The sequence below is a fragment of the Somniosus microcephalus genome, unplaced genomic scaffold, assembly GCF_052327205.1.
Source record: "Somniosus microcephalus isolate GS21.2 unplaced genomic scaffold, FLI_Smic_1.0 unresolved_chr9, whole genome shotgun sequence".
In the NCBI taxonomy this organism is placed as follows: Eukaryota; Metazoa; Chordata; class Chondrichthyes; order Squaliformes; family Somniosidae; genus Somniosus; species Somniosus microcephalus.
In genome coordinates this window covers 37675074-37735003 of record NW_028225187.1, presented here as the reverse complement: position 1 = coordinate 37735003, position 59930 = coordinate 37675074, and the positions used below count along the sequence as shown (strand labels likewise).

The 59930-nt window shown below is 44.3% G+C and overlaps 1 protein-coding gene across 1 annotated transcript; it reads right to left on the bottom strand.

Annotated features, from left to right (window-relative positions):
- Positions 1 to 15240: 15240 nt before the first annotated feature.
- LOC147085080 (T-cell-interacting, activating receptor on myeloid cells protein 1-like) lies at positions 15241 to 46940 on the bottom strand. The gene is made up of 8 exons (XM_085979425.1): positions 46910 to 46940; positions 44478 to 44768; positions 38230 to 38535; positions 28238 to 28339; positions 24151 to 24178; positions 23930 to 23982; positions 16628 to 16665; positions 15241 to 15381 (listed from the first exon to the last, which is right to left on the bottom strand). Exons 1-8 carry the CDS (start codon positions 46938 to 46940, stop codon positions 15241 to 15243), a joined length of 990 nt encoding a protein of 329 aa, XP_085835551.1.
- Positions 46941 to 59930: the final 12990 nt, after the last annotated feature.

Genomic DNA, 59930 nt, shown 5'->3' with positions numbered 1-59930 from the left:
GAAGAAACTGCACACAGGAATGCAGGAATGGCTTTAAAGTCCTTTGAACGGATGGTGTATGAGGTAGGAACAGCGCAGTCAGCGCAGACACCACAGTGTCAGGTGTGGCTCAGTTGGTAGTACACTCGCCTCTGGGTCAGAAGGTTTTGGTTCAAGTCTCACTTCGAAGAAGAGCTGGGCAGTTTTTGCCGGTGTCCTGGCCAATGATTATCCTTCAATTAACATGACAAAAAAACATTATCTGGTCAGTATCACATTACTGTTTGTGGGACCTTGCTGGGTGCAAATTGGCTGCCGCGTTTCAAACATTACAATAGTGACTACACTCCAATAGTTCTCCATTTGCTGTCAAGTGCATTGAGACGTTAGGTCGTGAAAGGCGCTATATAAATGCAAGTCTTTCTTTCAGACTGATTACTGATTGTTGTGGATGAGGAATACAAATGAACTAGGGCACATTCTTCAGCCTCAAGCTAAAAGTGAAGCCTAGGAAGATTGGAGTGTACTTGAACTATCAGGGCGGACTGGTGCTTACGATATGCCTCATCTCTGCCAATTCATTGATGCGTTTTCTGAGAAACTCTACCGTAACTACACTCTTGTAGTGAACAACAATCTCAGAAGCGCTGAAAATCTGCAGGATTAAGGTTCAATTGGCTGCTTTCATTTCTTGCATCTGCCTTTCAGATCCTCATTCCTGTCTCATCCCAGGAACAATTCATGTTGTTATGCACTTGGTAATTAGAGTTTAACTAATATGTCTTCAAGTGGTTGTACTCAATAGTTTGCATGATTATATTGATACTGGCCTGAGCTTATTATTCTGTTTTGCGATAACCTCAGTATTGCTCTGAAGTGTCAGCCTGGGCTCATTGGCAGAACTCTGGCTCACACTTGTGCACATAATGTAGCCTGGCACTTGAGGGATGCACTTCGTGAGATGCTGTCTTCCTGATGAGAGGTGAACCAAAGTCCTGTTCACTCTCTCACAAGGAGGTGACAGGTCTCACTGCACTAGTTAAAGAAGAGCAGGGCATTTCTCCCCGGCTATTCTGGTGATATTGATCTGTTAACAAACAGCCCTCAAACTGATAATCGAATCATTTATCTCATTGCTGTTTATGGGACCTTACTGTGAGGAAATTGGCAGCCACGTTTCCCCACGGTACTACTGTGACCACATTTCAAAATCATTTTAATTGGCAGCAATCAGTCGTTCCCTGGGCCCGTGACAGTTGCTAAATAAATTGAATTTATTGTGAATTGTTTCTATGGATGGAAATTTGAATGTGAATTCATATATATAATCTCAGCTGTGTGCCATGTCTCATAATTTCACAAATAAATTGCCTTTGATTTCGAGTGAATTCTGTATCAGGTTTATTGTTTCTAAGTTAAGCTGTGCATAACTTATAGATTGGGAAAGAGAGGGAGGCTTTTGGCAGATACAAAGGACTAAAAACAGTGGAAGCCCTAGAGGAGTATAGAAAGTGCAGGGGGGTATTTAAAAAGAAATTAGGAGAGCAAAGAGGGGGAATGAAAAAACACTGGCGGGCAAAATAATGGAAAATCCCAAGGTGTTTTATAAGTATATTAAGGGCAAGAGCATAATAAGGGAAAGAGTAGGGCCTATTAGGGATCAAAGTGGCAAACTGTGTGTAGAGTCAGAAGATGTAGGTGAGGTTTTAAATGAATACTTTGCATCTGTGTTCATTATGGAGGTGGACGATTTAGGCATAGAAATCAGGCAGGGGGATTGTGATAGACTTGAACAAATTTTTATTGAGATGGAGGAGGTGGTAGCAGTTTTAGCGGTCTTAAAAGTGGATAAATTCCCAGCCCGGACGAGATGTATCCCAGGCTGCTGTGTGAGGCAAGGCAGGAGATTGCAGGGGCTCTGACACAAATTTTCAGAAACTCTCTGGCCACAGGGGAGGAGCCAGATGACTGGAGAACAGCTAACATAGTACCATTATTCAAGAAGGGTAGTAGGGATAATCCAGGGAATTACAGGCCAGTGAACCTAAAATCAGTGGTAGGGAAACTATTGGAAACAATTTTGAGGGACTGAATTAGTCTCCACTTGGAGAGGCAAGGATTAATCAGGAATAGTCAGCATGGCTTTGTCAGGGGGAGATCATGTCTAACCAATCTGATGGAATTTTTTGAGAGGTTGACTAGGTGTGTGGATGAGGGTAGTGCAGTTGATGTAGTCTACAGGGACTTCAATAAGGCTTTTGACAAACTCCCACATGGGAGCCTGTTCAGGAAGGTAAGAGCCCATTGGATCCAGGGCAATTTGGCACATTGGATCCAAAATTGGCTTAGTGGCAGGAGGCAGAGGGTGATTGCCGAAGGTTGTTTTTGTGACTGGAAGTCTGTGTCCAGTGTGCCGCAGGGATCGGTGCTTTTTCCTTTGTTGTTTGTAGTGTACCTTAATGAATATATATGAATGGAGGAGGCATGATCAGTAAGTTCACAGATGACACATAAATTGGTGGAGTGGTAAATAGCAAGGACGGAAGCCTCAGCATACAGCACGATATAGACTGGATGGTTAGATAGGCAGAACAGTGGCAATGGAATGTAACCCTGAAAAGTGTGAGGTGATGCATTTTGTGAGGACTAACAAGGCAAGGGAATACACGATGAATGGTAGGACCCTAGGAAGGAGAGAGGATCAGAAGGACCTTGGTGTGCAAGTACTGTACATAGATCCCGAAAGGCAGCAGGACAGGTAGATACGGTGGTTAAGAAGGCATATGGTATACCTGCCTTCATTAGCCGAGGTATAGAATATAAGAGCAGGGAAGTTATGATGGAGCTGTACGGAACGCTGGTTAGGCCGCAGCTGGAATACTGTGTGCAGTTCTGATCGCCATACTATTGGGTGGATGTGACTGCATTGGAGAGGGTGCAGAGGAGATTCACCAGGATGTTACCTGGCCTGGAGCGCTTCAGCTATGAAGAGAGACTGGACAGGCTGGGGTTGTTTTCCTTAGAGCAGAAAAGCCTGAGGGGGGGACCTGATTGAGGTGTACAAAATTATGAGTGTCATAGACAGGGTAGATAGAAAGGAACTTTTCCCCTTAGTAGAGGGGTCAATAACCAAGGGGCATAGTTTCAAGGTAAGGGGCAGGAAGTTTAGAGGGGATTTGAGGAAAAACTTTTTCCCCCAGAGGGTGGTTGGACTCTGAAACTTGTTGAGTCTGTGTTTCCCAGATGTACTTATTTTAAATAAGTGGACACAGACAACAGGAAATCTTCAACAGGTCTTTACTAACTGAAGGTCAGGGCTGAACTGGATTACAAACTGCTCCACAGAGTTTATATACCGGTGTGGTCACCACCGGTACTACAATATAAAGGAGCCATCAGAAAGTAGTTCATCACCTTAAGGTAGTCTCTTAAGGTGGTACAGGTTACATACACCACAAAACTCACTGCCTGAAAGCGTGGTAGAGGCAAGAACCCTCACAAAGTTCAAGAAGCATTTAGATGAGCACTTGAAACGCCATAGCATACAAGGCTACGGACCAAGTGCTGGAAAATGGGATTAGAATAGACTGGGCTTGATGGCCGGTGCGGACACGATTGGCTGAAGGGCCTCTTTCAGTGCTGTATAACTCTATGACTCTGCGACTCTGTGACTCTCTGACTCTAAAACAGAAACAGCTTCCAGTTCTAAACGTTCATCACAAAGAATGAATTTTAATGTTAATATTTATGGGGTTGTTGCTCACTGAATAACAGGAAGAAGCAATAAACTCTGTTACCTCTAGACGTGATTATTCCAACGCACTGCTGGCCAACCTGCCACGTTCTACCCTCTGTAAACTTGAGGTCATTCGGCCTGTCTCCTGACTCACACCAAGTCACGTTCACCTCTGTGCTCGCTGACTTACATTGGTTCCCGCTTAAGCAAGACATCGATTTAAAAATTCTCATCCTATTTTTGGAATCCCTCAATTGCCTCGCCTATATCAATCTTTGTAATCTGCTTCAGCCCCACAACCCCCGGACATATATGTGCTCCACTAATTCTGGCCTCTTGAGCAGCCCTGCTTTTAATCGCTCCACCATTGGTGGCCGTGCCTTCAGCTGCCTGGGCTCTAAGCTCTGGAATTCCCTACCTAAACCTCTCTGCCTCTCTACCACCCTTGAAGACGCTCTTTATAACCTATCTATTTGAGCAAGATTTTTGATCATCTGTCCTAATATCACCTCATGTGGCTCGGTGTCAATTTTTGTTTGATAACGCTCCTGTGAAGCACCTTAGGACGGTTTACGAAGTGCAAGCGTCTATATAATGCCTTGCTGTTTTTCTTTTAGAACTAAATGATGAAGTCATGGTTGCTGAAGTTGAACACATGTCCTTTGACGTCAGAAAACTACTAGACAGTTGGTCTGAGTATTAAACAAGGCTTTAATCAATTGTTTTTCAACATGGAGATTTGGTTGGGTCCTTCACTAGTCCCTGTTAAAGAATGTCCTGAGCAAGCTGGGCCCATGCCCGAGTATGTATACACTCCCTGGACAGCGCCACCAGCAGGCCGCCCAGTATTATTACATCAGTCATTTTCACATGAATGATAAGATTCATGTCGTCCTTTATGAGAAAGAACGAATGAGCTCATGAACAGAGTCTAGCTCGCAGTGCCAACAGTTACCGTGCTGGACAAACACAAGATGTCTCTTGTTGCGTGTTCGTTCTTGAACCCCGTTGTTTTTTGAGATCACTTGGATATTTTCCTGCAGACTTTCAACTTACTGCCACATAGAGTAGTTGAAACGAATAGCATAGTTGCATTTAAGGGGAGGCTGGAGAAGTACATGAGAGAGGAAGGATTTGAAGGATATGCTGATAGAGTTAGATGAAGTCGGGTGGGAGGAGCTTCGTGCGGATCATAAGCACTTCCAGAGACCATTTGGAGCGAATGGTCTATTTCTGTGCTATTAAATCTATGTAAGTTTAGTTAATATTTCGCTGAGGTTAGTTCTTAGATTTTAATTCCTTTCAAAGTATGTTCCCTAATTCAGACACATGTTTGCTAAAGTCCGCAAGACTGCCCAATGTTCATTAAGGAGGGAAGCTAGCTGTCCATTCCCGGTATGGCCTACATGTAACTCCATCGATGTAGTTGTTTCTGACCTTCAATCTGAAGCCGCACAGCAAACAACGCCATTGTACCAATCCACTGGAAAGGAAAACAAATAACTGTACATGATGCATCCCTCCTCTGCGACACGCATCACAGCAAGACACTACCATGGGCATACCCAGCCCAGTCTGACCCTGCAAAGGCCTCCTCACTACCTGATGCCAAAGGTGTGAGAGCTGTCTCTAAACATAGTCAGTTATCAGTCTGATTTTGTGATACTTACAGAATCGCACCTTCAGCCAACGTCCCAGATTCCTTCCTCAACATCCTTGGTTATGTCCTTTCCCCCGACAGGACAGACGCACCAGAGAAGGGGGCACTGTAAAATACAGTTGTGTGGAGATCCCCTCGGAGTCATCAACATTGACTCCAACCCCATGAAGTCTCATGATTTCAGGTCAAACATAGGAAAGGAAATAACCTGTTCATTACCACCTACTGCCTTCCATCAGCTGATGGATCAATATTCCTCCAAGTTGGACGCCAGCTCTGAGTTGAGCAAGGACAAAGAATGTCCTCTGGTGGGGTGACTTGATTGTCCATTAGCATGTGTGGCTCATACATCCGTCACCAACCAAGCTGACAGAGTCCTGAAGTACATTGATGTCAGTGAGATAAGCAACACGAGGAAATGGGTGACTTGACCTCGTCCTCTACAATATCCCTGAAACAGATGCACCAGTCCATGATCGTTTTGTCAAAGGTAACAACCTCACATTTCTCGTGAAGTTTAATTCACGTTTTTGCACTGAGGTCAGCCAGCAGCGTGTCGTGAGGCACTATCACCTTTTTGAATGGGACAGGTTCTGAACAGAGCCAGCAGCTCAGAATGGGGAAACCATGAGGTGTTCCAGCACAATCTGTTGCCTCATGTCCCACCATAGCCGTCACTCCTCCAATGCCCTCCAGCCAGAGCAACAAACCTGGTTTAATAACGAGTGTCGAAGATGGTGTGAGGGGCAGCGTCACGCGTGCCTGAACATGAGGTGACAATCAATTGACGCTGCAACACAGGATAATATTGACCTTAAACAGTGGATGCAGCATGCTTCACATGGAGCCCAGCGAGCCCACATCCAACGGATCAGGATAACACTTTGCAGTCCTCCAGCGCCCAGTCGTGAATGGTGAGTTGTTTTTGTACTCTTTGCCTCTATGAAGCCCCGCGGACACCCGCTCACATATGATAGCTGAATTAGCGATGTGATTTGGGTGTTTTGCTGGTTAATTGGGCTGTGATTAATTGCATTCCTATAATCGGATTATTGCCTCATTACTGATAGGCTCTTGTGATCTATCGATGGGGATTCCGTGTTTATTTTTTGGGACTAGACTTGATTGGGGTGGGTGGGAAGAATTCCTTCCCCCAACGACAGTAGTTAACCAGTTGGATTTTTTCAACAATCCAGCAGCTTTGATGATTACTTTTGCAGTTGCTGACGAAACAATAGCAGTGGCGAGTGTTGTGTATGTACCTTTAAGAGAATAACTGGTCTCAGACTGCAGTACCGGCAGTGACCACCCCTGTATAAAAGGCGCTAGAGAGCCTCTGTTTGTTTAGTTTCACTATCGACTTCCACCAGTAAAGACTTATTTTGTTCACTCCTGCTGATCCGTGTCTCAATCATTCACGGACTTAACACTGGCGACGAGTAAGAAACGAACTTGCCTGCAACTCGGCAGCACCTCCGACGATGTTGTTGAAGGTCGGAGCCAAAAAGAAAAAAAATAGAGTCCATGGAAACTCGAGAAACGGGCGTCGACCGTCAATCATCGGTTTAAAAATTTGCAGGAGAGACTGACCAGAGCCAGGCTGGGTTCCTCGGTCCGTGGTTTCCCAGCTAATCGGGCTGGTGGCAGGTAGTGCTCTGATCCTTCCTGGGCTGCGGCGGGCTGAAGCTCAATCGGGTGGCTTTTCAACGGGGCCGGGCAGCGAGTCGGGAAGCAAAGAGAGAGAGGGTGGAGCATACAGGGCGCAGCTGGTGTTTCGAAGCCGGGCAGCGTTTGGACCTAAGAGGGAGGGAAGTGTCCCAGAGGGTCCGCTCCACGACGGGAAAATAATAAACAAAAAAGAATACGCGCAAGAAACCGTGGAAAGCAGCGCTAACAACAGCGGGGAAGAAGGCAAAGTGCGGGAGGCGCCATTTTGTTAAATCGGGGAAGAAGGCAAAGCGCGGGAGGCGCCATTTTGTTAAATCGGGGAAGAAGGCAAAGCGCAAGAGGCACCATTTTAGATTTGCAAGATGCCGAAGACTGGCTGTATCATTGCTTTTGATAATACATTAGAGGACTGGACCACGTATGTGGAAAGAGTCGAGGTATATTTCGAGGCAAACGATATAGCCGAGGGGAAAAAGGCATTGATATTGCTAACCTTAATGGGCGCTAGAATGTACGGCCTATTGTGGGACCTGATTACTCCAGCCAAACCGAAGGCGAAGAGTCATAGACTCATAGAGTCATAGAGTTTTACAGCACAGAAAGAGGCCCTTTGGCCCATCGTGTCTGCACCGCCCATCCATCCCTGTCCAGTCTAATCCCATTTTCCAGCATTTGGTCCATAGCCTTGTATGCAATGGCATTTCAAGTGCTCATCCAAATGCTTCTTGAATGTTGTGAGGGTTCCTGCCTCTACCACCCTTTTAGGCATTGAGTTCCACATTCCAACCACCCTCTGGGTGAAAAAGTTCCTCCTCAAATCCCCTCTAAATCTCCTGCCCCTTACCCTGAATCTATGCCCCCTTGTTATTGACCCCCCTACTAAGGGGAAAAGTTCCTCTTTGTCTGCCCTATCTATGCCCCTCATCATTTTGTACACCTCAATCAGGTCCCCCCTCAGCCTTCTTTGCTCCAAGGAAAACAACCCCAGCCTGTTTAGTCTTTCTTCATAGCTGAGGCGCTCCATCCCAGGCAGCATCCTGGTGAATCTTCTCTGCACCTTCTCCAAGGCAATCACATCCTTCCTATAGTGAGGCGACCAGAACTGCACACAGTACCCCAGCTGTGGCCTCACCAGCGTTTTGTACAGCTCCATCATAACCTCCCTGCTCTTATATTCTATGCCTCGGCTAATGAAGACAAGTATCCCATATGCCTTTTTAACCACCTTATCTACCTGTTCCGCTGCCTTCAGGGATCTATGTACATGTACACCAAGGTTCCTCTGACCCTCTGTACTTCCTAGGGTCCTACCACTCATTGTGTATTGCCTTGCCTTATTTGTCCGTCCAAAATGCATCACCTCGCACTTTTCAGGGTTAAATTCCATTTGCCACTTTTCCGCCCATCTGACCAACCCGTTTAATTCATCCTGTAGCCTGAGGCTTTCCTCCTCGCAATTTACCACCCCACCAATTTTCGTGTCATCTGCGAACTTACTGATCATACCTTTCACATTCTCATCCAAATCATTCATGTAGATCACAAACAACAAGGGACCCAGCACCGTTCCCTGAGGTACCCCATAGGACACAGGCTTCCAGTCACAAAAGCAACCTTCGACCATCACCCTCTGCCTCCTGCCACTCAGCCAGTTTAGGATCCAACGAGCCAAGGCACCCTGGATCCCATGGGCTCTTACCTTCTTGACAAGTCTCCTATGCGGGACTTTGTCAAAAGCTTTACTGAAGTCCATGTAAACCACATCCACAGCATTTCCCTCATCCACCCCCCTAGTCACCCCCTCGAAAACTTCAATCAGAGTTTTAACGAAATTGTTGCTGTCCTACAGGAACACTTAAACCCTGCATGGCTGTTGATAGCAGAAAGATTTAAATTCCACAGGAGAACTCAGCACAAAGATGAGAGCAATGCTGAGTGTCTTACGGAACTACGCAAGCTATCAAAGCACTGCCATTTCAGAGCAGGACTGGCAGATACCCTACGGGACAAATTTGTCTGTGGACTCCTGAGTGAAGGAACACAGAAGAAGTTACTCACAGAAAAAGAGCTGACGCTAGATAAGGCTTTCAGCGTGGCAGTATCGTATGAAGCAGCAGCCAGGGTAGCTGCAGAAATTCAACAAAAACCACAGGAATACGGCATCCACGAAATGACACGGGGATTTGCAAAATGTTATCGCTGCAGCAGAACTAACCATGACCAGAAGGCCTGCTGGTCCAAAGACAAAATATGCAGACAATGCGGGAAGATTGGACACATTGCATGAGTTTGTAGGTCTGGGAAGAAGAGCAGCGACAACGAAAAGGCTACTTAGGAACCGTACAAGAAAGTACAAAAGATGACGGAGAGTAGTTCCGAAGACCAGATGAGCGATAGTGAATCCGGAAACAGGAGACTAAGCTCTCTCAAACTTCACAATGTAATCGCAAAAGAGGATCACCGAACCATTTGGGTCACTCTCACGATAGCAGGGTCCCAAGTTAAAATGGAATTGGATACAGGATTAGTGCTAACCGTCATGAATCAACGAGACTACGAGCGGCTATTTTCACATATAACCTTGAGAGAGACATCCATCGTCTTGACGACGTATACGGGGCAAAAAGTATACCCCAGGGGAAAAATAAGAGTGCCTGTCGAATACAATGGCAAGAAAATACGGAAATTACTGCCAAATAGTGGACCACCGTTATTGGGACGGGAATGGATCAGGAAGATAAACTTAGATTGGCATTCCATTCATGCACTGGCGGTGGATGATAAAAAAGGTGAAGACATCACTCCTGGACGATTGTCAACAATCTTAGCTAACGCCAAAGAGGTATTTCAACAAGAACTGGGCATGCTTAAAGGCGTAACCGCCTCGATAAAAATAGAAGAGAATGCAGTTCCCAAGTTTTTCAAAGCGAGACCGGTACCATATGCAATTCGCCCAGCCGTCGAGGCAGAGCTGGAGAATCTGGAGAAGGTGGGCGTGTTGTCTGAGGTCGACTGGAGTGAGTGGGCGACACCCATCGTTCCTGTCATGAAGATAATGTTAAGCAATAAGTCCGGAGAGCCAAGGAAGATTCGCATCTGTGGGGATTTCAAGGTGATGGTGAACCCTGTCCTTCACACAGTATAGAAGACATCCAAGGATAGAAGACATCTTCGCCTCACTGTCTGGAGGGAAGCGTTTTACAAAAATTGACCTAGCACAAGCATATTTGCAGATGGAGGTTGAAGAGTCCTCTAGGAAGTATCTCACGATAAACACTCACAAAGGTCTTTACCAGTATCATCGATTGGTATTCGGAGTAGCATCGGCTCCGGCGATATGGCAAAGAGCGATGGAACAAGTCCTGCAAGGGATTCCGGGGACTCAGTGTTACTTGGACGACATCCTTGTAACAGGTGAAGATGACAGTGAACACCTTAACAACCTAGAACAGGTGCTCACTAGACTAAGGGAACATGGGCTGCGAGCCAATCGCCCCAAGTGCGAATTTTGTAAGAAACAGATATCGTATTGTGGCCACGTGATTGATGAAGATGGGTTACATAAGTCCCCTGACAAAATTGAAGCGGTTGTTAAGGCCCCAGCGCCTGAAAATGTGTCGCAACTGAGGTCATTCCTCGGGTTGGTGAATTACTATCATAAGTTTTTGCCGAATTTGTCGACAATTCTGCACCCACTGAACGCCCTGCTACGAACGGGGGTAGCATGGAAATGGAGCGATGATTGTAAGCATGCTTTTCAAAAGAGTAAGGACTTAATCACTTCAAAGGAAGTATTGGCTCACTACAACCCAGCACTGCCAATCAGGCTGGCGTGTGATGCGTCTCCCTACAGCATTGGGGCGGTACTGTCACATAAATTCCTTGATGGTTTGGAGAGGCTGATAGTTTTTGCATCACGCTCGTTAACTTCTGCCGAGCGTAACTACGCCCAGATTGACAGAGAGGCCCTCAGCCTAGTGTGGGGGTGAAGAAGTTCAGTCATTATTTGCACGGTCAAAAATTTACTCTTCTAACCGATCATCAACCTCTTGTCTCCATTTTCAACCCTCAGAATTGTGAACCGATAATGACAGCACAACGGATGCAGAGATGGTCCCTTTTCCTAGGGGCACACCAATATGACATCGAGTACAAAGGAACTAAACAGCATGGAAATGCTGATGGATTGTCACGTCTACCGTTGCCGATGGTGGAAGAAGAAGACCTTGCAGTGGATCCAATGGAGTTATTCCACTCGACCATAGTCGAATGTCTCCCTGTGACGAATGCAAATATAGAAAAGGAAACACGGAATGACCCGACACTATCACGGGTCTATGATTTAATGGTGAAGGGATGGCCAGCACATGGCGAACCACTGCTGCCAGTATTCTCGCCGAGAAGAGAACAGCTGTCAGTGTGCAGAGGAACCTTGATGTGTGGATCCAGAGTAGTAATTCCACCTAAGTTGATGGATAGAGTGCTCAATGAGCTTCATGAGGGTCATCTGGGTGGGGTAAAAATGAAGAGCTTAGCCAGAGCGTTTGTGTGGTGGCCGGGAATCAATAGAGAAATCGAAGAGATGACCAAGAGCTGTGCAGGATGCCAGAAGGTCCAAAACGCCCCACCACAAGCTCCTCTGCATCCATGGGAGTGGCCCTCATCTCCATGGCAAAGGGTGCACATTGATTTTGCTGGTCCCTTCATGGACTCGATGTTTTTAATTGCAGTGGATGCACATTCAAAGTGGCCAGAGGTAATAAAAATGTCCTCAACCACCACAGAAAAAACTATCACAGTTTTACGAACCATATTCGCCAGGAATGGGCTGCCTGAACAGATTTGCTCTGACAATGGACCACAGTTTGTGTCTGAAGAGTTCCGGAGGTTCTTAAAGAACAATGGTGTTAAGCATTACACATCTGCCCCATATCATCCAGCCACTAATGGATTGGCCGAGAGGTTTGTCCAAACATTCAAGAAGGCTATCAAGGCAATGTGTAATGAAGATATACCCCTACAACACAAGGTGGACAACTTCTTGTTTACCTACCGGAATGCGACACATGTGGTTACCAACCAAACTCCAGCCATGATGTTCTTCAATCAAAGACTACGATGGCACTTGGATTTGGTTAAGCCAAACGTCCGAAGAGATGTGGAGAACAGGCAGTTTCAGAATATGAATGAAAGGCCGACCAGGAGTTTTAAGATAGGTCAACCAGTTTTGGCCCGGGACTACCGCACTGAGAAATGGCAGCCAGGAACGATTTGTACATGACAAGGACCTCTCATGTATACCGTGGACGTTGGGGAGAGCATTGTAGACGCCATGCTGACCAGATTCTAGAGTCACTGGAAAACGTCAACTCCACATCACGATCTGATACACCTGGTAATGAAATCGCCGTTCAAATTGCAGCTACCGCAGAACTGGTAATATTGGAAGCAGATGAACCAAACAACGACATTGATTCCGACTCAACATTGCCAGAAGAACCTGACACCCCAAAGAGGCGTTATGCAGACAGAATCAGGAAGCCTCCTCAAAGACTGAACTTATAATTGCTTAAACTTAACCTATGTATCTAGCAACAGTAATTGTGACTGTAATTAGTTATCATTTATTTGTTAAATGAATGTTATGTACTGTTTATCTAAAAGGGGAGGAATTGTTGTGCATGTACCTTTAAGAGAATAACTGGTCTCAGACTGCAGTACCGGCAGTGAACACCCCTGTATAAAAGGCGCTAGAGAGCCTCTGTTTGTTTAGTTTCACTATCGACTTCCACCAGTAAAGACTTATTTTGTTCACTTCTGCTGGTCCGTGTCTCAATCATTCACGGACTTAACAGCGAGAACATGACATCCAGGTTGATAAGTCAGTACCATCAGCAGTGATTTGTGATGCTGCATTTAATTATATGTTCACGTTTATCACTAGTTCATTGTACTTTCCTCCGCATACAGGTTCTTATATTCTACCGAATAGGTGACATTTCTATCAATGCATCACATCACATTTAATTATTTTTAATTGAATTTGACACTTATCTTCCAAGTCTACAATTTTTCTATACTATATTATGTTAATACAATACTGACGTCATCTTATTGTATTTGCATATTTAATTAAATCTGACTTTGAAAAATCAAAAGAAACCTTCAAGACAACAATAAGTTTACTCGCTAAATTATTCATGTTACAGATTTGATAAACTGTTTGCTTCACTTATTGAAAACTATATGCAGCCAGTGAGGTATTTAAGAGGAAGATATGTTGAACACCTGTAGATATTTAACACATCATTTCACACATCACTCATCTCCGATAATGAGCCACTGCATTATTCCAAAAAACTGCAGCAAGCAATTCAGTTAATCCGAAGTACATTGTGCCCTTCTCAGAGCAATACACCCTGTAATGCATTTTGGTAAATCTCTCCCTGTCTCTTTCTCGCTCTCTCATATCTTAATTAACCCATGAATGACTACATTGTTGAAAATGTATTATCATTGATATCCAGAATTGGTTAAGAGGCACGTTCTCTGAGCAACAGATTAATTTTGTTGTCAGTAATTGATTAGAGGGGATATGACTGATTCGATAATTTAAAACGGTAAATAGTTTATTGCCCCAGGAAATAGACTACTGATGGCCGAATCCTTAAAATGTTCTCGGTCCCGAGGACACTTCTACAAATGTATATCCTTCCTATATCTAATAAATAGGCATTTTCAAGCGTAAATATTTTTTATTGTCCCAGCTTTATGCAAATCAACATGAAAACATTGCTTTCAAACTTTTTTAATCAACTGTTTCCCATCGTAAATGTCACATATGATAAGAGATGCCCACAGCATTAGAACAAAAGGAATAGGAGCAGGAGTAGGACATTTGGCCCTTCGAGCCTGCTCTGCCATTCAATAAAAGCATGGCTGATCTTATACCTTACCTCCACTTTCCTGAACTATCCCCATATCACTTGATTCCCTTAATATTCAAAAATCTATCGATCTCTCTCTTGAATATACTCAAAGACTGAGCCTCCACAGCCGTCTGGGTTAGCGAATTCCAAAGATTCACCACTTCCTGAGTGAAGAAATGTCTCCTCATCTCAGTCGAAAATGGCCGACCCCTTATTCTGAGACTGTGACCCCTGGTTGTAGACTCGCCAGCCAGGGGAAACCTGCTCCCTGCATCAACCATGTCAAGTCCTGTAAGAAATTTGTATGCTTCAGTTAGATCACCTTTCATTTTTCCTAAACTCTAGAGAATATAGGACGAATCTACTCAATCTCTCATCATAGGACAATCCCCCCATCCCTGGAAACAGCCTGGTGAAACTCTGTTACACCCTCTCTAAGGGAAGTATATCATTCCTCCTGGAAGGAGACCAACACTGTACACAATACTCCAGGTGTGGTCTCACCGGGGCCCTATATAATTGCAGTAAGACGTCTTTACACTTGTACTCAAATCCTCTTGTAATAAAGGCCCTCATACAATTAGCTTTCCTAATTGCTTGCTGTACCTGCATGTTGACTTGCAGTGATTATTGTACAAGGACACCCACATTTCCCAATCTCCCACCATTTAAAAAACACTCTGCTTTTCTATTTTCCTACCATAAGGAATAGCTTCACAAATTTCCACGTTATATTGCATTTGCCATATTCCTGCCCACTCATTCGCCTGTGTGTATCCCCTTGGTGCCTCCATACATCATCCTCACAACATACATTCCATGTTATGATTGAAGCAATTAGTATAAAACATGTTGCTACATGTAACTACTTGCATGTGAAAAGCATGCAATCTTATATACCTACTAAAAAAAACATGCTGAGCTAAAAAATAATGAGGCTATATAGTTGTAGATTTTTGTGTTTACCACTAGGGCATTAAGCATGTTCTGGGCAAAGCAGAAAATTGAAAATCCGGCAGGATAAATCGCCTGTAATAGAAACCACCTCATTTTCTATTTTGATATTAATGGAAAGGAACTCTGGCCAGTTCTGTCGGAGTTGTGCATAATACTCTGCCGGAATTCCCAGCCTGCAGTTCGCCCCGGTAATGCTTAATCTCCAAGCGTTAATTACGAAAATCGCGACCCTACTCCCACCATCCGTCCCGAGAAAGCAGTTGTCTCCACAGGTCTTGGTGAGTAACATATAACAAAGCTGTTGAGAACTTTTATTTCTTTTTCACTTCGGCATACACAATGCTGTCCGCAGCAGTGGCCAAGGCAGCTTCTTTCTGATTCAGAGCTTCCATATTCAAAGTAGCATAGGTGAGTTCCTGGTGGTCGCTCTCTGGTACATCAGCAGACGCTCCCTGCGATGAATAACATGAAGAAATGGCAGAAGTAGATAATATACAGATAATGAGTTTCTTTCCTCCTCTCCAACTCTCGTCGCCTCTCTATATCAATCTTTTTCTCTCTGTCTCACTTCCTCTGCCTCGCTCTCTCTCTCTCTCTCTCTCAGCTATCTTACTCTCCGTCTGGCTTTCTGCCTTTGACTGTTTATCTTTCTCTGTATCGCTGTGTCTCACTGCAGCTTTCTCTCTCTCTTTCTCTCACTCTCTGTTTCTGTGTCTGTCTCTCTCGGAGTCTGTCTGTCTGTCTCTTTTGTTTCTCACACCTCTGACTCTCGTTCGTTCGTCTGTCTCTTCATTCTGTCTGTCTGTTCTGTCTGTCTGTCTGTTCATTTTGCCTGGTCATTCTGTCTGTCTGTCTGTTCGTTCTGTCTGTCTGTTTGTCTGTGTGGTAAACCACTGTTGTTAGTATTGTTGTTCACCACTGTTGTTAGTATTGTTGTTCACTGTTAATACTGTTGTTCACTCTTGCATATTGTTGTACTTGTCTGTGCATGCCTCAGCTGACTCCGCCCCTGGCTCCACCCTCATGGCTGGGTATAAAGGTGGCTGCTCGGCAGCCCCCGGCCCTTTTGGATACCAGGCAACCACAAGAGGCATGCTCTGTTCTTTGGTAATAAAAGCCTGTTTGTTACTCTCTCTTTTGTAGTAATTGATAGTGCATCAGCCTGTCTTTCTTGTTGTCTGTCTGTCTGTTTGTCTGTGGTTCTGTCTGTCTGTGGTTCTGCCTGTCTATCATTCTGTCTGTCTGTGGTTCTGTCTGTCTGTCGTTCTGCCTGTCTGTCGTTCTGTCTGTCTGTCTTTCTCTGTCTGTCTTTCTCTGTCTGTCGTACTCTGTCTGTCGTTCTCTGTCTGTTGTTCTCTGTCATTCTGTCTGTCTGTCATTCATTCTGCCTGTCGTTCTGCCTGTCATTCTGCCTCTCTGTCTACCTATATATATTTCTATCTATATATCTATCTGTATGTCTGTCTGTCTGTCTATCTATCTATAAATGTATCGATCTCTATCTCTGTGTCCATCTGTTCTTCTCTCTGTCTTGTCTTTCTCCTCCTCTCTCACTCACTCTCTATCTCGTTCTTTCATTCTCTCACTCTCCCTCGCTCACTATTCTGTAAGTTTCCGACTCTCTCTACAGGAGCCAGCTCATCGGTGTTTGCAAAGCAAGAGGCGTAATGATTGGTATTTGAGAAAAATTGAACTTACGTTTTTGTCAGGATCTAAAGGAAGATTCGCAGTCTGATCTGAAAAGAAGGACATTTATTTTGTGAAGTCCCTGCCTGTTTTTCCAGCGAGTTTCAATGGGCTAGAATGCCAACTGGCTGCTCGGGCAGAAAACTGCCGTTGCCACGCGTAATAGTAAATGCCTAATTACTAAATTCCATTAAAATCAGTTGACGTGCAGTTCACACCCATGCTGAAAATCTTCGCCGATATTAAAAAATATCCTCAGTAATCACTCATTACCACAAATTTAGCGCAAATTTAAAATCATGTTTAGATATTTGTCTTTACCTAATGGGTAATAACAATCACAAGGCCACATTTCAGAAAGCAAAATATCGCAACAAGTGTAACATGGCACTTCATTTCAAAGGAAGGGAAATCTGGCGGGTTACGTTACAAGCAGGGATCAGTGTTGGGGCCTCAGCTATTTACAATCTATATTAATGAGCGAGATGAAGGAACCGAGAGAAAACAGGGAGGGGGAGAAGTACCTGGACTCTATGTTTCAGGAGTTAGTCTCACCTATGAAATTAATTAATTCAGATGTAGCCCGTGGTCAGGGACAGGACGGTGCGACTATGAGTGAGGCAGGTACAGGGATCCAGGAGGTAGTGTTGAAGGAGCCGCAGCACTTGCTCTTGTCAAACAGGTTCGAGGTACTTATTCCCTGTGAGGGCAGGAGCGGGGACTGCAGGGAGGATGAGCAACCTAGCCACAGCACCGTGGAACAGGGGGCCATTCAAGTGGGGGGAGTAAAAAGAAATGTTGTAGTGGTAGGGGATAGTATCATTAGGGGGATAGGTAGGGTTCTCTGTGGTCGAGGGTGGGAGCCCCGAAGGCTGTGTTGCCTGCCCGGTGCCAGGGTTAAGGACATCTCTTTTGGGCTGGAAAGAAACTTGGAATGGGAGGGGGAGGATCCAGTTGTCGTGGTCCATGTTGGTACAAACGAGGTAGATAGGACAAGGAAGAAGGTTCTGTCAAAAGGAGCATAAGCAGCTAGGGGTCAAATTACAAAACAGGACTTCACGGGAATTATCTCTGGATTATTAACTGAGCCACGAGCGAATTTGGCTAGGGTAAATACAATTAGAGAGTTAAATGCGTGGCTCAAAGACTGGTGTGGGAAAAATGGGTTTTGCTTCTTGGGACACTGGCACCAGTACTGGGACAGGAGAGAGCTGTTCCATTGGGACGGACTCCACTTGGCCAGTGCTGGGACTAGAATCCTGGCGAATCATATAACTAGGGCTGTAGAGAGGGCTTTAAACTAATTAGTGGGGGGGAGGTTTCTAGAGAGCAAATAATAAAAATGACAACGGAGATGGTTATAGACTTAGGTAGCAGTGGGGGAATTAAAAACCAGAGCATGTCAGAAAGGGACAGAAGGTATGGAGTAAAAGATAAAGAAGTAAAAGGGGAAAAAGCAGGAACTAAGTGTCACAAAACGTATTTGAAAGTTCTTTATCTGAATGCACGTAGCATTTGTAGGAAAATGGACGAGTTAATGGCACAAATAACTACATAATCGTATGATCTTGTGGCCATTACAGAAACATGGCTGCAGGGTGACCATGACTGGGAATTAAACATACCAGGTTTTTTAACAATCAGGAATGACAGGCAAAAAGGAAGGGAAGGTGGGGTGGCTATGTTAATAAAGGAAGGAATCACTGTAATACAGAGAAATGATATTTGGTCAAAGGATCAGGATAGTGTAACAGTTTGGGTGGAGATAAGGAATAATAAGGGGAAAAAACACTAGTGGGCATAGTCTATAGGCCTCCGAACAGTTGCAACTCTGCTGGACGGAGTAGTAATCAAGAAATAGTTGAGGCTTGTAATAAGGGAACAGCTATAATTATGGGGGGTTTTAACTATCATATTAACTGGACAAATCAAATTGGGCAGGGCAGCCTTGAGGGTGAGTTCATTGGGTGTATTAGGGATGGGTTTCTTGAGCAGTATCTAACTGAACCGACCAGGGGGCAAGCAACCTTAGATTTGATCCTGTGTAATGAGACAGGATTAATTAAAATTGTCCTAGTAAAGGATCCTCCATATTCAATTGGAGGGTGAGAAGGTTGGATCTCAAACAAGCGTGCTGAGCTTGAATAAAGGAGACTATGCAGGTATGAGAGCGGAATTGATTAGAGTGGACTGGGAAAATAGATTAAAGGGTAAGACGGTACATGATCAGTGGTGTACATTTAAAGAGTTATTTTACAACTTCCAAAAAATATATATTCCACTGAGGAAAAAAGGGTGTAAAAGAAAAGATAGCCATCCGTGGCTAAGTAAGGTAATTAAGGATAGTATCCAACTAAAAACAAGGACATATAAGGTAACCAAATCAAGTGGGAGGATAGAAGATTGGGAAGTCTTTAAAAGACAGCAAAAATTAACTAAAAGATTGATTAAGAAAGGGAATATAGATTATGAAAGTAAATTAGCAAAAAATATAAAAACAGATAGCAAAAGTTTCTATAGTTATATAAAAAGAAAAAGGGTGGCTAAAGTAAATGTTGGTCCCTTAGAGGATGAGACCAGGAAATTCATGGTGGGAAACATGGAGATGGCAAAAACGCTGAACAAATATTTTGTATCAGTCTTTAAGGTAGAGGACACTAAGAATATCCCAAAACTGGACAAACAGGGGGCTCTAGTGGGGGAGGAGCTAAATACGATTAAAATCACGAAGGAAGTGGTACTCGTTAAAATAATGGGACTCAAGGCAGATAAATCCCCTGGACCTGATGGCTTACATCCTAGGGTCTTGAGGGAAGTGGTGGTAGGGATTGTGGATGCATTGGTAATAGTTTTCCAAAACTCCCTGGACTCAGCAAAGGTCCCCGCAGATTGGAAAACTGCTAATGTAACACCATTATTTAAAAAGGGTAGTAGGCAGAAGGCTGGAAACTATAGACCTGTTAGCCTAACATCTGTGGTTGGTAAAATTTTAGAGTCAATTATTAAGGAGACATTAATGGGATATTTATATAAACATAATTTAATAGGACAAAGTCAGCATGGTTTTATGAAGGGGAAGTCATGTCTGACAAATTTGCTTGAGTTCTTTGAGGAAGTAACATACAGGGTGGATAAAGGGGAACCAGTGGACATAGTGTATTTAGACTTCCAAAAGGCATTTGACAAGGTGCCATACAAAAGATTATTGCTCAAGATAAAAAATCACGGGATTGGCGGTAATATTCTGGCATGGGTGGAGGATTGGCTATCTAACAGAAAGCAGAGAGTTGGGATAAATGGTTCATTCACAGACCGGCATTCAGTAAGTAGTGGTGTTCCGCAGGGGTCAGTGCTGGGTACCCAACTCTTTACAATCTATATTAACGATTTGGAGGAGGGGACCGAGTGTAACATATCAAAGTTTGCAGATGATACAAAGATGGGAAGGAAAGTAGTGAGTGAGGAGGACATAAAAAAACTGCAAAGGGACAGAGACAGGCTAAGTAAGTGGGCAGAGAATTGGCAGTTGGAATACAATACTGGAAAGTGTGAGGTTATGCACTTTGGCAGGAAAAATCATAGAGCACGTTATTATCTTAATGGCAAGAAACTGGAAAGTACTGTAGTACAAAGGGATCTGGGGGTCTTGGTGCACGAAACTCAAAAATTAGTATGCAGGTGCAGCAAGTGATCAAGAAGGCCAATGGAATTTTGGCATTTATTGCTAGGGGGATAGAATATAAAAACAGGGAGGTATTGCTGCAGTTGTACAAGGTATTGGTGAGACCGCACCTGGAATACTGCATACAATTTTGGTGTCCTTACTTAAGAAAAGACATACCTGCTCTCGAGTCAGTACAAAGAGCGCTCACTCGGTTAATCCCGGGCATGAGGGGGTGGACATATGAGGAGAGGTTGAGTAGCTTGGGACTCTACTCATTGGAGTTCAGAAGAATGAGAGGCGATCTTATTGAAACATATAAGATTGTGAACGGGCTTGAATGGGTGGATGCGGTGAGGATGTTACCAATAATGGGTGAAACTAGAACTAGGGGGCATAATCTTAGAATAAGGGGCTGCTCTTTTAAAACTGAGATGAGGAGAAACTTCTTCACTCGAGGGTAGTAGGTCTGTGGAATTTGACGCCCCAGAAAGCTGTGGAAGCTACATCATTAAATAAATTTAAAACAGAAATAGACAGTTTCCTAGAAGTAAAGGGAATTAGGGGTTACGGGGAGCGGGCAGGAAATTGGACATGAATCTAGGTTCGGAACGGTCATGGCCCTGTGGGTAGCGGAGCGGGCCCAGGGGCCGTGTAGCCTGGTCCTTCTCCTACTTCTTGTGTTTTAATTCTGTGTTAGATTTCAGGAGATGGTTCTATTCACAGGGATTAGTGGAGACATCGAACAGGCTGCCAGCTAGGTGTCCTTCAGGAATAAATTGGGCCTCTTCCTGGCTGGCGTGGAGATCACCTTTTACAGAAGGTAAGTACTGTAGGAAATACAGGGACAGAGTGATCTCCTGGGTGAGTTTCGATCGCCTAGATGGTTCGGAGAGGAATTTCCCAGATTTTTTTCTCCCAAGTTGGCCATTGGGTTTTTTTATCTGGTTTTCCTCCTCTCCCGGGAGATCACATGGGTTCGGGTGTGATGGAGAGTGATAGTAGATTTGAGGTTAGGGTCAGATCAGCCATAATCTTATTGAATGGTGGAGCAGGCTCGAGGGGCTGATTGGCCTACTCCTGCTCCTATTTCTTATGTTCTTATTTTCTTAAATGTATCCAAAATTGATCACAATACAATGCAAGGTGGGACAGTAAACTGTGAGGAGAACTAACAGAGTCTGCAGAGGGATACAGATAGATTAATTCAGTGGGCATTAAGGTGGCAGACCAACTATAATGTAGGGAAATGTGAGGTTATTTACTTTGGTAGGAAGAATAGAAAAACATTATTTTATTAACGATGAGAAACTTTCAAATGTTGGTGTTCAGAAAGATTTGGGTGTCCACGTGCAAGGAACACAAAGAACTAGCATAAAGGTACAACAAGCAATATGTAATGGAAATGGCATGTCGGCCTTTATTGCAAGGCGGGTTGGACTATAAGAGTAAGGACGTCTTGCTACAATTGTACAGGGCCTTGGGAGACCACACCTGGAGTACTGTGCACAGTTTTGGTCTCCTTATCTGAGGAAGGATATACTTCCCTTGGAGGCGGTGCAACGAAGGTTCACTAGATTGATTCCTGGGATGAAAGGGCTGTCCTATGATGAAGGATTGTGTAGAATGGGCCTATATTTCTGGAGTTTAGAAGAATGAGAGGTGATCTCATTGAAGCATACAAGATTCTGAAGGGGATTAAAAGGGTAGATGCTGAGAGGATATTTTGCCTGGCTGGAGTGTCTGGAACTAGTGGGCATAGCCTCAGGATAACGGGTCGGCCATTTAAGACAAAATGCGGAGGAAATCTTCACTCTGACTGTTTTGAATCTATGAATTCTCTACCCCAGAGGGCTGCGGATGCTCAGTCGTAGATTATAATCAAGGCTGAAATAGGTACATTTTTGGAATCTAGGGGAATCAAGGGAGATGGAGATCTGGCGGGAAAGTGGAGTTGAGGTCGATGATCAGCCATGATCTCATGGACAGGCAGAGAAGGCTCAGGGGCCGAATTGCCTAAACCCGCTCCTGTTTATTATGTTATTGTGTTCTTATGTAGGCATGCGTCCCTTCCATGGAGCTAGTACCTTTTCCACCCCGTTCAGATGATGCCGCGTAGCCAGGCTCCAAAGAGCTAAATTTGACTCCACGACATTATTAATTGATTCACATATTTGGGGGACAAATTTGTACATGGGTGGGACATAAAAAAGGCTTTATCACTCCTGTCATCTGTAATCCACTCAAGTCGTCATTCAGATCCATTAACTTGAATAGATTGGAATCGGAGGTGTCGTACAACTGTTGACATTCAACGGCATTACCGTCGCTGAATCCCCCACTATCAACATCCTGGGGGTCACAATTAACCAAAAACTTAACCGGACCAGCCACATAAATACTCTGGCATCAAGAGCAGGTCAGAGGCTAAATATTCTGTGGCGAGTTTCTCAACTCCTGACTCCCCAAAGCCTTTCCACCATCGACAAGGCACAAGTCAGGAGTGTGATGGAATGCTCTCCACTTGCCTGGATGAGTGCAGCTCCAACAACACTCAAGAAGTTCAACACCATCCAGGACAAATCAGCCCCTTGATTGGCACCTCATCCACCACCTTAAACATTCACTCCCTCCACCACCAGCGTACCGTGGCTGCAGTGTGCACTGCAGCAACTCGCCAAGGCTTCTTCGGCAGCACCTCCCAAACCCGCGACCTCTTCCACCTAGAAGGACAAGGGCAGCAGGCGCATGGGAACACCACCAGGTCCAAGTTCCCCTCCAAGTCACACACCATCCTGACTTAGAAGTATATCGCCGATGATACATCGTCACTGGGTCAAAATCCTGGAACTCCCACCCTAACAGCTCTGTGGGAGCACCTTCACCACACGGGACTGCAGCGGTTCAAGAAGGCGGCTCACCACCAGCATCTCAAGGGCAACTAGGGATGGGCAATAAATGCTGGCATTGCCAGCAATGCCCTGATCCCATAAACTAATAAAAAAAAATGCGAATCCGCCTGTTTGTTTCCAGGCCCATGTCAAATTTCACCCGCATTTTATCTAATTCAATCGTATGCAGGGTATTATTTTGCGTTTTTAATTCCATATTAGTTACACCAGTGCATTAATAACTAAAAGCCGATCCAGGTACGAGTATTACAAATTAAGCTATTAAGATGTCTGTCGCTGTTAGCGTCGCCTAGAATCATATTGACCTGGATCTTACGGTCGGCGGCGTAACTACTCCGAACGCAATGCGCACTTAGCTGAATGTACCAAGCACTTCCTCCGAGCTTTTCGCGGACATTAGAAACATTGGCTGGGCAAAATCTGAAAATGCTTCAATTTCCGGCCACATATAGCTTTTAGAAATACTTGGAATTGTCAGGCGGTGTGCATCAGGCCCTGCGCCTGTTTGCATAAGCTGTTAAAATTGTAATGTTGCTGAGCAATTAGCCCTACTCTTTTGTCAGTACTTACAATATCCCCATCGGTGCAAATTATCTGTCAAGTCAGAACGGAACAGATAGCAATTTCGTGATGTTGTGCACCTGCATTCGCATGTGGAAATTCCGAACGTGCTGTACATTTCCATGGCAAATTTTGGCCCATTATATTTAACCTTATTCATTAAAGCAACACCGCACTTACACGTGTTATCAGCGTCTTCGTGACTTGTGACTCCACCTGCAGAGGCCGCCCTTCTGTAACATACACAGAAATGTTATATTATCCTAAATATAGCCCCAAATTAATGCTTAGTCTCTGCACCATTTCCTAAGATGCAATGAACTTGAGTGATTAAAGTATAATTGCATAATTTGCATAAAAATATGAGTATCAAAATAAAGCGTGTCTCATGGTATTCTCACCTCTCAATATTTTGCCTTCTTAATTGTCCTGCAAGGTAACAATGGGAACATATAAATCACTATGTTAAATTTCGCAATAAAGTGACACAAACTATCAAAATTTCCACTGTTCAATATTAATACAAGTGAAGTAGATTCAATTGTTTAATATGCACCCTTCCCAGAAGAAATCAAGGAATGGAGATGTGCATATGCACAAAAGGTGCAAGAAAATATGGAATGGGAAAGAAAAAAACAGTTTCCTCTACTTGTTTACCTCAGCAACAACGCGAACTGCTTGCTGTTATAGGTCTAGAAATTTGTCTCTTCCTACCCCAAAATATTGACAGCAAAGTCGGAAGCTATTACCACCTTAAATAGTATTGGGTCTAAATTTGCGGTTGGAAGTGTACCTCCGGAGTACGCCTCCGACCCGAAAAATAAATCCAAAAGTACCTGCTGGCTCTCAGGAAGGATATACTTGCCTTGGAGGTGGTGGATCGAAGGTTCACTCGATTGATTCCTGGGATGAGAGGGCTGCCTATGGTGAGAGATTGTGTAGAATGGGCCGATATTCTCTGGAGTTTAGAAGAATGAGAGGTGATCTCATTGAAACATTTAAGATACTGAGGGGGATTGACAGGGTAGATTCTGAGAGGTTGTTTCCCCTGGCTGGGGAGTCTAGAACTATGGGGCATAGTCTCAGGATAAGGGGTCGGCCATTTAAGACTGAGATGAGGAGGAATTTCTTCACTCAGAGGGTTGTGAATCTTTGGAATTCTCTGCCCCAGAGGGCTGTGAATGCTGAGTCTTTGAGTATATTCAAGGCCGAGATCGATAGATATTTGGACTCTAGTGGAATCAAGGGATATGGAGATTGGGCAGGGAAGTGGAGTAGAGGTCGATGATCAGCCATGATCTTTTTGAATGGCGGAGAAGACTCTAGGGGCCGTTTGGCTTACTCCTGCTCTTACTTATTATGTTCTTCTGTCACGGGCATCGGAGTTGTTGCGTCCTTAGGCTGCATGAAGGCCCACGGATCCCAGTTAGGCAAGCAGTTAGGAAGCGTCCCTTGATACACGTGAGCCAGATCAACACCCCATAATAGACTGATGAACAAGGTCGGAGAATGCGGACTCAGGGGACAAGTAGCAGAATGGATTGCTGGCTGTCTTCAGGACAGAAAGCTTGGAGCAGGAATAACGTGTAGCTGCTGAGAATGGCAGGTGTGTCTAGAACGAGGGGTCACAGTCTCAGGATATGGAGTAGGACGTTTAGGACTGAGATGAGGAGAAATTTCTTCACACAGAGGGTGGTGAACCTGTGGAATTCTCTACCACAGAAGGCTGTGGAGGACAAGTCACTGACTCTATTTAAGAAGGAGATAGATAGATTTCTATACACAAAAGGCATCAAGGGGTATGGGAATATGGTATTGAGATAGAGGATCAACTATGATCATATTGAATGGTGGAGAAGGCTCGAAAGGCTGAATGGCCTACTCCATGTTTCTATGTCTCTATAGTGGCTACGGGATTTTTTCCATCCACCTGAGAGGGCAGACTTGGTTTAATATCTCATCTGAAAGACGGCACCTCCGACAGTGCAGCACTTCTTCAGCACTGCACTGAGGACTGTCAGCCTGGATTTTTGCGCTCAAGCTTCTGAAGTGGGACTTGAACCCACAAACTTCGGACTCAGGCGAACTGAACCACAGCTGACACTATGAAGGGTAAAGGGTAGCTATTCACAGTGGCAGAAGCTGGGTAGTGGTGTTCCACACGGATCAGTGCTGGGACCACTGCTGTTCACAATTTACATTAACGATTTAGACTTTGGAATCAGAAACACAATTTCTAAGTTTGTGGATGACACCAAATTGGGGGGGAAAGTCAATACTGAGGAGGACTGCAACAAGTTACAGGAGGACATTAAAAAACTTGGAGAATGGGCATATAATTGGCACATGAATTTCAACACGGAAAAATGTGATGTATTACATTTTGGGAGGGAGGTCACTTATCACTTGAAGGATACGAGGCTATGTCATGTAGAGGAATAACGGGAGCTAGGAGTACAAATACACAAATCTGTAAAAGTTGCGACACAGGTTAGCAAGGCAATAAAAAAAAGCAAACCAAGCACTACGGTTTATTTCTAGAGGGATAGAATTGAAATGAAGGGAAGTTATGCTAAACCTGTATTGAACCTTGGTTAGACCATACTTGGGGTCGTCGTCGTAGGTGTCTTCACACTGTTCCCTTTGGGGAACAGTATGAAGTGGTTGAAGGATTTATGGCCGCAATTAACGCTCCTTCCATGACCATAACCATCTTCGTACCAGCCATTCGGGTGGTTAGTCCTATGGCGGGAGGGTTTTACGGGCTCCCACAACCCATATGAGGGGGGGGCACCCACACCCACGGACGCAAGTATCCCGCTGGATGTCAACCCAGAATTTAGAGCCAGAGCTCCGACTCCACTTGCCGGGACTGTCTGGAGCGGGGTTCGAAACCCTACACCTTCTGTCCCAGCGGCGGGGATGCTACCGTTACACCAAAGGCCCACTCCCACTTGGAGTACTGTGTACAGTTCTTTCGCCATATTATAAAAAGGATATAGAGGCACTGGAGAGGGTGCAAGAGAAGATTTACAAGGATGAAACCAGAAATGTGAGGGTATACCTATCAGGAAAGGATGAACAGGCTGGGTCTCTTTTCTCTTGAAAAAAGAAGGCTGAGGGGTGACCGAATAAAGGTCTTTAAATTATGAAAGGTTTCGATAGAGTGGATATAGAGAGAATGTTTCCACTTGTGGGGAAGAGCATAACCAGAGGCCATCAATATAAGATAGTCACCAAGAAATCCAATTGGGAAGTCAGGAGAAACTTCTTTACCCAGAGAGTGATGAGAATGTGGAACTCGCTACCACAGGGAGTGGTTGAAGCGAATAGTATAGATGTATTTCAGGGAGGCTGGACAAGCATATGAGGGAGAAGTGAATAGAGGGTTACGCTGATAGAGTTAGGTGAGGAAAGATGGGAGGAGGCTCGAGTGGAGCATAAACGCCGGCATGGGCTGGTTGGGCCGAATGGCCTGTTACTTTGCCGTATATCCTATGTAATCATATGTAAACACATTAGAAGGGAGAATCTCCATAAGCAAATGAGAAATCCCCAAATAAATAAGTAATTTACACAATTCTAATAAAAATAAATATTCTCATGTTCAAAATTAATTAAAAGCTCCAAATTAAGCATTTAAAATAAATATTGAATTGTCCGAAAAATAATTTTAATCCAGGCCAAAATTTAGATGAACTAACTTTAAAGGTTTTTGTATATTTTTATCATTTAGAAAATGTAATTTAACATCTATTTTTACACTTATGCTGGTAAAAGCAGGCCCAGTGCCTGCTTTTACCAGGCGTCAGTGTTTTCCTGGGCACTCACTGAAGTAGGTGAGTCATCTCAGGAGTAGTGACCAACAAATGACAGGGTTTCAGGTCCAAATAGAGAGAGAAAAGGTTTATGCATAGTTGAGTAAGCGGGTTGAGGCAAGGTGGAAAGACAGCTTGACAGACAGGACTGTAGATCAGCAATGGGATTTTTTTTTTTCATTGCAAGGGCATGTAATAAATATCTACCATGTGAAAGAAAAAGAGAGCAATTCTGGACCCCGTATGCGCACAGTTTCTTTTTAATCCCGAGATAGTCAAATCCAAATCTGCTCCAGCAATAGAGTTTTAATTATGGTGCATGCGATGATCACCTGGACAGGTACCAAATTCCAGTTTACCATGCACGGGCAGCGTTATGCCAAAACCTGGAACTTGCGGGGCCATTCTGGGGGCTTCCCGATGGTGTGTACACTGTGCATATGCCGTCATCAGCCCCGCAATATCCGGGCCAATATTTTCCAATGATCCGACTAGGCAGAGAAGCCTTTCCAAAGCATGCAGTCAGAACTCTTCTACATTTGCCTTACCATCACCTTTCACAATGTTAATGCTGGACTGGGTTTGCAGGCTGTTTGCAAGGCCCGACCAGTTTTTCGATGATCTTAGTTCACGTGAAAATTTGTACTTTTTTTCCCCCACGATCACTTACTTCTCTTCACAAGCAAGAACCAGGTCAACGCCACAACCAGTAAAACGATGGTCCCAGCAGCACATCCCAGACCAATGTTGAGCAATAAACTGTTATCTGCATCTATACAGAGATAGAAAGATGGAAGATTGCTAAGATTTCATCAGCACACAAGAAATGTCAGCATTTACTTCCAGCTGAATGTCCAGTGCATAAAAGGGCACTAGATGATATTCTCTGCTTGACTGACTGCTTTGCGTCAGTGACACATTTTACCTCACGCCCGAAATTAAGTTCATTTGACGTGAGTATGATTATATGGGGGTGAAATTGAACATGGGCGGAAAATTCAAAGAAAACGTCAGTATGGCACTGTTCGCTTATTTTACGCCCCGTTTGAAATCCAGTTACATTGCGCTCGAAATTCCACTCGGGCGGTGGTGCAGGATCAGCGATATCAGATCGGCCATCCGTTATATGAAGCTCATGATATTCAATTCCATTGCCGACTGATACCGCCAATATGGCGCCCGTTCTGCGTCAATGCCTGAGTCAAATTTCTAAGCCCCATATCCTCACATCTCTCTGTATAGAGGGACTTTTCCTGCTTTCTCCCCTCTAATATTGTATTTACTACACTTCCTTATAGACCCCTAACTATTGACACTAGTTTGCTTCTATCATGATTTTAAATTATCATAGAAGCCAACTTCCGTGCTTTCATAATTTAAAAAACATAGGCCCAGAAATTCGGGTCCCCACGGATGAGTACGCACGGGGTACTCACCCATAGGCCCAATGGAAGTGCCGATTTCGTTCATGCACTGCACATGCACGAGAAACCGGAACTTCCGTTCCCTTAAAGGAAGGGTTTCACAGATGGAATGCGTGCGCTGGAGAGGCAGCGCGTGCGCATCGAACTTACATTTTTTTTGCAGGTTTCTCCGGGAGGGTAAGTCTCCAGAAGTTAAACTTTTAAAAGCAGATGCAAGGCCTGATTTTAACAAGGTAAGTGGTGAATTAATTACAATTAAAATATTTTTTCAACAGGTTTATTATTTTAAAATACTTTAAAGAAAGGTAAGTTTATTTTTAGCCCCGTTAGAAAATGTAATTAATTTTTTCAAAAATTAAATTATTGTTTAAAAAAGTTATTTTTCTGCCCTCGCAGCACATTCCTATGCAGAGCTAGACAGATAGCTAACAACTTGATATCTTCCCATAAAAATCACAAGGCTTGACTTTTCTTGTAAAGCTTTACTGAAAGATTCTTATTGTAAAACTGAAATACAACACAGAAATGGAAGCACACATTAGTATACAAGCACATAACTGATATGCATACACAAATTTAGGTACGCCTGAGCAACACAGTACATTTGGCATGTAAATTACCAAACACGTGGAAACACAGCTTACTGTGAATATACATTTAGCAAACTGGAAGGCATTCTCTTTAAATTAGCCCTGTACATAGTGCATCAAAATACAGCTACTAGTTAACCAGCTAGACAGAGAGCGAGCACTTCACGGCTAGCTGTGTAAGTATGCTTACAGAGAAAAGTTACAAACTAAACATTTTCTGCAACATACAGTGTAAACTAATCATCTATAACATTCTCAAGTACTTACAGACAAATAATATCCAAGACTCAGGCATGGGAACAATACAACTTCCCAGAGCATGTGCCGCTGTAGGTCTGTAGTTTACTTTACTGCACTTACTGTGTTTTACAGCACTTTACTGCACTTTTACTGCAGTTGCTAGGTACCAAATAGCCACTAGGTGGCAGCACACAATGGGAATCGACCCAACTTACTCAAACCCCTGAATTAACTGGAAAACTAACATAAATTGCTACAGAGAGACAGCACACTCCCCGCTTGGTACAATTCCATTGCACCACTACAGATACAAAATAAACCTAAAGAAAACGTCCTTTGGCTGCAAACATACTCAGAATCCGTTCTCTAGGTTTCTTCAGAAAGGAGGACTACGGTCTCTGAGACTGGCCTCAGAAACACTTTGACAGTCCCCTCCTTGACAATCTTCACCTCCACCTTACGGACCCTCTTGTCCTTGCTCAGCAGAGTTTTGACAACCAGTCCCACTGGCCATTCATTTATGTGTGCTTGGCTGTCTTTCAGCAAGACAACATCTCTCACTTTGACATTTGGCTTGTCTTCTGTCCATTTCCTACGGCTCTGTAGGGTGGACAAATACTCTCCTCTCCATCTCTTCCAAAAAGTGTCTGCAAGACACTGGACTTGCTTCCACTGCTTCCTGTGCAGCTCAGCCATGTCAAAGTTTCCAGAGGGGGCTGAAATAGCACTCATCTTATGAGTCAGGAGCATCGTTGGGCTGAGGACTGCAGGCATGTCTGGGTCGGTGGACACCGTCACCAGGGGTCTTGCATTCATGATCGCCATGACTTCAGCCATGAGAGTGCTTAAGACGTCGTGTGTGAGACAAGTTGGTCCCGTCCAAAGCAGCATAGCATCCAGAATATGCCTGGCAACACCGATGAGCCTCTCCCATGAACCACCCATGTGGGATGAATGCAGGGGGTTAAACACCCACGTGCATCCTTTCTTTTGGAGGTAGCTTCCTACTGCTGCATCGTCCGTGTGGATGTCCAACTCCTTATAGGCACCCACGAAGTTAGTCCCTCTGTCAGAGCGGAGAAGTTTGGCTGGACCACGGATTGAGAAAAACCTCCTCAGTGCATTGATAAAGCTGTCTGTTGACATGGATTCGATCAGCTCAATGTGCACAGCTCTGGTAGACATGCACGTAAAGAGCACCGCCCAGCGCTTGCTGCCTGCACTGCCTCCTCTTGTGCGACGCGTCATGATGGTCCATGGCCCAAAGACGTCAAGGCCCACGCTGGTGAATGGAGGCTCTGGAGTGAGTCTGTCAGCGAGCAAGTCTGCCATCTTTTGGTCCTCTAACCTCCCTCATAGCTTGCGGCAGGTAACACACTTGTGGATAACGGAAGAAACCAGACGCTTGCTCCCGATTATCGAGTATCCGGCTGCTCGGATAGCTCCTTCTGTTATGTGTCGTCCTTGGTGAGCCACTTGCTCATGATTGTATCTCACGAGTAGTGTGGCAATGTGATGGGTGCGCGGGATGATCAGAGGGTGCTTTTCTTCTCTTGACAAGTCTGCGGATTATATGCGCCCTCCGACCCGAAGCAAACCATCTACATCTGTAACTGGGTTGAGCTTTTTAAGTGGGCTTTGCTTGGGGAATGTCTGTCCCTCTTCAAGACATTTGAATTCCTCCTTGAAGACATCATGCTGGACAGAGCGAATGATCACACCTTTGGCTTGTGAAAGCTCACTTGTGCTTGATACTTCTTTAGAACATTTCCATCCTTTGTGTTCTATGTTGTCCGAATTCCCCTTGAAGGATGCTGCTACATGAATGAGTCGGGCTGTGGTTCGGCAGAGTGTTCTCCAGCTTGAGAATCGCTCGAAGCGTTGTGAGCCCAACTGAGCTTCTGAGGCTTTGGTGACCAGGGTCGTAACTTCAGGCCGAATCTCAGTATCAGCTTCAGACTCCACAAGGGTGAAGGGATTGGACTCAGGAGTCTCCTCTGTGTTGACATTAGACAGGAAAGAGTGGCCCGAGAACCAACTGCTTTGCTGTAGGTGTGCTGCTGGTATAGACCTGGTAGCATGGTCTGCAGGGTTCAGGTCTGTGGAGACATAGCACCACTGGTCAGGGTGAGTGGATCGTCTGATACTAGTCACCCGTTTGGAAACATACACATAAAACCTTCTTGTGGAGTTGTGGATGTAACCAAGTACAATCTTGCTGTCCGTGAAGAACTTGACGGTGCCCACATCGATGTCAATCTCGTCTCTGATCAACTCATACAGTTGAACAGCCAACACAGCTGCACAAAGCTCGAGACGTGGAATGGTTTGGGCTGGCCGAGGGGCCAACTTGGACTTCCCCATAACGAATCCCACATGGTATTTCCCATCGGTGTCAGCTGCTCTCAAGTAGGCCACAGCTCCTATTGCTACTGTGGAAGCGTCTGAGAAGATGCACAGCTCTCTTCTCTGTGTTGAAGACAGCGAGCCTGGAATGTTACACCTCTCTATGTGCTGGTCTTCGAGAGCCTTCAAGGACTCCTTCCATAGGTTCCATTTTGCTACTTTTTCTGGGAGGAGTGGAGCATCCCACTCACTCTGATCCGATGAGAGTTCCCGTACTAATGCTTTTCCTTGCATTGTTATGGGAGCTACGAACCCCAAAGGTCGTACAAACTGTTGACTGTAGACAGGACACCTCTCCGTGTGAATGGCCTTCCTTCACGGGACACCAGGAATGTGAAGCTGTCTGTTTCCAGGTTCCAGGAGAGCCCCAGGCTCCGTTGAAGGGGGAGAGGATCCACTCCAAGGTGCAAATCCTTCAGATCCTTGGCACGGTCCTCTGCAGGGAAGGCTTCCATCACCTGTCCACTGTTCGATGCTACCTTGTGTAGTCTCAGGTTGGACTCTGCCAACATCGCTCTGGTTCTTGTCAGGAGATCTATTGCTTCTTCAGGTGTGGTAACCGAGGTAAGACCATAGTCAACATAGAACTGTCTCTCAACATAATGCTTCGCATCGGAGCCATATTCTTGCTCACCTTTCTGAGCGGCTCGCCTCATGCAGTAGATAGCCACAGCAGGTGAAGGGCTGTTTCCAAACACGTGGACCTTCATCCTGTACTCCACCACATTCTTGTTGATGTCGTTGTCCTCATGCCACAGGTAGCGGAGATAGTCCCTGTGGTCTTCTCGGACGACGAAGCAATAAAACATTTGCTGCACATCTGCTGTCAGGGCTACAGGTTCTTTCCTGAACCGCAGAAGAACTCCCAACAAGGTGTTGTTCAAGTTTGGGCCGCTGAGGAGTACATCGTTCAGAGACACTCCTTTACATTCAGCACTTGAATGAAACACAACGCGTAACTGGTCTGGCTTTTGTGGGTGATACACACTGAATGTTGGCAGGTACCAGTGTTCTTTACCTTCCTCCAGAGGTGGAGCAGGCTCGGCTTGGTCGTTGTCCAGCATCTTCTGCATGAACTCTATGTAATGACCCTTCATTTCTAGCCTTTTCTCCAGTGTTCTCCTGAGTGAGCAGAGGCGCTTCATAGCTTGTTCCCTGTTTCTCGGAAGACGGGGTCTGGGAGAGTGAAATGGTAAGGGTGCCACCCAGCTGTGTCCATCGTCCTGGTAAACCTCCTCATCCATGATGGTTAGGAAAGCTTTGTCGTCCATGGATAGTGCTGGCTTGTCATCATCCTTGGAGCTTTCAAACACTGAGCATCCTAGGCTGTCTGTGCTCACGGTGAGGCCTGCCTCTTCCTCACAGGCAGAGGAGGTTGACCTATGATGCTGCGTCATGCCATCGTAGTCTTCCTTTACCTGGATCCTGTTTAGGCATGGGCTGAGAAAGGATGTGCGACCATTGTGCAACACGTTTGCTTTATAGACGTCGACACCCGCTGGTTTGTGGACCGTTCCCAGGCAAACTCCACCCACGAGGACCCATCCCAGGTCAAGCCGCTGTGCATAAGGAGCATTGTGGGGCCCGTTGATTTGCTCACGCACCTTGTGCACCCTTAAGATGTCTCTTCCCAAGAGCAGGAGGATTGGAGCGTCTGGGTCCACAGCTGGAATCTTGTTGGCAACTGGCTGTAGGTGGGGCTGATGGCGTGCGACCTCTGGGGAGGGAATTTCCGTCCTATCATCTGGCATCATGTCACACTCAATTAAGGTGGGGAGGGGAAGCTGTAGTTTCCCATCCATGGACTCGATCATGAAGTTCCCAACTCTCCTACCCGTAGTCTCTGTTGTCCCTGCACAGGTTTTTAGCATGTACGGAGCTGCGCTGGCCTTGACTTCAAAGAGATTGAAGAATTCTTTCTTCTTTAGAGACTAGTTACTTTGCTCATCAAGCACTGCGTACATTTTGATTGCCTTCTCCTTTCTCCCTGCAGGATATGCTTTAACCAAGCAGATTTTGGAGCATGAGTGTGGGCTGCTTGCATTTCCACAAACCTCTGTACACTTGGAGGTGACTGAAGAAGATGTGCTTTCGCTTTGCTCCCCGCTATCCTCTTTGTCAACCGCAGCACTCTCGGTGGTTGAAGGAGGAGGACCTGGATGCAGGGCTGCGATGTGTTTTTCACTGTTGCACTCAAAGCACTTGATTGTCGCCTTGCAGTCTTTTGCCATGTGCATAGTCGACCCACAACACCTGAAGCAGATGCGATTCTCTTTCAGGTATGATTTGCGCTCATCAATAGGCTTGTCTCAAGCTTCGACACTTTTTGAGTGGGTGGGGCTTCTTGTGTATTGGACACTGACGATCTGGGTCACCCACTTTATTCCCAGCAGAACTGGATTGGTTGACTGAGGGTTCGGCTGGAACATCTGTTTTGTGCACGCTCACAGAGGCTTTATTGCTGTACTTTGTGGGTTTCTCTGTTCTCGAAGGAGCGTAACTGCTGGAGGTGGAGGAAGTGAAACTTGGATCATTCCTCACCTTTGCCTGTTGTTGGACGAACCTGGAGAAGAGAGAGAAGGGGGGAAATGCCACGCCATTGTCCTCCTTGTACTTGGATCCCTTAGCTATCCATTTCTCTTGAAGGTTGTAGGGGAGCTTTTCCACTATTGGGTTTACCGCACGAGCTGTATCCAAATACGAGAGGCCGGTCAGGTAACCTTCTACCTTGGCACACTCCAGTTCGAGGAGAATGTCGCCCAGTTCTCGGAGCTCGATATTATCTTTGTTGGTTAGCTTCGGAAAGTCCTCAATCTTCTTGAGCAGTGCGTGTTCAATGACTTCTGGTGTCCCATAACAGTCTTCGAGACGTTGCCAAACCAGGTTGAGGCCTGCTGTGAGATTGCGGACGTGCGCTGAGCGAATTCTCTTCGCCTGTTCTGACGACTCAGCTCCGAGCCACTTTGTCATCAAGTCTAGTTCTTCTCTGGCTGACAGATTCAAGTCCTTGGTGGTACTCAGGAAGGACGCTTTCCATGACCAATAATTTTCAGGACGGTCATCAAATTCTAGAAGGCCTGAACTTAACAATTCTCAGTGGATAAGGTACCTAGCGAGGTCTTGTGCACCTTGTGGCTCGGGTGAGGACTGCTTGGCTGGATTGGCCGAGTGCTGTGGAGGTCTCTGCAGGTAAGTCTTACTTGTTTCTTCTCCTTTAAGCTCAGTGTCTCCAAAAACAGGCTGTTTGCTACTGTGGTGAGTAGCTGGTTTTGCGTCGAGATACCTGGATGTTTCCTTGAAGAACAATTTGGAGTGTTGTTGGGCATACTCACTTGTACGTTGCACTGGACTGAGGGGCTGTTCTAGAACATATGCTTCATGGCTGGGCTCCCCACCTTCGTTCTCCTCACCTTCTTCATAAGCTGCGGCTTCAGCTTCAGCGACAGCGGCAGCTCTCTGGCTTTGGAGAATGTGGAGACTGGCGTCGAGGTCAGCTCTCTGCTTCATCGCACTAGCGTCGAGGTCAGCTCCCTGCTTCATCACACAAGTGTCGAGGTCAGCTCTCTGCTTCATCACACTAGCTTCGTTTTCAGCGAAGGACAAATGAGCCTGGGCAGCTTTTGCCTTGGCACGTGCTTTGGCGGCTGCAGAAGTTGTCGATGACGACGGTCTGCTGGACCGCCGAGATGATCTAGAGGATGCTTCAGAGGACTGTGACTTGGCATCATTTGCTCGGAGAGGCTCATGCTTCTCGATTGGCTGGTCGACGTCCTCTATGGCATATTGTCTTCCTGAGCGTAGACTCATGGTAGCTGAGTGGTATCTCCTTGTGCTTGAGCCCGCTGTGCTGTTGTCTTTTTTACTTTTCTGCCCTCGCAGCGCGTTCCTATGCAGAGCTAGACAGATAGCTAACAACTTGATATCTTCCCATAAAAATCACAAGGCTTGACTTTTCTTGTAAAGCTTTACTGAAAGATTCTTATTGTAAAACTGAAAAACAACACAGAAATGGAAGCACACATTAGTATACAAGCGCATAACTGATATGCATACACAAATTTAGGTACGCCTGAGCAACACAGTACATTTGGCATGTAAATTACCAAACACGTGGAAACACAGCTTACTGTGAATATACATTTAGCAAACTGGAAGGCATTCTCTTTAAATTAGCCCTGTACATAGTGCATCAAAATACAGCTACTAGTTAACCAGCTAGACAGAGAGCGAGCACTTCACGGCTAGCTGTGTAAGTTTGCTTACAGAGAAAAGTTACAAACTAAACATTTTCTGCAACATACAGTGTACACTAATCATCTATAACATTCTCAAGTACTTACAGACAAATAATATCCAAGACTCAGGCATGGGAACAATACAACTTCCTAGAGCATGTGCCGCTGTAGGTCTGTAGTTTACTTTACCGCACTTACTGTGCTTTACAGCACTTTACTGCACTTTTACTGCAGTTGCTAGGTACCAAATAGCCACTAGGTGGCAGCACACAATGGGAATCGACCCAACTTACTCAAACCCCTGAATTAACTGGAAAACTAACATAAATTGCTACAGAGAGACAGCACAGTTATTTTATGTAATTTATTGTTATTTTAAAAGTGTGATTTAAAAACAAAATATTTGAAGTTTTAGTGATGTTTCGGGGCTTATAGTATTTATAGGTTTGACAGCTCTTCCTGTCAAACTTATGAATGAAGAATTCCCTGCTACCATTGGCTCTCCATGGCCCACATGATCCCAGGGGACGCATCGAACTAACTGCACCCCTGACATACGCAAGCACTGCACACTGGCAGTTGGAGGAGGCCCAGGATCAGAATCTCACGTGGGCCCAAAGCTCAATGGCCGGTGCGCTCGGTAAGTGCAGGTCGGGGACTTGCACCCGCGGGAAGCCCCCGACCCGAATTTCTGGGCCATTGTAATTGTCATTTTTATAATGGCCCGCATTTTCCAATCGCAGTGTCCCTGGGATTTTGTGGGCCTTGGGGAGCCAATCACAGAAGGGAATCTCCATTCATACGTTTGACAGGAAGACCTGTCAAATATATGAATGGAGATCAATGAAAAATCATGGCAAAACTTTAAATATATATTTTTTAAAAACACATTTTTAAAATGACTTGAAATTACAATAAATTAAGTATTTTAAACAAAAATTAATTTATTGAGAAAAATAATCCAAGTTCTTTATGGGTCTACAAATAAACTTATCTTTTTTTAAAAGTATTTTAAAATGATAAATCAGTGAAATGTTTTTTTCTTTTTTGAACTCTTATCCTGGTAAAAGCAGGTCTTACTCCTGCAGGTACACAGCGCATACCCACCCGTAGGAATCGGAATATCTGGGCCAATAAAACTAGCCTGTCTATTTGAAGGAATTTTTCATATCTCTATCTCATCATACCAGGCAGCATCACTGTGAATTTGCATTGCGCCTTCTTTAACTTGTCAATGTCATTCAATTTGTGACCTCCTTACTTGGATGGAGACGGCTCAGATACTCCGAGTTAGCCTTCCACGCCCACCAGACCATGCAGAAAATGGAGCATTGCCCAAGTTAAAATGGGCAAGAAATTCGACTGCTGATTTAGACGGGAGGCATATCCGATTCCGCCGCTTTCAGATCTCTGTCCTGGGGAATTTCTCAGCGATTGGAAGTTAAATTCGGGAGCTCTCTGGCGTTTCAACGCTTATAAAGAAAGAACGTTAAATAACGCTTCCAGCTTTTAATTCGTGACCATTATTTTTGGATAACAGGCGGGCGGGGGGGGGGCGGTTCAGCCTCTGCAGACTATGCATAACACATGGGAACCTTAAGCCTGCAGATAAAAAAACGATCCCCAGTTAACTTTTGCAGCGAAATATTTATATCTCAGTTTGATTTAAAAGGTTTTGGTCACCTATATTAACAAGATACGAGCGAAGGAGACAGACATTGAGATACAAGAACACACAACCTCGTTTTGAAATGTGTTGGTCCCTACCTGTCTCCGTAATCGGGACATCTTTACTGAATGGTGAATGCCTCAAATGTCCTGCGACCTTTGTTTGATATCGACAACTGTAATTTCCCTCAGAGCCTTTGCTTCGGGTATTTATGTTGAAGGTCACATTCCGCTCATCGCCAGTCACAGTACGAGACTGTACAGGATTTTGCTTCTGATCTTTGTACAAGAGAAACGTACCCCCTCTGGAACGAATGTCACCTTTGCAGGAAATGCCAACATTTTCCCAGTTTGAAACTGCACCGGAATCTGGGTCCATGTAGAAAGTCGGCTGCGGGAGTTCACCTGTATGAAAAATACCGCATGAAATTGTGTGTCAAAAGTCTACTCAATAACATATGAGGCCACTTTTGTGAAAATGGAACAAAATCTGTCGCCTTCATTCCAATGCATACTTCGCTTTTTATTACTACTTCAAGAAAAGGACAGATGGGACACAGGGTGAACCAGAATGTGCTGATTTTTTCTATTATGCAAGGTATTTGATTCAGTCTGTTTTTTTCTGCTTTCAATAATGACCTTTGGGTAGCCGCTTACTGAACATCTCCATTCAATCTGCAAAACCCGACCTTCTTTTTGCTCAACGCTTTAAATGACCTCCCATTCCCAGGCCGACGTTCCATTTATCTGATTCTGTTGGAACTCGGATTAATCGGCTTCTGAAAGGTTTTCATGTTTTGTTCATTCAGTACACAGCAAATAAATGTTGTTGGCATCATTGGAGAGAGAATGAGAGAGAGAGCGAGAAGGAGATTTCACTTAGCAACAGCCAGCGTTCAAGATTGATGTTTATTGTATTGCCATAATATAAACATCCAATCACCTAACATTGGGTCAGAAATTCGGGTGCCCACGGGTGAGTATGCGCTGGGTACTCACGCGTAGGCCCAACGAAAGTGCCGGTTTTGTGCATGCACCGGAACCAGAACTTCCATTCCCTTGAAGGAAGGAGTTCGGAGGTCAAACGCATGCGCCAGAGAGGCAGTGCGTATGCCTGGAAATTCCGTTTTTTTCCAGGTTTCTCGGGAGGGTAAGTCTCCAGCAGCTACGCTTATAACAAGCAGTCACAAGGCCTGCTTTTAACAAGGTTAGGTGGTGAATTAAGTAAAATTAAAACATTTTTCCACAGGTTTATAATTTCTAAATACTTTAACGAAAGGTAAGTTTATTTTTAGCCCTGTTAAAAACTGCAATTACTTTTTTCTAATATTTAAATTGTTGTTTAATATAGTTATTTTATGTAATTTATAGTTATTTAAAAATGTGATGTTTTTTAAATATTTATGTGAAATTTTAGTTAGGTTTTGGGGCCGATCTCTATTCATAGATTTGACAGGTCTTCCTGTCAAATTTAAGAATACAGATTCCCTGCTACGATTGGCTCTCCATGGCCCATGTGATCCCAGAGGACGCTTCGAACTAACTGTGCCCCTGGGATAAGCAAGGACTGCGCGCCGGCAGCTGGAGGAGGCCCAGGATTGCAATCCCACGCGGGCCCACAGCACAATGGCCGGCGCGCTCGGTGAGTGCAGGTCGGGGGCTTGCAACTGCGGGAAGCCTCCGACCCGAATTTCTGGCCATTGCAAACTAAGCAATGGGATGTTGATGTACGAGAATTGTAAAGTTGTATGCATGCAAGACGCCTGAATTACAGTGCAAAGATCAGTAACTACTGAATGTTGATGTGTGAGAAATGTCAACTTGTGTGGGTATGAATCGGCTGAAGGAAAATGCATTGACTGGAGGCTACCAAATAAGGCCAGACCACTTCTAATTTGACACAATGAACAGTGTATAAAAAAGGAAGCATGTGTGTTAAATTTTGAGAAAAAGAGAGAAACCTATTTGAGTGCACGCTTACTCTCGGAACTGCTGACAACTCTCTGCTTGTGAACTATGTTACACTCTGAGGAAATTATACTCCATGTTTAGATTGATTTTTAATTTAATGTAGAAAAAAATAAAGTGATAAATAATCATAACACAGAAGCCTTTACTACTCGACTGAAAAACAGAAGACTGTTTAAGAACAGATGCCTGTATACTTTTAATACTTCAGGCTCTCATTTATGTTCCCTGATACCGACAGTGCAAACACTCTCAGTAATCAGAGCATTGATATTAGCATTCCTACACCCTATAATCTCCAGCGTTTCCTAAACGATGCTGCCTAGTTAAAAATCACACAGTGAATTGCATTTGGTGCTGGTATTCGTTTTTTTGCAAGCATAGTGAAATTTAAATAGGTTCTAAATAACCAACATGCACAGTGGTGCTCGTGGTATCCAGTAGACTGTTTGAAATTGCATATCAGCCTCTCAAAATACGATTACCCTTTTCTCCCAGGTAAAAATAATATTAAGCGTAAAACAAATATGTGGCCAACTTGGGGCAACTCATTGTCACGTCCCATAAGCTGTGCAATTACTGTACTAAAAACAAAGCTTCTAGCAAAGTGGCAAAGGCTAAATAGATTGTAAACTGGGTTACAAATTAAAAATGTGGGTTCTGCGCATTTATGTTGTGACAGAGGTAGATCCAGCTAGCCGAAAATTATAAGAATGGGACATTTTTGATCTATTAGTTAGATAAGCATTTCTTGTGCAGCCGTAAGCCCACAGCCACACCAGCAGCTGCGAGAGCCAAAAGGTGCCATTCCGGGCCTGGGAAGCAAGTCTTATTAATTGCATATCATCTTGAATTTCCTCTTGTCACAGTGAAAGCGGAGGTAGTTGAGGTACTGGATGTGCTAAAAATTGATAAGAAGGTGGCACTAGAATGGCTGGCTGTGCTTTAAGTAGATAAGACACGAGGACCAGATGGGATGTAGCCTAGGATGCTGAGGGAAGTAAAGGTGGAAATTGAGGAGGCACTGGCCATAATCTTCCAATCCTCCTTAGCTCCGGGGGTTGTGCCAGAGGACTGGAGAATTAAAAAAGCAAATTAAGATGTAAGGATAAATCCAGCAACTACAGGCCAGTAAGTTTAAACTCGGAGGTGGGGAAAATTTTAGAAATGGACATCAGGGACAAAATTAACAGTCATTTGGACAAGTGTGGATTAACTAAGGCAAGCCAGCATGGATTTGTTAAAGGCAAATCGTGCCTAACTAATTTGATTGTGATTTTGATGAGGTAACAGAGAGGGTTGATTAGGGCAATGCGGTGGATGTAGTGTACATGGACTTACAAAAGGCGCTGGTTAAAGTGACAAATAAAAGGCTTGCCAACAAAGTTGAAGCCCATGGAATATAAGGGACAGTGGCAGCATGGACACGAAGTTAGCTAAGTGAAAGGAAACAGAGAGTAGTGGCGAACAGTTGTCTGCGGGATGGAGGGAGGTATATATTGCTGTTCACGAGGTTATTGCTGCAAGGACCACAGCTTTTCTTGATTTATATTGATGACTAGGACTTGTGTACAGGGCGCAATTTCAAAATTTGCAGATGACACAAAACTTGGATATATAGTGAACAGTGAGGAGGATAGTGATAAACTTCAAGATGACAAAGACAGGCTGGTGGAATGGACGGTCACGTGGCAGATGAAATTTAACGCAGCAAATTGTGAACTGATACATTTTGGTGTGAATAACAAGGAGAGGCAATTTAAATTAAAGGGTACAGTTCTAAAGAGGGCTCAGGAACAGAGAGACCCGGGGGTCGATGTGCATTCATCGTTGAAGGAGGCAGGTCAGAAACATAGAAACATAGAAGATAGGAGCAGGAGTAGGCCATTCAGCCCCTCGAGCCTGCTCCTCCATTCAATGAGATCATGTCTGATCATCCAAATTCAGTACCCTGTCCCTGTTTTCTCCCCATATCCCTTGATCCCTTTAGCCTTAAGAAATATATCCAACTCCTTCTTGAATATATTTAATGAATTGACCTCTACTGCCTTCTGTGGTAGAGAATTCCACAGGTTCACCACTCTCTGGGTGAAGAAATTCCTCCTGATTTCTGTCCTAAATGGCCTACCCCTTATTCTTAGACTGTGACCCCTGGTTCTGGACTCCCCCGCCATCGGGAACATCCTTCCTGCATCTAGTCTGTCTAGTCCTGCTGGAATTTTATAAGTTTCAATGAGATCCCCTCTCATGCTTCTAAACTCCAGCGAGTACAAGCCCAATTGTCCCAATCTCTCCTCATACGTCATTCCTGCCATCCCAGGTATCAGCTGAACTCCTTCCATGGCAAGAACATCCTTCCTCAGATAAGGCGACCAAAACTGCACACAATACTCAAGGTGCGGTCTCACCAAGGCCCTGAACAGTTGCAGCAAGACAGACTTGTTCCTGTACTTAAACCCTCTCGCTACAAAGGCCAACATATCATTTGCCTTCTTAACCACCTGCTGCACCTGCATGCTTACCTTCAGTGGCTGGTGCACAAGGACACCCAGGCCTCGTCGAACTTCCCCTTCTCCCAATCTATTGCCATTCAGATAAGAATCTGCCTTCCTGTTTTTGCCACCAAAGTGGATAACCCCACATTTATCCACGTTATATTGCATCTGCCATGCTTTTGCCCAATCACCCAACCTGTCCAAATCATACTGGAGTTTCTCTGTATCCTCCTCACAGCACACACGCCCACCCAGCTCTGTGTCAGCTGCAAATTTGGAGATATTACATCTAGTTCCCTCGTCTAGATCATTAATATATATTGTGAATAGCGGGAGCCCTGGGACCGATCCCTGTGGTAGCCCACTAGTCACTGCCTGCCACTTGGAAAAAGACCCGTTTGTTCCAACTCTTTGCTATCTGTCGGGCAACCAGTTCTCTATTCAAGTCAATACCTTTCCCCCAATCCCATGTGCCTTAACTTACACGCTAATCCCTTATGCGGGACCTTATCGAAAGCCTTCTGAAAGCCCAAATACACGATATCCACTGGTTCTCCCTTATTTATATTACCAGTTACATCCTCAAAGCATTCCAGTAGATTAGTCTAGCACGATTTACCCTTTGTAAATCCATGTTGACTTTGTCGGATCCTGTCACTGTTTTCCAAGTGCTCTGCTATTGCATCTTTTATAATGGACTCCAGCATTTTCCCTACTACCGATGTCAGGTAATTCCCCATTTTCTCTCTACCATCTTTTCTGAATAGTGGGGTAAGATTAGCTACCCTCCAATCCATGGCTACTATTCCAGATTCCATCGAATGTTGGAAGATGATCTGCAATGCATCTATTATTTCTTGGGCCACTTACTTATGTACCCTAGGATGGAGATTATCAGGTTGAGAAAGCATTTAAAAAGGCTTACGAATCCTGAGCTTTATCAGGAGAGGTATAAGAGTTCAAAAGTAAACAAATTATGATGAACCATTATAAAACACAGTTACGGCCTCAATTCGAGTATTGTGTCCACATCTGGGCCCCGCACTTTATGAAGGATGTGAAGATATTAGAGAGGGTGCAGTAAAGATTTACAAAAATAGTTCAAAGGATGAGGGATTTCAATTACGTGGATAGACTGGAGAAGCTGGGGTTGTTCTCTGTAGAGAAGGGAAGTTTGAGAGGAGATTTGATAGTGGTGTTCAAAATCACGAGGGGTCCTTACAGAGTAGATAGAGAGAAACTGTTCCCATTGGTGGAATGCTCGAGAACCAGAATTCAGGTGATTGGCAGAGGAACCGGAGGCAAAATGAGGAAAAGCTTTTTTTTACGCCACGGCTGGTTAAGATCTGAAAAGCACTGCCTGAAAGGGTGGTGGAAGCAGACTCAAAATGGCTTTCAAAATGACGTGGCTTTCAAAATGGAATTGGATAAGTAACTGAAGGAAAAAATATGGCAGGGCTACGGGGAAAGGGCAGGATGAGTGGGAATAGATGAAATGCTCTTTCAGAGAGCCGACAGGGGCTCGACGGGCCGAATGACCTCCTTCTGTGCTGTAATCATTCTAAGGTTCTACTGTGAAATAATATAGCCTTGTAGAACAGTTATATAAAATGATGTTAATAGTTCATGTACTAAACTTGTTAATAGAAAAAAAAATCGTGTGTGAATCACAAACGGAGTTATTGTCGCCGGACAACCCTTTGTTGTGACGGTAACCATTAAGAAATCCACTCACACCATGTAAAGAGGTTGGGTTTGAAATCGAACATCCAAGATCCAATGTAACTGCAGCCCAAGTGTCCTTCTGTTCCACTGGATCGTTTCATTGCTGAGTAAGCACAAATTGTTCTAATACCATTGGGAGAATAGGTTCTGTTAACATACCTCGAATAATTAACTGAACAGGGTTGCTCGGTTGTGAAGATCTCCATTGTCCATTCTCCGAGTGTAGACATTCACATGTGTAAATGTCATCAAAGCCATGATCTGCGGTGAAATCAAACGAGGTATAACATTGTCCTTTCGCAGATTTCTGTTCCGTGAATAAACCTTGCCTTTGGTAATAACAGTTCATTGTGAGGGGACACTGACAGCGACAAGTCATAGTTATTTTCTCTCCATATACAATGACTTCATATGGTGGATTCACAGAGAAGATTGGCTTCGGTAAATCATCTGAGGAAAGCGCAGTCAAAAGAGTTTAAACACCGAAAAGCTTCAATCAATTAACATCGATATTATCATTGTAATAAGCTAAGTTCAACCTGCCCTTTACCAGTGTACGCCCCTCGAACAGAAATGGTAAAAGTGTCAGGAGATAGCGAGCTCTCCGCCTTCTAGATCATTGGAATTAATGTGCAATTTTTTAATTACTGTAACAGTGACATGTTGTTTCAAACAACATAACAAGAAAGTGCAACTGCAGTCATTTTAAAAACTGGTAAATTAGGTGGATTAGCGCCTCCCGTTAGCACCCACAGGGGCAGACCAGGCTGTTTTTACTGCACCCCGCTCCCCGGTGGTCTAGCAGGGCCCCGATGCCTGCGGCGCTAGGTTCCACCCTATTCATCAGGGGAGGAATCCTGCAATGAGGCAGCGGTATGCTCCAACGCGTGTGGCGCTGTTGCACGTAGCCCACTGATCATCAGTTATGGTGCCCCAAGAAGGAGCTGGGGCACTTCCAGTCGCTCTCCACATTCTGCTTGGGACACTACTAATGTATTTCTGGCGGGGGGGGTGCTAACATTTATGGGGCGCTACAATCAGCGCCGGTGACTTTGACATCCCAAAATGGTCGCCAACCAATTGATCCACCCAATTACTGAACATCAGGCGCTGCGTATAACGGGCGGCCGATCCGATGCTGCCCATTTTACGCCCCGCCCAAGACAAATATCTAGACCATAATAATAGTGATGGACAGTGATAATAAATAAAATGTTACAAAATGCGTACAACCCGTAATCGCCTTTCAAATAAGTGCAATTTTTTTTGGAACATCAGAATTTATGAAACAATTGCGGGAAGTTGCACAATAATTCCTGCAATAGATCAATGCGCCTTGGAGTTAAACGAAATCCCAACTATCAAATATTAATTTCAGCTAACTGATGGCTATATTAATGAATTGACTATTCATTTTAATGTCGCATACTTACATATTATTTTCTGTCCGAACAACGTCTGGAAATGAACTGAAAGAGAAAAAAATGGATCAATGAAAAGTTTTGCCCATCAATAGCCTGTGGACCTGTCGCATTAACCAACAGCTCCCAGAGCTCGCATGTTATCACTTCCGAAATTGCCATCAGACTTTATACCCCAGATATATGTGTACCTTTATAATTCAGTACAGGTAAGGTACAAAATTCAAATTGATTCTAAATTATCAAACATAACAAGCATAATTATATTACTACATAATTAAACAGATCGTATACACCGAGAAAAACATTTTGAAATGTCACTTTGTGTTGCGTAGTGGATATAAATGTTAATACATTTTGGTCTAGACTATTAGAAAGAAGGAAGGAAAGAAAGAAAGAAAGAAAGAAAGAATCAGACGGAAGGAAAGAAAGAAAGAAAGATCATAAAAACATAAGAAAATAAGAAATAGGAGCAGGAGTCGGCCAATTGGCCCCTCGAGCCGGCTCCGCCATTTAATAAGATCATGGCTGATCCAATCTTGCCCTCAACAGCACTTCACCGCTCTCTCCCCATACCCCTTGGCTCCCCTGTAGTTCAAATGTCTGTCAATCTCCGCCTTGAATATATTCAATGAGTCCGCTTCCACAGCTCCCTGGGGTAGAGAATTCCAAAGATTCATGACCCTCTGAGAATAAATTCCTCCTCATCTCCATCTTAAATGGGCGACCACTTATTCTGAAACTATGCCCCCTAGTTCTAGATACCCCCATTAGAGGAAACATCCTCTCAGCATCCAACCTGTCAATCCCCCTCAGAACCTTATATGTTTCAATAAGATCACCTCTCATTCTTCTTAACTCCAACGTGTATAGGCCCAACCTGCTCAAACATTTGTCAAGAGAGAGAAGGAAAGAAAGTAAGAAAGAAAGAAAGAAAGAAAGAAAGAAATAGAGTTAAAGTTTTAGGTATATAAATGTAATGAGAACTAGCAGATATTAGAGATGAAGAGTGTTAAGTCTGTGTGTCCCAGTTATGCTTATTATAAATCACTGGACACAGAGCACAAGAATAACTTTTAACAGGTCTTTACTATTCAGAGGTCAGGGCTGAACTGCCCAGCAAATCCCTACACAACGTTTATATACCGGTGTGGTCACCACCGGTATTACAGTATACAGCATCCAAGAGAATGTAGTACATCGCTTAAGGTAGTTCTCTTAAGGTGGAACAGGTTACCTACACCACAATCCTCTCTTTTTAGCTTAACAGTTATATCCCCATTTAACATAACATAATAACGTATAGACATATATATATACAACTTCATGCAAAACAGTTCAAAGATTCAGTCTTTGAGGAGGCCTCCTGATTCGAGTTGGATAACGCCTTTCAGGGGTCTCTGATTCTCGTTGCTGGGGTGACTCATCTAGTTGATCTCTTATGGATTGGACATCATCCTCAGGTACATTCACTTCTGAGGTAGATGCTTCAGGTTCACTAACTACTTCCACAGTTGTCTCTGCCGTAACCCTGGGTTCGACACTTGTTCTCGATTCTACCAGTTGGTCAGCATGACGCCGTATTACATTTTCACCAATATCTACCGTGTACATCAGGGGTCCTTGTCTGGCCCGAATTGTTCCTGATTGCCATTTCTCGTATTTACAGTCCCGGGCTAACACTGGTTGTCCTATTTCGAAACTCCGAGTGGTCTTGTTATTTATATGCTGGAACTGTTTGCTTTCAACTTCCCTCCGCACATTTGGTTTTAACAAGTCCAACATGGACCGCAACCTCCTGTTATAGAACATCATGGCAGGACTTTGGTTTGTCACTGCATGAGTGGCGTTTCGATATGCCAGTAGGAATTTGTCCACCTTGTGTTGTAGTGGAATCTGATCTTTGCTCATGACCTTTATTGCTTTTTTGAACGTTTGTACAAATCTCTCAGCCAACCCGTTTGTAGCCGGATGATATGGGGCAGAGGTATAATGTTTCACCCCATTCTTCTTCATGAATTTCTGGAATTCTTCTGACACGAACTGCGATCCGTTGTTTGATCATATTTGTTCTGGCAATCCATTTCTGGCAAATATCGTTCTTAGCACTGCGATCGTCTTTTCCGAGGTAGTGGTAGTCATCTTAATCACTTCTGGCCATTTAGAATGTGCGTCCACCGCAATTAAAAACAAGGAGTCCATGAATGGACCAGCAAAGTCAATATGTACACATTGCCATGGGGTTGAAGGCCATTCCCATGGATGCAGCGGTGCAATCGGAGGTGCATTTTGCACTTTTTGGCACCCTGAGCAGCTTTTCGTCAGATCCTCTATCTGTTGTTCGATACCCGGCCACCACACATAAGCCCTTGCAAGGCTTATCATCTTGACTCCCCCCAGATGACCTTCATGCAGTTCCTTTAGAACTCTCTCTCTTAACTTAGGAGGAATAATCACCCTTGTTCCATACATCAATGTTCCTTGACAGACGGACAGCTGTTCTCGTCTTGCTGAGAATGCCGGTAACAGTGGATCACCATGTGCTGGCCATCCCTTCACTGTCACTTCGTAGGCCCGGGACAGTGTCGGGTCATTCCTGGTTTCTCTTTCAATACTTGCATTGGTGACTGGTAAACATTCGATGATGGTTGAGTGAAATAACTCAACAGGGCAGAGTCAACCGTCGGTGCCTTCTCCTCTGTAGGTAGTGGCAGGCGTGACAGCCCATCAGCATTACCATGCTGCTTTGTACCTTTGAATTCGATCTGATATTGATGTGCCCCTAGGAAAGGGACCATCTCTGGAGTCTCTGTGCTGTCATCACCGAAACACCCTTCTTAGGGTTAAAAATGGATACCAACGGCTGGTGGTCTGTCAGAAGCGTAAATTTTTGGCCCTGCAGGTAATGATTAAACTTCTTTACTCCCCACACAAGGCTGAGAGCCTCCCTATCTATCTGAGCATAGTTGCGCTCAGCGGAGGTCAATGATCTGGATGCAAACGCAACTGGCCTCTCCAGGCCATTTGGCAACTTGTGTGAAAGTACTGCCCCAATACCATATGGAGAAGCATCACAAGCCAAACGAATAGGCAGCGTTGGGTTGAAGTGAGCCAACACTTCCTCTGAGGTGATCAATGCCTTGCTTTTGAGAAAGGCCCTCTTACAGTCCTCGCTCCACTTCCATGGCACTCCCTTCTGCAAAAGAGCATTCAGCGGGTGCAGCACCATGGATAAATTTGGCAGAAACTTATGGTAATAGTTAATCAACCCTAGGAACGACCTCAACTGGGATACATTATCTGGAGCGGGAGCCTTCAAAGCAGCTTCGATCTTGTCAGGAGAATTATGAAGCCCCTCCTGGTCAATGACATGACCACAGTACGAGATCCACTTCTGAAAGAACTCACATTTCTGGCGATTAACTCGAAGTCCATTTTCTTTCAATCTGGTGAGCACCAGTTCCAAATTTGCAAGGTTTTCCTCGTCATCATCTCCTGTAATCAGAATATCGTCCAGGTAACATTGTGTGCCTGGAATTCCCTGTAATACCTGCTCCATGGCCCTCTGCCAAATTGCTGGAGCCGATGCCACTCCAAAAACCAGTCTATTATACCGGTACAAGCCTCTTTGCGTGTTGATCGTGAGATACTGGCGTGACTCTTCCTCAAATTCCATCTGTAAGTACGCCTGCGCCAGGTCTATCTTGGTGAAGTGTTTCCCACCAGACAATGAAGCGACGATATCCTCAATCCGCGGAAACGGATACTGCACCGTGTGAAGCACCGGATTAACAGTGATCTTGAAATCTCCACAGATGCGAACCTTCCCCGGTTCCCCCGGCTTGTTGCTCGATGAACAATTCATGACGGGAACGATGGGCGTGGCCCACTCACTCCAGTCTACCTTAGACAGTACTCCTGAATGTTCTAGCCCTTCCAGCTCAGCTTCCACAGCAGGTCGTATCGCACAAGGTACCGGTCTGGCTTTGAAAAATTTCGGGTTTACATGTTCTTCAACCTTGATGTTTGCCGTAATTCCTCTCAGTGTTCCCAGTCCCTGTTGGAACACCTCTTTAGCATCGACCAATATTCTGGACAATCGTTTAGGTTTGACATCTTTTTTACCGGAATCTACCATTAGTGCTTTTAAGGAATGCCAGTCCATATTTATTTTCCTAATCCACTCCCGTCCCAGTAGTGGTGGACCTCCCTCAGGTAGCACATATAAGTCCATTCCTCAGCTTTCTTTGCCCTTGTGGACCACCTTTACCTCTATCTTCCAAATGGGGTATACTCTTTGCCCCGTGTATGTTTTCAATACAATCTCCTTATCCCGTAGGGGAATATTTGGGAATAACCTTTTGTAATCTTGCTTATTCATGGCCGTCAATGCCGATCCAGTGTCCAATTCCATCTTCACTTGGACTCCTGCTATCTGAAGTGTGACCCAGATTGTTTGTAGGCCTGCTTCATTACCAACATTGTGTACTCTTAGACTACCCAGTTCATTACTGCTGGAGTCTGAATTTGACTTCTGTTCGTTCGAACTGTTCTCTGTCACCTTGTGTACCTTTCTGTACTTTTCCTGCGGTGACTTTTTGTTGCTGGTCTTCTTTCCTGACCGGCATGCTTTAGCTATGTGACCAAGCCTGCCACATTTTCTGCATTCCTGATTTTTGAACCAGCACTGGTTCTGATCGTGCGTTGTCTTTCCACAACGATAACATTTTACTCTACCCAAGACCATTTGATTGGTGCTGAGTTCCGGTGACCATAGCTGCATTTCTGCAGTGCCTCTCGCTGCGGCTTCGTGCGATGCTGCAATAGTGACAGCTTTATCAAGCGTAAGATCATTCTCCTCAAGCAGTCGCTTTTGTGTTCCTTCTTTTAACAATCCACACACAAATTTATCCCTCAGCGCATCTGCTAGTCCTGTTCCAAACTGACAGTACTTTGATAGCTTACGCAGTTCAATTAAAAATTCAGCGCTGCTTTCGTCTTTCAGCTGCGTTCTTCTGTAAAATTTAAATCGTTCTGCTATCATCAGCGGCGTGGGGTTTAAATGATTTTTCAGGACAGTAACAATATTCGCAAAAGTCTGATCCACTGGTTTATCTGGTGATAGAAGGTGCTTCAATAGCCCGTATGTCTTCGCACCCATTGAGCTTAATAAGGTTAGTGCTTTCTCATCATCTGATACCTTATTTGCTTTACAATATACTTCCATGCGTTCTACATACGTGGTCCAATCTTCGATATCGCTATCAAAGGTATTAATGTTCCCATGTTTAGGCATCCTTGCAAGCTTTTAAATTTTTCTTTTTCTCAAAATGGTGGCTTCCCGCGCTTGTCTTCTTCCCCCGCCTACTAAAATGGCGGCTTCCCGCGCTTGGCTGCCTTTCCCGCGCTCGTCTTCTTCCCCCGCCGACTACAAAGGTGGATTCCCGCGTTTGCCTTCTTCCCCCGCTGACTGCAATGGCGATTGTCGTGCTGCTGCCGTTCTCGCCTCCCCAGCGGTTCTCAATTCCCCGACGCTGCATTTACTCCCCCGCGGTTCCCGTGGGCATTCACGCTTCCCCTGCTTTTGCGCCTCTCAGCCCCGCATGCAGCCCGGTCCTTTACACCGGCTGCGTTTGAGTTCTCCGCGGCTCTCGTGCCTTAAGCTGCCACAGTCGCTGTGCCTCTCGGCCTCGATTGCAGCCCGGCTCTTTTCACCGGCTGTGGTCGAGTTCTCCACCCTTTTTCCTCCGTTTTCCCTCCCCCACTCCAGTCAACGTGGCCGACGTTCTGCTCGTGTCGCTGATCGGCTTACCCACCACCGTGGTAGAAGGGATGATCACTGCCTGTCACTGATGGAGGGCTTCGTGATCAGAATTTTTCTTTTTAACCCGGGTTCTCGATGCCTCCCGTGCGATGGTGCTCAGCAGGATGATGAGGGCGGATGCTTCTTCTCGACGCCCATTCTGAGGACGAAGCTGCCTTGGATGTAAAACTGCTGCAGGGTAAGATCGGACTCATCGCCACTGTTAAGTCTGTGTGTCCCAGTTATGCTTATTATAAATCACTGGACACAGACCACAAGAATAACTTTTATCAGGTCTTTTCTATTTGGAGGTCAGGGCTGAACTGCCCAGCAATTCCCTACACAACGTTTATATACCGGTGTGGCCACCACCGGTATTACAGTATACAGCAGCCAAGAGAAAGTAGTACATCTCTTAAGGTAGTTCTCTTAAGGTGGAACAGATTACATACACCACAAAGAGCATTGATAATAAATATCCGGCCCCCTTGGGAGTCTAACTACCTTCCGTCTGCCAAATTGCCGATCCAGGACAAGCCTCTGCACTTTGAACAGGGCAAGCCTCTGAACCACATGAATCCCTGGAATACATGGTCCTCCTTGCATTTCGTAGTGGAGAGGCCCAGGATCACAATCCTCGGCACCTACAGAGCCAACAGGTTAATGCGTAGATTTATCCTGATCGGAGACATCCGCACGCATGAACCCTCCGATCGGAAATTCTGGGCCAATGTGTCTTTGACTTATGTTTATAACAGCCTCACATACCTTCTCCTTTCTTCCTTTAATAGGCTTTTAGAATGTACGATAAGATTGTTCAGATCATGAGAAACATCTGTGTGATTTTGTTTAAGCTGCTAGAGGACATCATCCAGTTTGCATCCTGTGAATTGCTATTTCATGTATTTAAAATGTCAATGAAATGTCGAATATGATCAAATATGCATATTAGAAAAAAACAGCTGCATGCTGAACCCTGTGTCGGCAGTTCCTCAATTCAAGCATTTTGCGGAACTCTCTATTTGAACTTTTCATTGACGTAAAGATCTTCGAGTAGTTAATGTTACCAGACAGTACACCCATGCCCACTGATCCCAAGAACAACTGAGAGAGGAAACATGTTCTAATTAGATTCTTGCACACTGTGCGGATCCTTCCAAAATACCGAGATATTGTGTTTTGTTAATTGCCTTTGTCATTGGTTTGGGGATAACGGATATGATGTGAATGTTGCTGCAGTAACCGAGATTGCAACACAGACGTCACGTTAGCTGAAGTCACTAATTAGGGCACTGGGTTAACATTAGTCAAGTTGTCACGAAAAGGAACGTATAACTTCCCTTATTCGTTATGTTGGATTGGGGTAGGGATTAGGGAGGGCAGAGTATCCGAAAGTGGAGAGAGCGAAGGAGGCAGAACAACAGGAGGGCGCGGTCATGGAGGGAGAGTGAGAAAAGTAAAAGGGAAAGAAAGTGGAAAAAGAAATGAATGGCTCGGGTCCGGACTGCCAGTCAATGTGCTCACGGGAATAGACACAGGGGAACAACCTGTGGAATAGTGCAAAAGGTGATAGATGCACATATCGATATAGACACAGAGCAATAAATAAACAGAGAGAAAGGGAGAGAGAAAGAGAGATAGAAAGAGAGACAGAAAGAGAGATTGAAAGAAAGAAAGATTGAAAGATAGATTGAAAGAAAGAAAGATTGAAAGATAGATTGAAAGAAAGAAAGATTGAAAGAAAAACTGAAAGAAGGATTGAAAGAAAGAAAGATTGAAAGAAAGAGATAGAAAGCAATAAAGAATGGTAGACAGAAAGTAAGAAAGAAAGAAATAGGAAAGAGAGTGAGAAAGAACGAAAGAAATATAGAAAGTTTGAAAGAAAGAAAGATTGAAAGATAGAAGAGACAGAAAGAAAAAAGAATGGTCGAAAGAAAGTAAATAAGAAAGAAAGAGAGATAGTAAGAAAGAAAAAACAAAGAGATAGTAAGGCAAGTAGGTAAAACAAAACACTGTGAATGCTGGAATCCTGAAATACAAACAGGACATTCAGGAAACACTCAGCAGGTCAGGCAGTATCTGTGGAGAGTAAAACAGAGTTAACGATTCAGGTTGGTAAATGTAATGAGAACTAGAAGATATTGGAGATGAAGTGCTATTAAAATAAGTGCAGGAACTGGGAACCACTCCCAGAAACCTCTTTCTCACACTTCCGCCATCAGACCCTCACTCCCAGGAACAATTTCCGACCACCAACCGCACCCCTGGCAGTCTACCTACTGTCTTCCGCCACATTCCCGAACCAGGGTAAGCCTCTCCACATTGTTAGATTCCCCACGATTCCCTTACCTGCTGCTGTTCTACTGTAACCATTAAAAATCCTCTGCACCCAATATGTGTTTCTAGACTTGCAACAATAGCACTCCCATTTCCCTTACACCATCATCCATTTTGTCACTGAATCACTCACGTCCTCCAACCTATCACAGACTGCCTCATTTTATTAATTTCCTGTCCCCTTTATCCTGGCACTTTATATTCTTAAAAGCTGCTCATCTCTAACAACTTCCAGTTCTGATGAAAGTTCGTTGAACTGAAACAATAACTCTATTCTCTCTCCACAAAGGATGCCTGACTATTTGAGTGTGTCCAGCACTTACCGTATGAAGTAAGTTAGACAGACAATGTGTCTTTGAATTAGTTAAATAGCAGCCACACATACTCTGCCCTTACTTCCTGTAATCCGCTTTCAAAACTGTACGAGAATAGTGTCCAGATCTTGAGAAACCACTGCATGATTTATTGTTTAAGCTACCAGAGCACATCATCCAGTTTGTACCCTGTGAATTACTAGCCCACCTTTTAACAATTACAAATACAGGCCGAGTATTACCGATTATGCGCATTAGAAACAAATACAGCAGCGAGCAACGCCCTGTGTAGACTGTTCCTCAATTCAAACAGTTTGCGTAACTCTCTATTTCAACTTTACATTGAAATAAAAATCTTCGAGGAGTTAAAATTACCAGACACTAGAATCATACTCACTGATCCCAAGAAGAACTGAGAGAGTATACTTGTTCTAATTCGATTCGCGCACAATTTTCGGAGCCTCCAAAGGACTGAGATAGATTTCTTTCTTAACTTCCTTCGTCGTTGGTTTGTGCATAAAGGATATGACGTGGCTGTTGCTGTAGTAATCAAGATTGCAACACAGATATCACGTTAATCAAGTTGTTACTAAAGGAACGAATAATCTTCTTCATCCTCATAGGCAGTTCCTCGGAACCGAGGATGTCTTTCTTCCACATTAAAAATGTGTTCGCAGGTGACTGATGAGTCCAATGCAGGACCTACAGTCTCTGTCACACGTGGGGCAAACGGTGGTTGAAGGGGTGGGAGGGTGGGGTGCTTCGGTTGACGTGCGCTGCTTGCGCTTGGCTTCCGCTTGCTCCCGGCGAAGAGACTCGAGGTGTTCGGTGCCTTCTCAGATGCTTCTCCTCCACTTTGTGCTATGGTCTCAGGCCAGGGATTCCCAGGTGTCGGTGGGGATGTTACACTTTTTCAAGGAGGCTTTGAGGGTGTCCTTGAAGCGTTTCCTCTGCCCACCTGGGGCTCTCTTGCCGTGCCGGAGCTCTGAGTAGAGTGCTTGTTTTGAAAGTCTCGTATCGGGCATGCGGAAAATTTGACCCATCCATCGGAGTTGATCGAGTGTGGTCAAGGCTTCGATGCTGGGGATGTTGGCCTGACCGAGAATACTGACAATGGTGCGCCTATCCTGCCAAAGGATTTGCAGGATCTTGCGGAGGCAGCGTTGGTGGTACCTCTCCAGTGCTTTGAGGTGCCTCCTGTACATGGTCCATGTCTCTGAGGCGTACAGCAGGGCGGGTATCATTGCTGCTCTGTAGATCAGGAGCCTAGTGCTGGGTTTGAGGTCCTGGTCTTCAAACACTCTCTTCCAGACCTGTCAGCACATACAATTACTACACACTCATTCTGAACATGAATTTGACATGTTACACCGGTGTGTAATATATTGAGTTACGAGGAGAGATTACACAAACAACGCATGTATTTCCTAAAATTTAAATGTGAGGGGGTGATCTGTTCGATGTTATCAAGATAGTAAGGGGAACAGATGGGATAGATAGAGATAAACGATTTCCGCTGGTTAGGGATTCCTGGACTAGGTGGCATAGTCTTAAAATTAGAGCCAGACCTATCAGGAGTGAAAATATGAAATTCCAAAATTATACACACAAATGGTGGTCGAAGTTTGAAACTATCTCTCGCAAACGGCAATTGTTGCTAAATCAATTGTTAAATTTAAATCGGAGATTGATAGCTTTCCATTAACCAAAGGAATTAAGGGATATGGGCCAAAGGCAGATTAACCATGATCTCAATGAATGGCAGAACAGGCTCGAGGGGCGGAATGGCCTCTTCCTTTTCCTATATATGTAAATAGAAGCCTGTAGCATATATTAAACAATGTATTGAAACAACCACCTACAATGCCAGTGCGTTTTAGGCAATCACATATAACTTCCCGGTGCCTCTCTGAAGATCTTTCAATATTAAACATCTTGTTTCAATGATGAAGGACTGAAAACCTTAATTTAAAAAAATAGAGACTGTTTTAGGATCACAGAGAGAAGCTCAGAAGGATTAATTTATATTCCAGATTATGTTAATTGTATGTTGACGTTATCTTAATATATTTGCATATATATGTACATATTAGTACATTTAATCGCTAAACACACAACAATCCTGTTTAATTTTCAGTACAACAATAAGATTACTCGCTACATTATTCAAAGAGCAGATTTGTTTAATAATTAGCTTTACGTACTGTAGCCTATCTGCAGCCAGTGCAGTATTTAGCAGGAAGCAATGTTTCATAGCCAAAGATAGTGAACAAATCACTTTACACATATTTCATCTCTGATAATGATACCCTGTATTATTCCAAAGACATGCAGCAAACAATTTGGTTAATCAGAAGTGTTTTGTGTACTTTTCAGAGACATATTACAAATTATTGTATATATATAGCAAAACAGCACAGAATGTGGTCATCGTGCCTGTACAGTCTCTTTGAAAGAACTATTCAGTTGACCCACTCCCCTGTTATTTCACCAAATCCCTGTAAATGTTTCCTTTTCAACTATAAAATCACTTACCTTAAATTAAGTGTGAAATCTGTTTCTATTTTCCTGTCAAGCAATGAATTCCAGGTAGTGATTAATAGGGTATTAAAAAAATATCCGCAACTCCCCTCTTTTTTGCCAATTACCATAAATGTACATCCTCTGGTCAACGATCTCTAGCCAGTGGGAACTGTTTGTCCTAATTCAACCTATCAAAACCCTATATAATTATGATCACTTTAGGTTCTTCTCAGGTACACGATGCAGATTGTGGTATCTATTTCTCCCTACACTCTCTCTTACTATAGATATGGAGAAAGAAAGAGATAGAGAGAGAGGCATTTAGACAAGCTTACATATATACAGACAAGCATAAAATTAAACCGAAAATGAATACATTGCTGAACATGTAATGATTGATATCCAGAATACATATAAAGGCACCTTCTCTGAGCCACAGTTTTCCCTCGCTAATTGATTAGAAGGGAGCTGTATTATTAATGTATCGTTTCTGTGGCACTGATCTATCTGCGAAGAAGACAGCGTGAAAATTGGAAAAAATGTAGACTTGCATTTATATAGCGCCTTTCACGAACATCGGACTTCTCAAAGCACGTTACAGCCAATGAAATACTTTTCAAGTGAAATCACTGTTGTATTGTGGGAAACGGTGCTGCCATTTTGCGTACAGCAAGGTCCCACAAACAGCAATGTGATAATGACCAGATAATCTGTTTTTGTTAGTTTGGTGGAGGGATAAATGTTGGCCAGGACACCGGGGATAACTCCCCTGTTTCTTTGAAATATTGGCCGTGGGACATTTTTAATGTTCACCTGAGAAGAGGGACAGGCCCTCTGTTTAATGTCTCATCCAAAAGACAGCACCTCCGACAGTGCAGCTCTCCCTCAGCTTTGCTTCAGAGCTTCAAGTATGGCTTTATGTGCTCAAGACCATAGAGTGAGACTCTGAACCCACAACCTTCTGACTCAGAGGCGAGTGTGCTAGCAACTGAGCCACAGTTCACAGGGAAGTGAGTCAAGAAGTTACACTTCCCTCTCTGCACGAAACAGTGTGTATTAAAGGCATCTTCCTCAACTGATGGTGTTGCTGTGAAAATGCCAGCAGCAGCTTACAGCAGAGATATCAGTTTTCAAAGGAAACAGGTTAAATTGAGCAATGCCTGAATCAAGTTTGCTCTAACTGCAGGCAGCTTGTGATTCAGTCTTTGTGAATAATTATTCTGTTTCTATAACTGCCGGCGCCAGGATTACTATTTCATGCTTTATTCTCAGATCTGTACCTGAGATATACCTATATTGATAATTTATTCTCCAATGCGTTTCATCTTATATCATTTGTCTTCAAATTTGCACTAACTTCCCAAACGGGTGGATTTTCCAAATGCTATTTTCGGTTGGCTGAGTGAGGAATAATGACCAGGACAACAGTGCAGCTGCCCTGATCTTCATTGAGTCATGGTGTGGGATAACTTACATCCACCTGAGGGAGGAGGAAGGGGCCTCAGTTTACCATCTCATACTAAAGAGGGCACCTCCGGCAGTGCAGCGCTCCCTCTGGCGATTTTACCATCTGCCCTAAATGTGCACCCTCTGGTTGCTGATCTCTGGACAGTGAAACGGTTTTTCCTATTTGCATCATCAAAATAATTTCTAATTATGAATAACTCTATTAAAACCCCTTGCCCTTCCCTGCTGCACAGAGAACATCACCCTGCTTCTCTACCATGTCCACATAATCGAAGTTCCTCATCTGTTTCCATTCTGTTCAATTTTCTCTGCATTCTTTCCAAGGCCTTTACATCCTTTGTAAAATCTGATGGCCAGAACTGGACACAATGTTCCATCTGAGCCCCCAACAATGATGTTTAATGATTTAGCATCACCTCACAATTATTCATCACTACTTTATGGCTCTATTTATAAATCACATGATACGGTATACTTTTTAACAGTCTTTACAATTGGCCTGCCAACTTCAAAGATGTGTGTAAGTGAACCTCCAGGTCTATCTGTTACTGCACCCCCTTTAGAATTACACCAAGCTATTTATATTGTCTCACCTCATTCTTCCTTCCAACAGGCATCACTTCCCTGCATTACGTTTCAGCAGCAATGTCTCTGCACATTTGAAATGATGCCCTTTAACCCCAAGTCCAGGTCGTTAATATATAGGAGCAAGGGCAGAGGTCTCAATAAGCGACCCATGGGGAACCCCACTACATACTTCTCTCCAGTCTGAAAAACAAGCCTTCAGCACCACTCACTTCTTTCTGATCCTGAGCTGTTTTTATATCCACGCTGCCACTGACTCTTAATTAATATAATTGAGAAAAGGACAATAAGCAGCAATAAGTGGGCAATTACCGTTCAATAGTTTTTAATTGAATGTCGAGGAATAAAAGGAGGGACCCGGATACAGTAGCAACACAGGCAGCAACTACAAGCAGGTTGTATTGACTTGTTTAAGGGGTAAGAGTTTACATGTTTTAAGCTGAGGCAAATACAGGGCTATGGCAAAACGGCAGGATATTGGAATTTCATCAGGGTTGCTGCAGCAAACAGCCAGCAGAGAGAGAAACAAACAGACAGAGAGAGAGACAGGGAGAGTGAGAAAGAGAATCACACACACACAGACAGAGACGGAGAGAGAGGCAGAGAAACAGAGAGAGAGGCTAATTTGATTGAATTTTTTGAGGGGGTGACTAGGTGTGTGGATGAGGGTAACGCAGTGGATGTGGTATACATGGATTTCAGTAAGGCCTTCGATAAAGTCCCGCACAGGAGACTGGTCAAGAAGGTAAGAGCCCATGGAATCCAGGGTGCCTTGGCACATTGGATACAAAACTGGCTTAGTGGCAGAAGGCAGAGGGTGATGGTCGAAGGTTGTTTTTGTGACTGGAAGCCTGTGGCCAGTGGGGTACCACAGGGATCGGTGCTGGGTCCCTTGCTGTTTGTGGTCTACATTAATGACTTGGATATGAATGTTAAGGGTATGATCAGTAAGTTCGCGGATGATACAAAAATTGGTAGGGTGGTAAATAGCGAGGAGGGTAGCCTCAGTTTGCAGGATGATATAGATGGGTTGGTCAGATGGGCGGAACAGTGGCAAATGGAATTTAACCCGGAAAAGTGCGAGGTGATGCACTTTGGGGGGACTAACAAGGCAAAGGAATACACAATGAATGGAAAGAACCTAGGCAAGACGGAGGGTCAG

Excerpts from the sequence above, each read along its gene's own strand:
- LOC147085080 (XM_085979425.1), bottom strand. The coding sequence starts at position 46,940 with ATGTACTACATTCTCTTGGATGCTGTATACT. Across the intron at positions 44,769-46,909 it reads TCTCTTGGATGCTGTATACT|ATGATTTACCGAAGCCAATC; the intron begins GTAATACCGGTG and ends CGCTTTCCTCAG. Across the intron at positions 16,666-23,929 it reads CGAAGACGCTGATAACACGT|ATCAGACTGCGAATCTTCCT; the intron begins GTAAGTGCGGTG and ends CCTTCTTTTCAG.